The sequence below is a fragment of the Silene latifolia genome, chromosome 11 (genome assembly GCF_048544455.1).
Source record: "Silene latifolia isolate original U9 population chromosome 11, ASM4854445v1, whole genome shotgun sequence".
In the NCBI taxonomy this organism is placed as follows: Eukaryota; Viridiplantae; Streptophyta; class Magnoliopsida; order Caryophyllales; family Caryophyllaceae; genus Silene; species Silene latifolia.
The window spans coordinates 160,698,749-160,770,837 of record NC_133536.1 but is presented as its reverse complement, the minus strand read 5'-3'; the positions used below and the strand labels follow the sequence as shown (position 1 = coordinate 160,770,837).

The window sequence follows — 72,089 nt, the reverse complement described above, 5'->3', positions numbered from 1 at the left end:
TCGAACCCCTCGTAAAGGGTGAGGTGGACCTGCGTGTCGAGAATGGAGCTCGAGTGGATGCCGTCTCGAAGGGAACATACGTGATCCAGCTTCCTAGCGGATTTGAGTTATTTTTATATAACTGCTATTATGTACCCAGTCTTTCTAAAAACATTATTTCAGTTTCTGCACTTGACAAACTTGGTTTTTCATTTGTAATAGAGAATAATTCTTGCATTTTCTCATTACACGATATGATTTATGGCAAGGCAGTCTCCATGAACGGAATTTATGTTTTAGATCAGACCACCGAAATATTACACGTAATGAATAAGAAGTTAAAGGTTGGTGACAAAGATCAAACATACCTATGACACTGCCGTATGGGACACATTAATGAGAAACGCGTAAAACAGCTCATAAAGAATGGAGCTATCTCGGCCTTTGATTTTCAATCATTTGGCACGTGTGAATCATGTCTCATTGGTAAGATGACTCGAATTTCCTTCAAAGGTGTTGGAATGCGCGCTGCTGACCTATTAGGTCTCATACATATGGATGTGTGTGGACCCATGTCAATCACCGCACGAGAAGGCTATAGGTATTTCATCACTTTCACGGATGATTTAAGTAGATATGGCTATATCTACTTAATGAAGCACAAAAGTGAATTCTTTGAGAAATTCAAGGAATACCAGAATCGGGTACAGAACCTACTGGGTAGAAAGATTAAAACACTACGCTCAGACCGTGGTGGCGAGTATCTTTCTCACGAGTTTGATCAACACCTCAAAGACTGTGGGATTGTCTTGCAGTTAACTCCACCTGGAACACCTCAGTTGAATGGTGTGTCCGAACGGAGAAATCGAACACTACTTGATATGGTTCGATCCATGATGAGTCACACCGTGTTGCCTGACTCATTGTGGGGTTATGCTCTTCTGTCAGCTGCTCTAATACTTAACCGAAGTCCGTCTAAAGCTGTTGACAAGACTCCATATGAACTATGGAAGGGAACGGTCCCTAACTTGTCCTTTATACGGGTTTGGGGCTGCGAGGCTTATGTCAAGTGGAGACACGAGGATAAGCTCAACCCGCGATCGGTCAAGACATACTTTATAGGTTATCCTAAAGGAACACTTGGTCATTACTTTTATTCGCCAACCGAACAACGTGTATTTGTTGCGGCTAGTGCGACATTCTTAGAGAAGGAGTTTCTCGAGAATGCAAAGAGTGATAGAACCTTCGAGCTATCGGAGATTCCAGAACCAAATACCGAGCAACCATTGGAGGAACCAGTTCCTTCAATCCCGGCTGCGGTTAATATTCCTGAGGAACCTAGGAGGTCGGGAAGAGTCTCTATTCCTCCGGACAGATACATTGGTATGGTCGAGGAACATGACATAGATGACATTCTACTCTTAACGAGTAGTGAACCCGCAACCTATAAAGGTGCCATGACCGATTCGACTCAAAGCTATGGCTTGAGGCCATGCAATCCGAGATGGACTCCATGTATGAGAACAACGTATGGGATCTTGTTGACTTACCTGCTAAGGTTCGTCCCCTTCAATGCAAATGGCTTTACAAGATAAAGCATTCTGTGGAAGGTCAACAAGATATCTATAAAGCACGACTAGTTGCTAAAGGTTTCACCCAAGTGCCAGGTTTGCACTACGATGAAATTTTTGCACCCGTAGTCATCTTTGCGTTCCATTCGGATTATCTTAGCGATTGCCGCTTTTCATGACTATGAAATTTGGCAGATGGATGTGAAAACCGCCTTCTTAAACGGTTTTTTGGAGGAAGAGTTGTACATGGTACAACCCGAAGGTTTCATCGATCCTGAACATCCTAAGAAAGTGTGCAAGCTTAAGCGTTCCATTTATGGACTTAAGCAAGCTTCTAGGAGTTGGAATCATCGTTTCGACCAAGTTATAAAAGGAAATGGATTTACTCGATCGGTCGAGGAACCATGTCTATATATCAAGTCGAGTGGGAGCAAGATTGTCTTCCTAATATTGTATGTCGATGACATACTCCTGATTGGGAATGACATACCTCTCTTAACTTCGGTAAAAGTATGGTTGAAGAACCATTTCCAGATGAAAGATCTGGGTGAGGCACAAAGAATTTTGGGCATCCGTATCTATCGAGATAGATCACGTCGGATGTTATCTCTCGATCAGAGTCTTACATAGACAAGATCCTAGAGAGATTCAAAGCATGACTAACTCCAAAAGGGGTTTCTTCCTATGGCTCCAGGGGTGCATTTGAGCAAGTCTCAGGCACCAGAGACACCGGAAGAGAAAGAGCGCATGACACGGATTCCTTATGCCTCGGCTATAGGATCAATCATGTATGCCATGATATGCACACGTCCGGACGTAGCATATGCATTGAGTATGACAAGTCAATTCCAACAGCATCCAGGTGAATCACATTGGATGGATGTCAAGAACATTCTTAAGTACCTACGGAGGACTAAAGCTTGGGCATTGACTTATGGAGGCGAACAAAAGCTATGCGCAACCGGTTACGCAGATGCTAGTTTCCAAACGGATCGAGATGACTCAAAATCTCGGTCCTGGATTCGTTTTTACTCTTAATGGCGCGCATGATCACCTGGAAGAGTTCCAAACAAAGTGTTACAGCAGATTCTACGACTGAGTCCGAGTACTATGCCGCGTCTGAAGCTGCAAAGGAAGTGATATGGATGCGTCAATTCTTACATGGACTATCTGTAGTGCCTAGTTCGAATGACCCGATCACCATCTATTGCGACAATAGAGGTGCCATCTTCCAAGCTAAGGAGCCTAAGTCTAGCAACAAATCTAGACATGTACAACGGAAAGCTCATCTAATCCGAGATTACGTGGAGCAAAAGGAAGTAGTGATAGAAAAGATTGCTACAGATGATAACATAGCAGATCCTCTCACTAAACCATTACGACAAGATTGTTGGAGCTTGTGTCCTCCAGTTAGTGCGGATAACGTCATTGCACATACACTTGTACGGACAAGTGGGAGCTTGTTGGGGTTGGTGTCCTTAACAGTTAGTGCAAGGACTTATAAACCTCTAAAAGGATCAAAGGGCATACTTTGGTATTATTATCAGTTGATCCACGTTTATCAATAACGGTTGGCTTGCTAGATAAGTTTGACGTTATTGTCATACAGATGGCGGTGATCAACTGGTCCCTAAAAGTCACACCTATAGGATACGTTCGAGAGATGTGACAAGATGAAAATACTTGTCATGTAGATGCCAAAATTGACTAACCGGTTAGTCCGAGTTATTTGACTAAGTAATTAGTCAAATATGTGATGTTGAGATATTATATTTAATACGGATTAAATATCATGGGCTAAGGCGAATTAACCAGTTAATTCGTAAAATTAAATATACGTGATTTATATTTAATTAAATGTATATTAAAATAAATTATACAATACTGTTTTGTCGGACACGTATTAATAATTCAGCTAACTCGTATTATTAGCTGATGCCTTAATTTCCGATAACCGATAATGATTTATAATATAAACCCGTCATATACATTTTAGCGATTTTGCGAACCAGACCATGAGCCAAGACTAAAAGGAAGTGGAAGCCCACTTCCCGAGGTAGCCCATGGCCGGCCGAGTGAGAGGGAACAAAAGGGAGGGTTTCTCCTCCCTTCTAACCTAATCAAAACATTTGTAAAAAAACTAGGGTTTCGAGAGAGCATTTTCTCAGAGAAACCGAGATCTCACATCTCAAGCAAACTCACATCAGTTCTCCCTATATTGCAAGGCAATCGGAGAACACTGTTCTAGCACAAGGGCATATCTCGGACAAGGTCTTGGGTGCAACAATTAGGAGGGAATCTTATTTGATTTCTGTTCTTTACGCCGCACTATAAGGACCCGAGGTTGATTCTAATTCCTTATCGTTTCCATATTGTTTTTATCGTTTTATGACTATAAATTGCATGTATAAATTTACGTTATAGTCCTGCATTTAAAGGGTGGTATACGGATATTAACCTACAAGTGGTATCAGAGCGAGGCCACGTGAATTTTTCATGTGTTTTTCATAAAACGTTGTTGAAACGATGTATTTTGGTTAAAAATTTTGTCTCGGCAGCCATCTTTTTAACTCGGCAGAAATTTTTTTTAATTTGCTGCGTTTTTGGTTGCTTTGGGAACCGTGTCTTGTTTACACGGTTGCTCTTGTTGCTGTTTTGTCTCGAAAACCAAACCGTGCCATGTTTTACACGGCTGTTTTGTTTCAAATTTCGTGTTGTTTTTACATGTTGTTATTTTATACGGAGATTATAGCAACATGTCAAGTTTTTGTCAATTGTCAAATTTGTTTTAATGCGTTTTTGATCATATTTGCAATTGATTTTGTCTCGAAATATGTTTTCACGAGGGTTTTTGAAGTTTCAGCCTCTTTAGCATTCGATCGAGCGTATTTCTACTCGATCGAGTGCTGTTTCTGTCTTGTTTTTGATCGATCGAGTCCCTGTTGTACTCGATCGACCCATCTCAAAAACCTTTTGCTCGATCGAGTCCTTTTGTGACTCGATCGACACATTTCAAAACCCCTCCGCTCGATCGAGTTGTCCTCGTACTCGATCGAGTAGTTTTCTTGATATAGGTACTCGATCGACCTCCGGTTTAGTCGATCGAGCACCTCCTGATTAGCATACCTCTCGATCGACTTGCGAGTTCGATCGATCGAGCCCTCTGTCCCTCGATCGAGCACTTGTGTCCCTCGGATCGAGGGATTTAAATCTTTAATGACTTTGAAAATTTGTTTCTTTTGATTTAAATTTTCTTTTGGCTATAATATGTACTTTATCCGGATATAGTACACTCGCTATGATTGTGAAACGGTTCACACACGTACCATATAGTTGTTTTAAAGCGTCTTTAAAATGACGGATTATAATGGATTAAAATTAAATGATAGAAGCGGTTTTATCACACGAATTTTAATCATTAAAAGGTGGTTTGGATAAATTTAACATAATTACAGAATTATGTCACGAATGAATTTGTTTTTAGTTGATGCATTTTTTATTTATCGTTAATTTATGAATGCCGTGAATGCCTTTTAATTACGTATTTAAATTTTTGCAATCAATTGTAACTTAGTGTGGCCTTAGTAGAACGTGTTACCGTAATGATGGAACACGGTCTTGGTTGTATTTTGAGATCTTGTATCTCCGTTTTGGATTTTTCACTTGTAATTACAGTTTTAATTAGAATGTAAATAGGTTTATATTTTGTAATTTTAAATTGTAATTTTTGAGAAGACCAAAGATGGAGACCGGATGCTCACTCCCGCTACATGGATCAAGATGGAACATCAAGACAAGCTTTTCGGGTCCAACGGTGGATTCCAAAGTTGTATTATGTTCTTATACTAGGATAGGCCACACTAGGAAATTTTTATTTACGTTTTTGCATTCCTTTATTTATTTTTCGCAACGATAATTTGCATCATATTCCGCCTAAAAACCAAACCACCTAATTATTGCATGAAAACTGACACATATAGAGGTCACGAGTTAGTTTTCATGGACATTCTCATGTCACACGTTTTAAGCCATCATCCAAATAAATTCATTCACGACAGACGCTAGTTATTCGTTCACTTAAAATGAATTACAATTTTGATTGATGGGATCTTCCTCGTATAAACCAAAATTGAGAACGGTCTTTATAGGTCAAACTCCAATGAGTCCCTTCTTCGTCGGTAGGCATACTATGACCCCTTCTACGTCGGGTAAGTTGGAACCGATTGACCTATTTTATCTCAACACTATGGTCACTCGTACGATCATGTGATCATGGTGGACTATAAGATAGGATTTACAGAAATCTATCGACCAAGAGTTCTTCCGGAAGAATTAGCTAAACAGTTGGCTTATCAATTTACTGAAATTGAGTCTTGGGATCACTTGTATCTTTCTTGAGGGAGATCAATTATGCAAGTGCGAGAGTCTACATGTTTAAAATGAATTTTAAAATAGACTTAAATCACCTCGATGAGTTGCTTATTTCGTTTTGTTTTTCTTTCTTTTTCAAAGTGTAGATCACGTTTTAAATCGCTTAACATCAAATGGCTGGTTCAAGTGATAACCCAATGCCAAGTGCCACATTGGACCGTGAGTCCTGGCTTAGGATCTTCATGAGTCAGATGAATCAGTCCACTCGACTGAAGAATGACGGATCCAACTTCGCGGGACCGGGAGGCATTACGGAATCTTGCCGCTGCGACGGAAAGCTCAAATATCTACTTGAGCCCATGCCGCCACACCCAGTTCCCACGGCTGGAGCTAACGAGATCGCTACTTATAACGATTTCGTCATGGAAGCGGGTGCGATTAAAAACGTGCTCATTTTTGCAATGGAACCCAATTTGCAGAAACGCTTCATAGCCCAAGGTGCAAACAAGATTTTCACCACGCTCACTAAGGAATTCTCGAAAGCACCGAGAATCGTGACCTATGAGCATACCACTCGCTTCTTTGATGCGAGACTCCGGAAGGGCCAACCGGTTAGCCCACACATTCTCAGCATGATTGAGAATGTCGAGAAACCGGAGACCTTTAATCGTAACATCAGCGAGAATATTGTTATCGACCGTATTCTTCACTCACTCCACGATGGTTATTCGCAATTCAGAGCGAATTACTATATGAATGATTTGAAGAAAACTCCCCATGAATGGCACTCCCTCCTCGTATGGACCGAGAAGGACATGAAGTGCGGTGGGAGCTCGAAACAGGATATTCTCGTTGTGTCAAACAAAGGGAAAGGTAAGGGCAAAGCTCCGTGCAAACCTAACAAAGAGGTAAGGCGAAGTTCAAGAAGTCGGGTTCGGGGAAGAGTGGTCCTGGTGAGGCGAGTAACTCATCGGCATGACAAAGAGCAAGAGTGAAAACATGGAATGCCATCATTGCCACAAGACTGGGCATTGGAGACGCACATGTCCTGTTTATCATGAGGACTTAAAGGCAGGTCGTGTTAAACCTGTTGGTATGTCTTCTCTCTCTTCTACTTTTATTCATATGATTGAGATTAACCACGCAAGTTACGGAACTTGGGTACTTGATACTGGTTGTGGTTCTCATCTGTGTAATCATGTGCGGGGCTCTCGAAACATCGAACCCCTCGTAAAGGGTGAGGTGGACCTGCGTGTTGGGAATGGAGCAAAGTAGCCGCCATCTCAAGGGGACATATGTGATCCACTTCCAAGCGGATTTGAGTTGTCATTATATGACTGCTATTATGTACCTAGTCTTTCCAAAAACATTATTTCAGTTTCTGCGCTTGATAAACATGGTTTTTCATTTGTAATAGAAAACAATGCTTGCATTTTCTCATTACACGATATGATTTACGGCAAGGCAGTTTCCATGAACGGAATTTATGTTTTAGATCAGACCTCGGAAATATTACACGTAATGAATAAAAAGTTAAAGGTTGGTGACAAAGATCAAACATATCTATGGCACTGCCGTATGGGACACATTAATGAGAAACGCGTAAAACAGCTCATCAAACATGGAGCTATCTCGGCCTTTGATTTTCAATCATTTGGCACGTGTGAATCATGTCTCATCGGTAAGATGACTCGGATTTCCTTCAAAGGTGTTGGAATGCGCGCTGCTGACCTATTAGGGCTCATACACACGGATGTATGTGGTCCTATGTCAATCACCGCACGAGAAGGCTATAGGTATTTCATCACTTTCACGGACGATTTGAGTAGATATGGCTATGTCTACTTAATGAAGCACAAAAGTGAATCCTTTGAGAAATTCAAGGAATACCAAAATAGGGTGCAGAACCTGTTGGGTAGAAAGATAATAACACTGCGTTCGGATCGTGGTGGCGAGTATCTTTCTCACGAGTTTGATCAACACCTAAAGGACTGTGGGATTGCCCTACAGTTAACTCCACCTGGAACACCTCAGCTGAATGGTGTGTCCGAACGGAGAAATCGAACACTACTTGATATGGTTCGATCCATGATGAGTCACACGGTTTTACCTGATTCATTATGGGGTTATGCTCTTATATGTCACCGCTCTAATACTTAACCGAAGTCCGTCTAAAGCTGTTGACAAGACTCCATATGAACTATGGAAGGGAACGGTCCCTAACTTGTCCTTTATACGGGTTTGGGGCTGCGAGGCTTATGTCAAGTGGAGACACGAGGATAAGCTTGGCCCGCGATCGGTCAAGACATACTTTATAGGTTATCCTAAAGGATCACGTGGTCATTACTTTTATTCGCCAACCGAACAACGTGTTTTTGTTGCGGCTAGTGCGACATTCTTAGAGAAGGAATTTCTCGAGAATGCAAAGAGTGATAGAACCTTCGACCTGTCGGAGATTCCAGAACCAAATACCGAGCAACTATTGGAGGAACCTATTCCTTCAATCCCTACTGCGGTGAATATTCTGAGGAACCTAGGAGGTCGGGAAGAGTCTCTATTCCTCCGGACAGATACATCGGTATGGTCGAGGAACATGACATAGATGACGTCCTACTCTTAACGAGTAGTGAACCCGCAACCTATAAAGGTGCCATGACCGATTCGACTCAAAGCTATGGCTTGAGGCCATGCAATCCGAGATGGACTCCATGTATGAGAACAACGTGTGGGATCTTGTTGACTTACCCGCTAAGGTTCGTCCCCTTCAATGCAAATGGCTTTACAAGATAAAGCATTCTGTGGAAGGTCGACAAGATATCTACAAAGCACGACTAGTTGCTAAAGGTTTCACCCAAGTGCCAGGTTTGCACTACGATGAAATTTTCGCACCCGTAGTTATCTTTGCGTTCCATTCGGATTATCTTAGCGATCGCCGCTTTTCATGACTATGAAATTTGGCAAATGGATGTGAAAACCGCCTTCTTAAACGGCTTTTTGGAGGAAGAGTTGTACATGGTACAACCCGAAGGTTTCATCGATCCAACACATCCTAAGAAAGTGTGCAAGCTTAAGCGTTCCATTTATGGACTTAAGCAAGCATCAAGGAGTTGGAATCATCGCTTCGACCAAGTGATAAAAGAAAATGGCTTTACTCGATCGGTCGAGGAACCATGTCTATATATCAAGTCGAGTGGGAGCAAGATTGTCTTCCTAATATTGTATGTTGACGACATACTCCCGATTGGGAATGACATACCTCTCTTAACTTCGGTGAAAGTATGGTTGAAAAACCATTTCCGGATGAAAGATCTGGGAGAGGCACAAAGAATTCTAGGCATCCGTATCTATCGAGATAGATCACGACGGATGTTATCTCTCGATCGGGAGTCTTACATAGACAAAGTCCTAGAGAGATTCAAAGCATGACTAACTCCAAGAAGGGGTTCCTTCCTATGGCTCCAGGGGTGCATTTGAGCAAGTCTCGGCACCAGAGACACCGGAAGAGAACGAGCGCATGACACGGATTCCTTATGCTTCGGCTATAGGATCAATCATGTATGCCATGATATGCACACGTCCGGACGTGGCATATGCATTGAGTATGACAAGTCGATTCCAACAAAGAACCAGGTGAACCACATTGGTTGGCTGTCAAGAACATTCTTAAGTACCTACGGAGGACTAAAGATTGGGCTTTGACTTATGGAGGCGAACAAAAGCTATGCGCAACCGATTACGCAGATGCTAGCTTCCAAACGGATCGTGATGACTCGAAATCTCGTCAGATTCGTTTTTACTCTTAATGGCGCTGCGATCAGTGGAAGAGTTCGAAACAAATCACATTACAGATTCTACGACCGAGTCCGAGTACTATGCCGCGTCTCGAAGCAACAAAGGAAGCGATATGGATGCGTCAATTCTTACATGGGCTCTCTGTAGTGCCTAGTTCGAATGACCCGATCACCATCTATTGCGACAATAGTGGTGCCATCTTCCAAGCTAAGGAGCCAAAGTCTAGCAACAAGTCTAGACATGTACAACGGAAAGCTCATCTAATCCGGGATTACGTGGAGCAAAAAGAAGTAGTGATAGAAAAGATTGCTACAGATGATAACATAGCAGATCCTCTCACTAAAGCATTACGACAAGATAAGCATGAAGGGCACGTAAATTCCATGGGAATCAAACGTGTTCCTGAGTTGTAGTACTCTTTTATGGATCAGATTCATTCTCCTTTGTACTCTATACGACATCATCGTTTTGATATTTTATATATATATTTTGTTTTTCATGTGGAATTGTACGACAATTTTGAACACCACAAAGTGAATTGAACAAACATCATATCTTGTTAGTCCTTAATTGCCCACATGAGCGATAACTCGGCAATTATTCGTGACGTTGGTTGATGGTGGGTTCAACGAGCCATAAGTCAACAGGTTGGTCGACCAATCACAGAGGCGATTTATACGGATATTTCGTAGGACACAATTGTGACATCGACGTGGAGTCCTAAATGTTTTATAACATTCGTTGCCCGGTCGTGGATAGGACTTCCATAGTGATCCTAAGAGTCGATTCTTAGACTATCGACTGTCTCTTGAGACTACGGCAGATTTTGGGTGACTTTGGTTTCTATCTCACGGTCATCCGTAACAGGGGGCCAAGTAGATTTTTTCTGGGTCATTTCATGCTGTGCTTAGATCGGAAGGAGTCGAGTTGAAGGAAATATTCAGCCTTTATCAGGTACTCGATATTTCTCAGGGCCACTCGAGGAGTCAGAATCGAAATGCATGGCCATGCTCGGATACGGATTCGTTTTATCAGTTAAGTTACTCTCTAGTCGGGGAAACCACTCTAGATACAGATCGATTGTAAAATACGACCTTTGTGGATCCAGATCTGCAAATTGTTTTACATTGAGTGGGAGAGATTTTAAATGAATATGAGAATCGGTTATCGCACATACACTTGTTCGGACAAGTGGGAGTTTGTTGGAGCTTGTGTCCTCCAGTTAGTGCGGATAACGTCATTGCACATACACTTGTACGGACAAGTGGGAGCTTGTTGGGGTTGGTGTCCTTAACAGTTAGTGCAAGGACTTATAAACCTCTAAAAGGATCAAAGGGCATACTTTGGTATTATTATCAGTTGATCCACGTTTATCAATAACGGTTGGCTTGCTAGATAAGTTTGACGTTATTGTCATACAGATGGCGGTGATCAACTGGTCCCTAAAAGTCACACCTATAGGATACGTTCGAGAGATGTGACAAGATGAAAAATCTTGTCATGTAGATGCCAAAATTGACTAACCGGTTAGTCCGAGTTATTTGACTAAGTAATTAGTCAAATATGTGATGTTGAGATATTATATTTAATACGGATTAAATATCATGGGCTAAAGGCGAATTAACGAGTTAATTCGTAAAATTAAATATACGTGATTTATATTTAATTAAATGTATATTAAAATAAATTATACAATCTTGTTTTGTCGGACACGTATTAATAATTCACTAACTCGTATTATTAGCGATGCCTTAATTTCCGATAACCGATAATGATTTATAATATAAACCCGTCATATACATTTTAGCGATTTTGCGAACCAGACCATGAGCCAAGACTAAAAGGAAGTGGAAGCCCACTTCCCGAGGTAGCCCATGGCCGGCCGAGTGAGAGGGAACAAAAGGGAGGGTTTCTCCTCCCTTCTAACCTAATCAAAACATTTGTAAAAAAACTAGGGTTTCGAGAGAGCATTTTTTCTCGGAGAAACCGAGATCTCACATCTCAAGCAAACTCACATCAGTTCTCCCTATATTGCAAGGCAATCGGAGAACACTGTTCTAGCACAAGGGCATATCTCGGACAAGGTCTTGGGTGCAACAATTAGGAGGGAATCTTATTTGATTTCTGTTCTTTACGCCGCACTATAAGGACCCGAGGTTGATTCTAATTCCTTATCGTTTCCATATTGTTTTTATCGTTTTATGACTATAAATTGCATGTATAAATTTACGTTATAGTCCTGCATTTAAAGGGTGGTATACGGATATTAACCTACAAAGATAAGCATGAAGGGCATGTTAATTCCATGGGAATTAAACGTGTTCCTGAGTTGTAGTACTCTTTTATGGATTAGATTCATTCTCTTTTGTACTCTATACGACATCATCGTTTTGATATTTATATATTCTGTTTTTCATGTGGATTTGTACGACAATTTTGAACACCACAAAGTGAACTGAACAAACATTATATTTTTGGTCCTTAATTGCCCACGTGAGCTGATAACTCTGGCAATTATTTTGTGACGTTGGTTGATGGTGGGTTCAACGAGCCATAAGTCAAAAGGTTGACTGACCAATCACAGAGGCGATTTATACGGATATCTCGTAGGACAGAATTGTGACATCGACGTGGAGTCCTAAATGTTTTATAACATTCGGTGCCAGGTCGTGGATAGGACCTCCATGGTGATCCTAAGAGTCGATTCTTTTGACTATCGACTGTCTCTTGAGACTAAGGCAGATTTTGGGTGACTTTGGTTTCTTTCTCACGGTCATCCGTAACAGGGGGCCAAGTAGATTGTTTTTGGGTCATTTCATGCTGTGCTTAGATCGGAAGGAGTTCGAGTTGAAGGAAATATTCAGCCTTTATCGGGTACTCGATATTTCTCAGGGCCACTCGAGGAGTCAGAATCGAAATGCATGGCCATGCTCGAATACGAATTCGTTTTATCAGTTGAGTTACTCTCTAGTCGGGGAAACCACTCATGATACAGATCGATTGTAAAATACGACCTTTGCGGATCCGGATCTGCAAATTGTTTTACATTGAGTGGGAGAAATTTTAAATGAATATGAGAATCGGTTATCGCACATACACTTGTACGGACAAGTGGGAGTTTGTTGGAGCTGTGTCCTCCAGTTAGTGCGGATAACGTTATTACACATACACTTGTACGGACAAGTGGGAGCTTGTTGGTGCAGTGTCCTCTACGATTAGTGCAATAACATTTAAATCTCTAAAAGGATCAAAGGGTATACTTTTGTATTATTATCAGTTGGTCCACGTTTATCAATAACGGTTGGCTTGCTAGATAAGTTTGACGTTATTGTCATAGAGATGGCGGTGATCAACTGGTCCCTAAAAGTCACACCTATAGGATACGTTTGAGAGATGTGACGGTATGAAAATACAGTCATGTTGATGCCAAAGTTGACTAAGCAGTTAGTCGGAGTTATTGACTAATAATTAGTCAAACGCGATGTTGAGATATTTTATTTAATACGGATTAAATAATAATGGCTAAGGCGAATTAAGCAGTTAATTCGTAAATTAAATATAAACGATTATATTTGATTAATGTATATTGAATTAATTATACAATATTGTCTTTGTCGGACATGTATTAATATTTCAACTAATCCGTGTTATTAGTTGATGTTTTAATAACCGATAACCGATGACGATTTATAATAAAACCCGTCATATACATTTAGCATTTTTCGAGTCGGACCACGAGTTAAAATAAAGAGGAAATGAAAGCCCATTTCCCCCCTTGGCTCACGGTTTGGCCGAATGAGGAACAAAAGGAGAGCTCCTCTCCTTTTGTAACCTAATCATTCATTTGAAACAAAATTAGGCTTTTGAGGAGCATTTTTCTCTGAAAAACCTAGATCTCACATCTAGCAAAACTCACACAAAACTCTCTCAATATTGCAAGGCAATTAGAGAGTACATTCTAGCACAAGGGCATAGTCTCAGACGGTCTTGGGTGCATCGATTAGGAGGAAATCTACGTTGATTTCTATCTTAGGCCGAATTCTCTAGGATCCGAGGTTAATTCTTATGCTTTATCGTTTTCTCTTGTAATTTTGTTTTATGACAATTATCACATGTAAAATTTGCGTTATAGTCCTAAATTTTAAGGGTTTTATACGGATATTACCCTACAGTAGAAACTTGGAAGTCGGAGACTCGCCAGAAATCGTCCCGAAAACCATTTGTTGCGTGATCATGAACATAATTCGATACAGATGTATATGCTATCAATATTCATCTAAGATATCCCTAGTTATTCAAATTAATAAAATTTTCCTGCAAATTAACACCAAAATTACAGTACATCAATCGAAAAACAAATAAAAGAACGCAAAACCTAATCAGATCAATAACTTATACCAATAATTTATACAGAAAACGCGAGATCATAAATAAAATGCAAAATAAATATAAATACATGTAAAATGTACATGAATTTTTACCCAAAAAAATGAGAAATATGAAAGATTTTGAAAAAAAGCATGGTTTTTTTATTAGAGAAAGGGACCATCTCATAATAAGAGTACATAAGACCATCTTACTTTATAATTTGTGTTATAATTCAAATGCAACTCTGGAGAGATGTTTTTTTTATCCAAATTTATGACATAAATATAATTGGAGTCACAATTTATATGACACCCAAGTGAACTCAACCAAGCACGGTACCAACGAATGAAACAAAAAATAAAATATAAAACTTGTAGAGACATAAACTTACCTTGCAGTAAAACAATACCAAGAAATCAACCGATGAAGTATTTCAAATGTACGTTTTCCCGTTGTTGGAAATTACATAATTTATTCAAAGTTTTCCTCACAAAATTTTTAAAATAAGGCGGTTTCAAAGGATTAGAGCAGTTTAATAGTGTAGAAAAATTTAAGGGAAATTGAGAAGGTTTTGCAAATCGATTGAGAAATTGAGAGGTAATTACTCTTTGCACAAGAGATTGAACTTAACTGACTTACTTAAGGGAGAGTAATTTAATGGTGTAGCAACTGTTAGGGGAAAGAAGGTGAAAAGATGAATGGAAGATGCGTAATTAAAACGGTGCATTGGAATTGGAATAATAATAGTTGCATGTTTTTGAAAATTGAAATTGTCAACTGTCCATTAAATTAACGTCAGATTTTAATTGAACTTTGATTTTTTTTTATGCCGATGTGGCCATATTACAAAACCGTGATTGGCTCAAACAAAACTGATTTTGTGAGGTTGAATGTGAGGGCTGCATTACCTTAATTCTCAAAGGAGATTGTGCCACCTCAGCTTTTTATCATTCTTCTTTTATATATATAATGATTAACAAATCGTAAAAAGCTCTTATTTGCAAGCTTTCATCCTAATTATAAATTTTGAAACTTCAATACCTGCATAAATTGTAACGGCCATGTTGATAATCATAACTATAATACAAAATAATGAAAAATAGTAAAAAAAAATTATGTAAGAATCCATCTAAATAAGGAAAAATAGATTTACAGATATCTGTGTATAAAAATTCAAGACCAATCCAAATTAGAGAAATTTTGCAAAATAACAATAAAAAAGCCCTAATTTATCAAAACCCGTAAATTCTATACATAAATATTTACAAATCAAATGAATAAGTAATGAAATTCTCAGAAAAATAAGATGAATCATGTTACCTTTTAGGACTCATACACATCAAACTAAGTGAGGAAAACTTGTTTCTATTAAAAGAACAACATAGATGATGATGATTAAGGCCAACAATAAGGTTTTAAGTAATAAAATTTCTAGGAACTCGAAATAAGAAGCCGCAATAAGGCCAATAATAAGGTTTTAAGTAATAAAATTTCCAAGAACTCGAAAAAAGAAGCCGCAATAATTAGCTAGACTTTGTCAACATAAATCTCATTAACAATTAAAATCCCAGCTTGTCTACTTCGGAAAAAATGACGAAAGAATATAAATATAAGTTGAGAAAAGATTTGATAAAAAGAGAAGGTAAGCGTAAGGTTGAAGGTGATGAATAAAAGAAATTGATGAGATAATAATGAATTAAAGAGATAAAAGAAATTTGTGATGATAAATGAAGGAGAAAATGCTGATAAAGAAATGAGTGTATTTCCTGTGTAGAATAGGAAGTGATAGGTAGTATGCTTTTACAAACATTAAATGATTGATAAGACATTTAATAATAAAGAAATAAAACTAACAACCCACCTGTTTCAACCGTGGGTCATTTTGTAGCAATATGGGTCAATTTGACCCGTCATAACCTTTCAGACGGATAATGTGGTCTGAAATAAGAATTTAAGGGAAGAGAGTTGTACATTATTCATCACATATAGGGTATATATAATACATAGATGATGAGTAGATCAGCCCCTAATTACATGTTTAATGGCCATAATGGGTATAAGCCAAATGTACATTCACACTACCTAATATTTCATAACAAAAAAACTCATTAAATCCTAATATTTCATAACAAAAAAACTCATTAAATGTGAGGTAGTACATCACAATCCTTTTTTCTCTTTGATTAGCCCCTTAATATATATATATATATATATATATATATATATATATATATATATATATATATATATATATATATATATATATATATATATATATATATATATATATATATATATATATTAAAGAAGACCCTTAAAGCCGACGTGGCAAAGATAAGAATTCAGAAAACTCAATTTGGAGCTCTCTCATTAAAAGGGCAAATTTGTCCACAACTCATACAATTTACTTACACCGTTGAAAACAAAGGAGCAAAATAGTCCATTAATTTTCCATTCATCTACACAATACACTACTTCGCATAAAGTTTTCCATTTTCCAAAAAGTTACCAGACATTGTGTTGGACAATCAAGTTAACACTCCTATCAAGAGACTTTCACTATTTTAAATTGGGCAAAGCAATTAAGCAATCGAACAAACTCTCAACAACCACCTTATTTCAACACCGTATCTATGCCAGATAATGTTCGAACCGCGATTCCTAATTTTTACCATCCGAAATCTGATCAATATCCGAAAAAAATGGTTTCGGATGACAGGGATAGAGTGAGTGGGTGAGGAATTGAAAAACAAAATGTGCAATAAACGAACCCAGAAATAAATTGATATCAACCCCAAATTCTAAAAATTAATCATAAAAAATGGAAGGAGTGGTGCGCTGCTTGCGTTGGCGGTTTCAGGCTTCATCAGATGTGGTGCCAATAGTGGTGTTTGGCGGTTGGCGATGGCAGCGCCAGTGATGGTATATCTTGCTTAAAGTGGTAGACGGTAGTTGGTGATTTTGGTGAAGGAGGAAGGTTTGGTAATATGATATTCCATCAAGGAAATGAATAAATAACAAAAACAAGTTGCTAATCAAGTACACTATTACTCTTTGAGGTTTTCCTTTGGTTGGTACTTCATTTCCATTCTAGCCCTTTATAGAGAAAAGTATCTCACTATTTCTTTTCTATAAAAACAAAAAAAATTAGTTAAGACAGGTATATTCGTTTTCAGCTTAATACGGGTTAAGTATTAGCTAAAAGTTTGTCTTTTCTACGTAGGTGGGGTATTATTTAACCGATTTCTGATTTTATTCTTTGTCTGTTTTAAAGAAGATCTATTGCTGTAAACAATTCATTCATTTATTTATCGTGAATAATAAAAGAGATTTAGATTTTTTTTTATAAATGAACCATCTTATTGCGTAAAATCGTCTCACACAATGATTATTGTGGTAAAAATTGTTTTTATTTGATTTCCGGTCTTAAAAATGTTTTGAACATTCATTTTTCTTAACTAGAAATAGTGCAAAATTGAAATACGTATATAAAACAAAGGATTATTTTAGTATTATTTAAACTTAGGATTATTCTATAAAATAAAGCAGACTTGGAATTAAAGTAGGTTAATTTTCTTTAAAAATTAAATGTTAATGTTTAGTTTTTTTTTTGTGACTTAATGCTTAGGTTATATGAATTATTCAGTCCTACACTATAAAACGATATTATAAGAGAATTGTCGTACTTAATCAATATATATAACTAAAGGAGGCTTTTTTTTCTAATTATACTATCAGTATTAGAATTAGGAGATAATTAATTATTTACAATTTTTCTATTGTAATTAGGAATATAATTTTTCTATTAGAAATGAGAATTAATTAATTATTTTACAATTTTCCTATTAGAAATAGGAGATAAATTAACAATTTATTAAGGCTTTTGTTCCTAATTATACTATTAGAATTAGGAGATAATTAGTTATTTATAATTTTTCTATTATAATTAGGAATATAATTTTTCTATTAGAAATGAGAATTAATTAATTATTTTACAATTTTCCTATTAGAAATAGGAGATAAATTAACAATTTATTAAGACTTTTTTTTTTCCTAATTATACTATTAGAATTAGGAGATAATAATTATTTAAAATTTTTCTATTATAATTAGGAATATTATTTTCCTATTAGAAATGAGAATTAATTAATTATTTTATAATTTATTATTAGAAACAGGAAATAAATTAATTATCTACAATTTATTAATATTAAAAAATTATTCAGTAGTATTTGGTCACTTTTTATTAAATTAGAAGGAAAAAAAACCTTTGATATATTTATAATATCCAATTTTATAACAACTTTCGATTAAAAAAATGAGGTATTATGAGGCTAAAAGGCCCTAGGCCAAACTAGGTTGTGATAAATGTGCATGCATAATATGTACTACATGGAATTTACTCATGTAAAGAGTAAAATGAATGCTGAAATATGCTTCTACGTTTTTTGTTATTGCTAATGTCATATTTAATTATACATAATACGAAGTTTATTTTTCAAATGTCATATGTATTTCTCCTACTAATTTTAAAGTTATTTCCCTCACAATACACTTCAACTTCTATTGATAATTTATTATTATATTATTTACATTCATTTGTCATTATATAAAAGTATATTAATCAAAATTTAAATAAGATATTCACAAATTATTGATAAGTACAAAGTTTGATATCTATTTTTCAAGGAGTATTAAAAGATAAAGAAAGTTGCTGCTAATTTGCGAATCGAAATATCATATTATGACAAATGAGTAAATGTTTTGAAAAACTTTATTGTGCGATTGTTTTACAATTTAAAGTAAAAATGGTACCACGAGTAATAAAATATATTTGAATGAGGCTTGAAGGTAAATTAGATACACTTATTATAGAAATATGTATAAGGTTAAGATTCAATTCAAGCAACGATTAACATTAAAAAAAAAGTCATGAAAAACACATAAAAGGGTAAGAGTAGTCTTTCCCTAACATAGTGAAGACCGTCTCTCTCAAGCTTTTCTTCTGACAAATTTACATGCATAAAAAACGATACTATTCAATTATATGGAGCAAACTAATTATTGTTGATGCTATAATTTTTTTTTTTTTTTTTGTAAATTGAGCACATCATCAATATAATTTAGGGAGAGATTCGAATTGGGGAAGGGTGAGACATATTCGTCATGCATAATACGATGCTTTAACCACCTTTAGCAAAAATATAAAAATAAATGAAAAAATTTAAACCTAAAAGAGGGTCACGTACTTGCCAACTCTTCTATAGTTCTCTACCTCATTAATATTCTCATGAAGTTTATGACATTTATTTCATATTAATAAAAAAAATGATTATAGTGCATCTTACAATTTGTGATTTATAACTTTTAGTTAACTTATTTGAACTTGCTTAAATTTATATATTTTAAGTGAAGAATATTAATTATAAATATGATAAAGATAAAGTTTGATCTTTAATTTCCTCGGAGATAAAAAAACCTCAATTTTTATTTTCTTATAATATACTAATTAAAGGTCATAATGTAAAACATGAAATTACACCACAATCTACTATTTCAATATGTCGATGATCAACACTCAAAATAGCACATTTGTTATTTAAATAGTGTAAAAACTCTCAAAATGCTAAAAAAAAATGTTCAATCTGTCGTTAACAAACAAAACCTAAGTTTCTGCATTTTTTTTGTCATGTTCAACTTAATCTTTACGGGATGTAAAAATGATGAAGTTTAGATAGTAGCGTTTAGTTTTTTGTTAGTTAGATGGACTTTCTAAGAGAGACATGAAAGCTTTGCATTTTAGACCGTTTTATGTGTGAACCGAATGGATTAAATAGTGGGCTAAAGGTTGTTTTGAGTGAGAATGAGGTTGATTGTGACGAGTTGGTTGACTAAAGTTTTTCCTTACTAGATCTAGAAAGGGGATAATAATTATGAGATAATAAAATTTGAAGAAAAAAGGACAATAAAAATGAGATGGAAGTAGTATGATTTATTTATGCAAAATGAAATAAATAGCAAAGTTCGTGTATATATATATAATATTCAAACTTATTCAGTTTACAAACATAGTACCCAAACACTTTGTTTGAGTATCTGGAATGGAGGTAGGGGAGGGGACGAGAAAAAGACTAGGAAGGGAAAGAGAGAGAGATAAGAGGGAAGATTGCTTCTTAAACTTCTCTTTGTTAAAGGAGAAATAATTTGTCTTCGATAAGGGAGACGGGGATCCATATCATCTAGAGTAAAGATTGGTGTTTCATGGAGGTGAATGTGATTTATGACTTCTTAGATGTAAAACGTGGCAGAAAGGTAGTGATAGTGGTAGTGGATTGGAGGTTGTTTCAAGTAATAGTAAAAACTAATCACAGTGGCTGATGTTTTATTTTGCGGGTAAATTAGTGGGGTGGAGGGAGGGTGCATTTGTGGAGGGTGATGAGTTTAACGAGGATAGTGATAATAAATAAGGTTATTTATCAGCAAAATATCGCTTTCATTAAAACATATAGGTAACATGAATAATAACAAGAAACCTCAAAACATCATACTGATAGACTTAATCTTGACCCCATCAATCCAAATTAAAGTAAAATCTTAATTCTAAGAACATTGTCGAGAGAAAGGGTTAGTTTCCATTGGAATGTGGATTTTTCTAGAAGTAGAGGTTTAGTTTTTCACTAGGTTGGATAAACTTGAGAGAAGTTTCGAAGACAAGGATCGATCTTTCATGGGATGAGATTGTTTTAGATCATGTGTGTGAATAAAGAAGAAAAATAGGGGTCTGCGTGAAGGATTTTGTTTCAAATGAGAAGATGGGGGGGCAAGACTATTTTTATAGGGGGGGTGTCATAAGCAGCCCCAACCATGTAGTATTGCGTTGGAATTTGGTTCACATTCAAAGGTACGTCTATAGTTTGACTGGAAAATATAACATTTAACTACCTGTAAATGTTTTTACGTAACTACCATTTGACCCAACAATGATTAAATTATGATTGTTATTCTAAGAAGGAGATTTGTTGCATCATTGAGTTGATTATGTAAAGTAGATATTATTGTTTTCCTTGACCAATTGAAAAACTAACAGGTATTAATGAACAAAATCTAAAAACTCTCAGTCCCAAGTATCATATATATAAACTTCATATTGGTTTTATTTTCTTAAAAAAAAAACATTGTCGAGAGCAAGGGTTAGTTTCCATTGGATGTTGGATTTTTCTAGAAGTAGGGGTTTAGTTTTTCACTAGGTTGGATAAATTTGAGATAAGTTTCGGAGACAAGAATCGATCTTTCAAGGGATGAGATTGTTTTAGATCATGTGTGTGAATAGGGAAGAAAAATAGGGGTATGCGCTGCGTGAAAGATTTTGTTTCAAATGAGAAGATGGGGGCCAAGACTATTGTTATAGACAGGGGGGTCATAAGCAGCTCCAGCCATGTAGTATTGTGTAGGATTTTGGTTCACATTCAAACGTACGTCTATAGTTTGACCGGGAGATATAACATTTAACTACCTGTAAATGTTTTTACGTAACTACCGTTTGACCCAACAATGATTAAATTATGGTTGTTATTCTAAAGAAGGAGATTTGTTGCATTATTGAGTTGATTATGCAAAGTAGATATTATTGTTTTTCTTGACCAATTGAAAAATAAACAGGTATTAATGAACAAATTATAAAAACTATTAGTACAAGTATAATATATATATATATATATATATATATATATATATATATATATATATATATATATATATATATATATAAACTTCATATTGGTTTATTTTTCTAAAAAAAAGTATTTTATTAATCAAACACTCTTTTATTCTTATGTCAATATTATGTTAACTTAATTATTTGTTGGTCATGTGGCATACATAAAAACTTAGACATGAACGATGTACTATATGTCTATATTCCGTATTATTGTGAAATTTATCACACATTATTTTAAAATCCGTGCAACGCACGGGCAAGAAAACTAGTTGGATACTATAACACCAATCACAAATTCAAAATGTAAATTTAATACATAAAAGTTAAATAACCCGTGAATTTTCACGATATTATACTAGTTTACTTTTCTAATCTAATCTAAACTTCCCTTTCACACAGTGATTAATGGCGCATGGAGACTATTAGACTACTCCGTATTAGTCAAGTTGCTCACCTACATTTAATTTCCATAACCAAATCAATTTTGTTCCTTCTTGTTCTCCTTCTATCAACTACGTACGACCACTAGTAAGTCTAGAGAGAGAAAAGGGAAGAGTGTGTTTCTCGTCTTCACCATAATTTTCTCATCTTTCTCTCTCCTCAATTTCCACCTATTAGTTATTCTTCTCCTCCTTCATTTCTCCATTTTCGGTGAGTTTGCTTTGTTAATTCTCAGTTATTTCATCTCCTAAAATCTCATCTCATGTCATTTTTCGATGAGGTGATCATCGTTATTATTTCTGTTAATTGACTTTCAAATTAATTGTTATTCATTTGTGTATTAATGTTGTTTAATTTTGGGGTTAATCAATTTAGTAATATAATTCTAGTACTATTCGATGCAATTGAGTAATTTTTGTTGAATTTAGTTGAAGATGCTAGCTTTCAGACCAAGTTTAGTTACTTACATGCCTTTTTTTGTTACTCACTTTCATTCGGTTTGATTCCATAGGTTTGTTTAATATATTTATGTGAGGTGTATTTTAATCAAATGAATGAAATTGAATTTAACGGAGGGAGTAGTAAATTATTAACATTAGATATAAATTCTGGCTGAAATTGCAACTCCATTGTGAATCGGTCGGGCGAGATATTTTTCTATGTTTGTCTAAACTTTTTATATTCTTCATTCGCCAATGGAGTCCAACAGTCGCTATCCTTCGGCTATAGAATAGAATGGAATAAAACAAATATGACATGTTAAAATTTGCAGCCCTTCTTTCATTGTGAAGTAGTAGACTGGCGACTACACGATTCTCAATGCACTTTTCATTATGGATCATCTTAGAACAAGTTATCTATGTATCCAACATCCCTTGCCTCGCCATAGGCAAGAATCTTTGCGGCTTTGGGGGTTATGCTGTTGTACCTATACTTTTAATGAATTTTGTGTACGCTTTTTCTGTGATTTGGATGGTCTATTGTAGACTTGTACTATTACCTTCCCAACCAATTGTTACCTTGTTTATTCTTTGTGAGGGTATTTTAATCAACGGTAAACAAATGATTGAAAGTGAGTTGTTGTGGCATTGTGCGATGTTTATGCATGATCTTCTTCATGAAATGCGATTAATGAAAGAATTGGATAAGGTATCTTAGAATGCTTAGATTCACAATCCACAGTTGTTAGAACTTATAGAAAACAAGGTATCAAAATAGCTGTTTTAATAAACCAAAAGTGTCAAATATCAAATTGTATCTTTACTCATTTGGAGAGATTGATAGTCAAAGTTGACCATCAATCTCAAAAGGGGACAATGTAACTGGAATGGAGGTAGTAACAAATAATGCGGCGTATCAAAATAAGAAAATAAAGATCTTCTCTAGACTCCAGTAGTCCAGTACATGGTTGTGTGATGCTAATTAGCTAATGAAGGCTGTTTACAAGTAGTAGAAGCTTGGGCTGGCAGTAGTTTTTTTTTTCCCTTGGTTAATTTGCCTGTTGGTTGACTGAATGGTGGTTGGCTGGTTGTGATAATTACTGGTTACTCGATTTCTAGTTTGTGGAAGATGATTGTTTCAAGACATGCTTCTCTTGTCTACATTTGTAACAATTTTCTTTCGTTTGGTTGACCATGAAGATAATTGTGTAGTACACAATCATTATTAAACTGCTCCAATCGTAAATGACTACCTAGTACCTACATTGAGGTGACTTGAAATTATAGGAATCTTCTTTGTGTATTTATAATATAAGAGCTCTGCTGTTATTTTGTTTGAATGATGGGCAGATACACTCCTATGCATTAGGCACTAGGCTGTATACTGGTTCACATACTTTACCTGTTACTGGGAATGAAGATTTAAAGTGCTAATAATTTGTTCCGTTGTATGATCATGAAGGCTTTCTTTCTCCAATCTTCTATAGCTCACTCTAGATGTGATCTGACATTAGTACCATCTTCTATTTGTTTTGAATCTAGCCTACTCACTTTTTTTTTCTAATAAAGGTAATTTTGTACCTTTCTCGCCTGATGGGATGGGGAAACATATATAAGCGACGCATCAAGGTTTTTGCCTTGGCCTTGTTGATCTACCTGGACTACAAGGTATAGAGAAATACTGCTGAAAACGTATGCTTCTCTCTAATCTGTTTGAAGCTAAAAGTTTCCTTTTTGGGATATCTATCTTACAGGCTTTGCAGCAGAGAGGTAAATGGGTGAAAAACAAAACTAAAAAGGCTTCCCTATGGAAAAAAGCTCATGAGCGCAATGCGCGACGCCTACTTAACTTCATGATTGAAATGGAGGGTTTGTGGGTGAAATTGGGGCAATACCTATCTACACGTGCTGATGTTCTTCCAGAGGCCTATATACGCCTGCTCCAACAGCTTCAGGATTCTCTTCCTCCTCGACCCTTAGAGGAGGTTATTTCTGTCTACTTGTACAGTTTTTTAAATTAACTACAGGAGGAAATGTAGGGATTAAGTTAAATTTTCTACTGCTAGAGGATATGCTTAAAGTGGGTAAATGTTAGTTATCATTGCGTGTCATGTCTTATTGTTTTACAAATCAATTGCCATTGTCTATGTTGCTGGGACTCTTGAATATTACCTCACGTACCCGTGTCGGACACTCAACACTCGGATATGAGTAGGACACTCGAACACTTCATTTAAGACCAAAAACCTGAATTTCTTTTCCTAAAATAGCCGAATCCGACACTTGGACACGCACCCGTGTCGAATACTTCTAAACGAGTCCGAGCAACATAGGCCATTGTGCAAGATAATTTTACATTTTTGATGGGGAACTTGACAATGTTTCACATTGGGGCGCATGCGATGGATACTGTCATCTCAGTGGTCTATGTAACTACAGGAGGTTAGTTGTGCTACAAGCTGTGGTACTTGGACTCTTCATATGACCTCTTCATATGGGCTTTTGAAGTTCTTGTTGGACTTTCTATCAAGGAAAATGTTTTATCTTTTTATTTTATTTTATTTTATATATATAACCGTTTGAACTAATTTTATTTTTTCTGTAGGTCTGCCATACCATTGAGAAAGAGTTGGGAAAATCTGTGGAAGAGCTCTTTTCGGAATTTGAAAAAGCACCATTGGCTACAGCATCAGTAAGATTCCTATCAATATTAACCGAGCTCCTTTGTTTCTTGTCCATCCAAGTACCAATACTCAAGTTATAGAATAAATTTCTTTGTCCTCGACACTCTTTATTGTTTTCATGGATTAATTTTTTATTTTTGTCTAGCTCTCTAATCAATAAGGTTTGGAGGCCATACTCTTTTACTTATTTCTTTCCTTTCCTCTCTTCTGAATGTAGTGATTGTCTGAGCCTGCGCAAGTTACTGCATTTAAGTGACATTCTGTTACTTCTGTATGTCTTGCATCGTTGAAACTTTGATCCATCCTTTGAATTGTTTGTGCTACATTTTCTGTTTGTTTAAGCTTATTATTGTTTCTGTGTCAGACTTTGCAGCCTTGTATACTGTGTTATGTTCTCTGAAATGTAATTAGATTGTGTTTTTTCCTGGTTGTTTACAATGTTCGTCAACAATTTTTTTTATCTTAGAACAAAAGTAATCACATATGTTTTTTTTCTATTTTTTTTTCCTTCTTGTGCTCCGCTTTTTATCAAACTAGTTTTTGTACCCGTGCACTGCACGGGTGGCGATGTAGGGTGTTAATCGAAGTAGATCTTATGTATACATCTTTTTGAGTGGAGGCGTAAGATTAATTCATTAGTAGATTTTAGATAAACTTTTAAAAAGTTATTTTGTTAATGCATACTCATATTAGTATAGTTAAATCTCGCAATATATTTATAGTAGTGCTCGAGACCCACCACCAAACGCACCACCGCACCCAACTACTCCTTTCTACTGAACCTCCCACTCAACTTATATCTCAGCATCCCCCCTACCAACCAACCAATTCATATCTCATTAGTCATCACCTCCTCGATTGAACATCCCCTACCCCCTCTTGTCTCCACCATCCCATACGCCCCCTCACACCGTCCCTCCGACATAACTACCATCCCCTGACCCTTACCTATGTGTGACTCCTAACCCTGACCATACCTGTATGAAACCCCACCCCATTTTACCCACTTATCGCAACCCCTCCCCTATCACAACCTCTAATCCCACCATCGACACAACCCCTTCATATCTTTATTCAAGTCGTCAAATACCAATAGTTTTATTTCTTTTCTTTTGTTTATTATTTTGACACTTGTTTCACAACATTGTTCATCATTTTGTCTTGCACCCAAAAAATTCTACTTACTCCGTTCCATTGAATAGTTTACGTTTTCTATTTTAAGTTGCAGCTGTTCCATTTGATTGTTTACGTTTCCTTAAATGAATTTCTTTGATCAATTAAACGACCTACATACCCTTGTCTACTTTTGTACCTTTTGGTGTGGGTGACAAAAGGTGTGAGACTCCTATGAGGGTAGTTTTGTAAGTACTAAGTACACCAATTCTCATTTAAGATGGCATTATTCGTCTTAAGCTTAAGATGAGTCAAGTTTCATACCACTTGTTACTTTTCCCGAATAGTATCGTCTTAAGGGAGAATTACTATTGTAGGTAGAGCTGGCAAGTCTGACCCGACCCGAGTGACCCGACCCGAACCCGAGCAAACCCGACCCGACCCGAACCCGAAAATAGCGTGACCCGAAACCGACTCGACCCGACCTGATCACGACCCGTAACCCGACACGACCCGATTATCAGTGACCCGAACCCGACCCAGACCCGACCCGATATTGACCCGACCCGATAATGACCCGATTAAATTGATGACCCGACAATTATTAAGCTTAATTTTGATCAAAATGAAAGTGATTTTGTGTTTAGATTGATATGTTTGACTTATTAATGGATTAATTAAACCAAATAATAGGTTAAAAACTAAATTTAATGGTAAAAAATTATAGTAATGTGATTAAGTTACCGGACCCGATAATGACCCGACCCAAACCCGACCCGACCCGATACATCATTTGACCCGAAATGACCCGACCCGATAACGACCCGAACCCAACCCGACTCGACCCGAAAGGGTATGCTGACCCGATATGACCCAAACCCGATATGACCCGACCCGACATGACCCGACCCAAACCCGACCCGACTGACCCGATTGCCACCTCTAATTGTAGGTATGTATATGAAAAGTAGAGACACCCACTTTCTTAATATTTGTGATATTTATGCAAAAATAAACGTAAACAATTCAATAAAAACGGAGGATGTATAACCTTTCCCACTATCATGTTTTCCACCATTTACTTTTTTTTTTGATTTTTTTTCCACCATTTATTTCATTACTTGATCCTTTAATTTTCATGTCAAACGAAGTCTAACTACAAAATATACACAAGTATTCCCACCATTTCTGAAATACCTTTTGTATTCAATACCATATAAGATTTTAAAAGTCCTATTCAAAATTTTGCTTCTCGTATATTTGTAGATATAAACAGCCTTAATGGTCTTGTTCTAAAAAGATTCCAAATGACCTAATCCATAAAACCCTTAAAATAGCAACCTAAAATTTACATGAATAGAGCCACTCTAAAACAATTCATCAACAATGAAAAATACAATTAATATGAGTATATATCATCCCACCCTCACTTGACCAAGTCTCGTAGGAAACGATCTCATACTAAGTTTATTACGAAACCATCAATAGTAGTAAAAATGGTAATATAGGAGTTAAAAAACCAAGTACGAATCGTGAATAAAGGTAAAATAGGTACGCTTATTATGAAAATAGCCAGATAGGTATGTAAAAAAGTGTCATTTTTGCTTACCATCAACAATAAAAAGGTCACAAAAAACAAACGAAATGGTAGGGAAAAGTTGTCTCTCATTAAAAACTTAGTAAGAGATCGTCTGCCAACTACTATTGTTGGGTAGCCCTTATCAAATATCTCCCTTCCAAATAGTAAGAGATCGTCTCTTCTAAGTTTTTGTGCACTGGTATTTTGACCTTGAAATTATTCTCTCACTACTCGGTGTCAAGACTATTATTTATTTTTATAATTTGAAACTTAAAAATTTATCAAAATATTGAACTATTATGAAAGAAATATTTGGTACTATATATGGGGTTCATCTCATCATGATTTTATTATGAGACTATTTCATTCGATATATTGTGACCTTCGTGTTGCTGTTTATTAATCTGTAGTATATATATTTTATAACTATATAAATAATGACGTAAGTATTCACCTTATTATTGTAGTATTGTGGAGTATGTAGAAACCATTTTTATTATGTACTTCATCCATTTTCATATGATGTACCCATTTTATTAAAATACCCCACTCATATATTCAACAAATGGGTACATCATATGAAAACAAAGAAAGTACCATTTTAAATATTGATATAATTTTACAACACCTTAATATGTACACAAGAAAGTCATTATTCTCACATCGTTTCTTTAAATAAATGGGAATTGAAAGAAATCAGTTTTCTCTAATTCAACGTATATAAAATGTTACTGTTACCTTTGTTTATCTACTCATAAAGATTTGTTCATATTCAACTTATATGGAAACGTTTTTTTTTATACTTAGTTCAGGAAAAAAATGTGTAAAACTTTCTTTGAATATTTGAATATCTTTCAACTAATTAGTAAACTAAATTACCCAAAAATCAAAAAATTGAGAATTGATGTAAATCAATTTTCTACAGTATGATGTAATCTTGAAATGGAAAGTCATAACGTAATATTGATCATATTGGAAACATACGGATTAATTGATTATCATATTCTATCAATAGCCTTTAATATTCTTAACTTAAATAAAGGATGCTAATTAAGGACTTGATTAGTTATTTTGTATAATTTGATAGCAATAATATATTTGTATAAAATTATAAGATTTTGGGTAGTCAAATATATCCCGGATATCAAGGAGTATAAAATGATAATATCACGGATTGTATTTGTCACTCTGATTAGAATATTAAATGCACATTTGAAATTATTGTTACTGTGATTTCCTAACATGTATTAGGAAAGCTATTTAATAGTGTTAGGAATTTGTACGTGATTGCCTATATCAATATTTTTTTTATTTTTATAGTTTTAGAATTTCAGCAAATGACATGTGGCGTAGGAGTAGGTGTTGACACGTGGCGATCAAATAGGATGCTGGTTACAGCTTTAATATAATATATGATATATGATGAAGTGGCTGATAGCCTCATTATATGAGTTTTGTCAATGGTTCTCGTGCAGATAGCTCAAGTTCATCGTGCTACACTTTTAACTGGACAAGAAGTGGTGGTCAAAGTGCAGCATGAGGGTATCAAGCATGTCATAATAGAGGTTATGGCGTTTTCATTGTTTTTTATACGCTGGATTTGAAAGAGAAGCGACCTTGAACAAATCTACTATGTGCTGTCAGTGTAATGCTAGTTCACTCACAGGACTTGAAGAATGCAAAGTCGATTGTTGAGTGGATAGCATGGGCAGAACCAGTTTACAATTTTAATCCCATGATAGATGAATGGTGCAAGGAAGCACCAAAAGAACTTGATTTTAACATTGAAGCTGGTACTTGAAAACCTGTGATTTATAATAAATTAATAATCATCATTGCCCCATGTTTTCTAGAATTTCTGTATGTTTCTGGTTAATATATTGCTGTTTCATAGCAGGCATGTGCTAAATGTTTTCTATCTGCTCAATATTGTAGAGAATACCAGAAAGGTAGCTAGCAATCTTGGTTGTAACAAGATAAACAATGGAAATGTAGGATCAAATCATGTAGATGTTCTGATACCAGAGGTTATTCAGGTACTGTTGTCTATCAAATTCTTTGTTAGATGGCATGGTGGATAAAGCTTGTGTAGGCAGCAAATTGCGTCTTGCTGCGTGTCTTTCATTTAGATGGTTTTTACACTAACCAGATTCCTGCTTGTGAAAAGACCATCACAACCAAAACTTTAAGGTGATGATTGAGGCCTCACTAATCTTTTACCTTAACACGCTCCCTCACTCGAATGCCCATTGGGTTTGAAGAGTGGATAATGCGGAGGCCCACCATTTACGTGTGCTCAAATTCCACTTGTGAGATTTTTGGAGGTCCACTGGCTCCGATACCATTTAGGGCTTGCTTGGAATCCATGGAATAGGAATAATCAGGGGGTAAATTTTATTCGGGTGATAATTACTAGGGAAGTTAATTACTTGGATAACGAGTTCCTTGATGATAGGTTTGACATATAAGAGTAATGATTACTGAGGAGATGTTTTACTCCCATAATCATTACCCGGGGGGAGGGTGGGTAATGTAACCCTTCATGAAGGTAATAGTTTCAGGAGGTGAATAATTACTCTAATACCAAACATGGAAAATGATCCTTACATATCACTCCCCTATTCATTTTCTCCCTTTTACCCTCAATCCAAGCAAGCCCTTAAGAAGACCATCACAACCAAAACCTTAAGGTGATGGTTGAGGCTCAATCAATGGTCTTGTACCTTAACACTGGACTTAAAACAATTACTTCTACATGTTGTTTGTGATCATTTCGGAACCTATAGTAAGGTACATAGCGGGAAATCGATATGTGAGGTTTGTCTACTGTCCCTTGATGACTGTTTGATGTTACAAATGTGCTTTTGTGAGCGTGAATTGCACTCTGACAGTAGGGGTTTTGTGGCATGCACATAACTTCAGTAGTCATTTACGTATGTCACAGCTTACAAAAGTAAAGTTTCAAGATCAATTTGATTTCATTATTTTCTTTCTATAGAATATGAAATACCTGATATTGGGTGCCTTAAGCTAGGCTTTAAGGCACTTCTTTTAGATTCTCAAGTGGGATTTAATAAATTGTTTAGTGTGTTAGGATTATTAGCTCATTGTATTGTTCTTTGACAACTATTTGTGTAGCTTGAGCTCATTGTTTTATCTGTTCTTCCATATCTGAATATAGTGAATAACCCCTCCTATGTTTATTGTTTTTTTCTTGCATTTTTTTTTTCTCAGTCAGCTGAAAAGGTGATTATTTTGGAGTACATGGATGGGGTCCGCTTAAATGATTTTGAGTCTTTGCAAGCATTAGGTGTGGACCGAAAAAAACTCGTGGAGGAAATCACGCGTGCGTATGCTCACCAAATTTATGTGGATGGATTTTTCAATGGCGATCCTCATCCTGGTAGACATTCAATCCCTCATTCTGTCCGCCCTCTTGCTTTCTGTTATCTTGAGCAGAGTTTGCCCTCTCAATTCCAGTAGTTATTACCCTTGCTTCTATTTTTTTTTTTTTAAATATGACTGATAATTGTTTCTTTGGTATGTTCAACAAGGAAATTTTCTTGTAAGCAAGGAGTTCCCACATCGCCCAGTTTTATTGGACTTTGGTCTCACAAAGTCTCTTCCAGCAACAACAAAACAAGCTTTGGCAAAAATGCTGTTAGCATCTGCAGAGGTTAGTGAAAGCTATTTGCGTATTTAAGGTGAAGCTCGATCTTCACGTATTGTCACTATCCTTTTTACACTACAAGTTGTAAAAGATTTGAAAATTGTGGCATGCATTTGATCAGCGTTATCTAATCCTATATTTATTATAGACCGGAAACTAGGGATTGTAATGAATGGCATAAATATATAGAAATTCATATCAATCAATACTATATATATTCTAGAAACTAGGGACTTTTATGTAATTAAATAAATCTATACAAATTAATTATACTATATAGTTTTAAATCGATATCAATGTGTGAGATAGACTTGACCAAGGGACTTCAGTGTAAATATTATATAGTTAATACTTGAATATGATGATTTTCCTTAAAATAAACATGCCCCACTTATGGTATTAATTAGTATAAAGATGTTAATTATTTAACAGACACAAATATAATATAAGTATGTTATACTCCCTCCTACTCACTATGATATTCCACATTGCTTTTTGGGTAGTTTTTAAGAGGAATGAAATTTGTGGTGGAAAATGGAGGAAATGGAAAGAGAGGAAATGTGGGGTTACATGTCCTAAGAACCACAAATTATGGACTAATAAGGAAAGTGGGAGATCTTAGTGAATTTGTCATTTTAGGAAATGTGGAAGATGTTAGAGAATAGGAGGGAGTATTTTGGAAACTATTAAAAGGTAAATAAATCAAGCTATATTTCCAAAAAAATATAATATTCCATAATTATTTCTATTTGATTTAATATAAGTCAAGTTCAAATGAGTCCACCTAAAATGGTGAGTCCTTAAGTCCTAATCTAAGCCATTGATCTTCTAAGATTGATGGTTGAGATTTGAAACTTTTTAAATGAAACTTTAGTGTTTTATAATTGTAACTTTAATCTGTAAGTGTAATTTTAATTCTTTATAATTGTAAATTTAATCTCTTATAATAATTTTGTAAAAAAAAAATTTAAATTTATGTTATACAATGTAATTTTAAATATAAATTTGATTTTTTGAGTGAAACTTTAATGTTTTACGAGTGAATTTTTAATGCTTAAAAGCGAAACTTTAGTTTTTTTAGGTCATTTTTCAATGTAAAATTTGAATTTATGTAATAATGTAATTGTGACTAAAATTTTATACAATTTCACGGATTTTAGAGTGAAATTTTAATATTTTAAGAGTGAAACTTTAATGCTTAAAAGTGAAACTTTAGTTTTTTTAGGTCATTTTTAATTATAAAAATTTGAATTTATATTTTAATGTATTTGTTATTAAAATTTATGTAATTTCACAGATTTAAAAGTAAAACTTTAATGTTTTACAAGTGAAACTTTAATGCTTAAAACTGAAACTTTAATTTTTTTAAGTCATTTTCCGATATAAAAATTGGAATTTATGTAATAACGTAATTCTGACTAAATTTTATGTAATTTCAACATTTTTTGAGTAAAACTTTAATGTTTTACGAGTGAAATTTTAATGGTAACGAGTGACTTTACATTTTTTTTTATAAGGCCATTCTCAATTTAAATATTGAAATTTCACTAATTTATAGTGATTAAATGGAACTTTAATGTCAAACGAGTGAAACTTTAATGGCTTAAGTTTGCAACTTTATTGCTTAACGAGTCATTTTATATATAAATTTTTTATGTAACTTTAACGCTATATAATTGAAACTTTAATGGTAAATGTTTGAAACTTTAACTAGTTTAGATCCCGCGCAATGAATGCGCGGTATTTATAGAGTTAATAATAGACACCTCTAGCAATATATGCATGGTATTTATAGAGTTTTACTTTTTAGTATATTATATATAGAATTTAAATTGACAATTCACTTATTTTTCATGTTTCTTCTTAATGTATTTTGATTAGAGAAATAAATAAAAGTAAAAATCGTAAGAAGTAATAAAATAAGTATTTTTTTTGAATTTTTTTTGTTTTTTTACCGAGAAATTAATGACAATGTTAATTTACAAATATTTACTAATATAACATATTTTTTAGCTGCAAATTTTTATCATAAAAAGTCAATGAATTTTAACAAATACTCAATCCTATTCAACCTATAGTTCCCCTTTTATCTAATATATGCGAAGAGTATTATAATGAAAGGGAACTATACGCTGAATAAGTGGGAGTATTTACTAATACCACATTTTTTAGCCGCAGCTTCTTATCATAAAAAGTCAATAAATTTTTATCAATAAGTTCTTTAAAAAAATAATTTTCCTTATCCTAAAAAAATCGGAGATAATTTTGTGCAGAATGTGAAATAGTAAATGTTATAAATATTTAAATACAAATGATTTTATCCATATAAATATCTAATATATGCGAAGAGTATTATAATTTTGCAGATGGCAAAATTAGAGCATTAACCTTATTTTTTTTGTTCTCATCTTAGCCCTCCATTTCCAAGATCCAATGGCCCATAATGGGACTTATGGAGTCACATGTAAGAGGAGGACTCATTTGATCTTATTACTATATATATATATATATATATATATATATATATATAAGCCTCTTAAAATTGCATGCCTAAATAGTAAAAGTGCGATTCTATTATTAGTGACAAGAATTGTAGTAACATTGGATATAGTAATATTATAATAATCATTCATTTGAATAGTCAAAGTAAACAATATTGACAGCGAGTGGGAGTAGTGAAAGTAATAGACGTAACAGCGGAGTAGTTGACTGTTTTACCCTTATTAAATTAAGGAAAGTAATACTATGTAGAAAATTAATACGCGCGTATTAATTCACAACACGTTTTCGAATTAATTCACACTAATTCGCAAATTATATATTAAAATCAACGAATTCTAAAAGTTCGATTCGTGTATTAAAAAATAAAAATTCAAGATGAATTCGCCTATTTTAGGGAGTCTTTTACTCTTTACCCTTTAAAATTATAGACATTTCTTAAAGGAAATATTGAGTAACCGGTAACGACTAATAGTCATAAACAGCTACCCAAATTTTACAATAAGATGGTCTTACGACGGTCTCACACGGTGAGACGATCTATTTTCAAAAGCAAATATATTATAAAATACTAAAACAAAAATTAATTCTTCAAAAATATTCTAATTTAGAATGTAATTATGACCTCTTATAAGCGTATTAGTAATTACGAATTCGCTAATTGCTTTGTTTTGTAATACTTTGCATATTGAATTCTCTATTTTGAGCGAATTGTGAATTCGAATTATGTGTATTATGAATTCGGCAACCCTGATCCTAGGTATAAGTTTTGAAAAATGGGATTATACTAGCTATAAGTTATCAATTTACCCTAATTTATAATACTATATAGTATTAGGAAAGTAATACTATGTAGAAAATTATAAATGTGTACTCCAAATAATGTTAGGAAAATAATTAACTTGGAAAAAACAATTAAACTTAATAGTGCAGTCATAAACTGTTGTGATGGAAAAAAAAAGTTGGAACGAGATGGAAAAAAATGTACACGACTTTCCTTTATTAAAATTGATGATATTATTGTGATGTAAATATGATTTATTTATTTTTCAGTAGTAGCTGCAGGAGTAGTGAAAGTAACAATAGTAGCATCAAGATTAGTGAAAATAATTGTAGTAACAATAGGGTAGTGAATGTGTTTCATTATTTGGTTGACATATCTTAATCATAATTTTGAGCAATGTCATAATATTAGCAAAGTGATTAATTAAGGTAATAGTAGTAGCAACGGGTAGTAAAAGTAACAGTAGTAACAACAAGAGTAAAGAAAGTAACACTAGTAACAACGAGAGTAGTGAAATGAAACTAAGAGTAGTAACATTGAGAGTTGTGAAAGTAACAATACTAGCAACGAGAGTAACGAATGTGTCTAATAATTTGGTGGATAAATTTTATCTTAAATATAATTTTAAGAATATCATACAAAAATGTATTATAGAATAGGGAATATGTCTCATAATTTGGTTGATAAATTTTATCTTAAATCATAATTTTAAGAATATCATACAAAAATGTATTATAAGTGGGAAATGTATGAATTAGGCGAGTCAACGCAATTCTATTTCATAAAAATAAAATTTAATAGTTAAGTTTAGGTTAGCCCGGGCGGGATCGGGCACCGAAACTAGTAGAGACCACAATTTATGTCATGTCCTTGTGCGTTATCACACCGAGAACTTTCAAAATGTCAAGCCTCAGAAAGAGGTACTTGAAGGGCAGGGGAGACATGGATAATTGGACGGATTTTTCATGGACAATGAACATCATTAGTATCAGCTAGAGTACTAATTTGTTTTGTGGATTTCAATTGGGAGGGGAGGCATGGATAATCGGACGTATTTGTATATTGACAACGAATATCTTTAACTGATTCAAATTGGAGGCATGATTTTACTTTCCCACAAACACATGTATGATGCGTTTGAGTACTTTATCATTTGTTTGCATTAGCATAGGATGGATGAATCCTGTTTCATAGTAATTATTTGGAGCCATAACAACTCTTTATTCTGTGACCATGGTCAGGAAAGTGCATATGTACTATGTAAATATATGTTCAGCAGAGATGGGGTATGCTGTTTTCGTTTCCAATGAGGCCAAATACTCACTATCCTTCGGCTTTGGAATATGATGAAATAAAGTAAAATGGCTCACTAGAGTTTTTATGCTTCTTGTATATGAAGTACTAGAGTGTAGATGCATTTTCGATTTAATTTTCATTACAGGTTAAGGCTGTTACATCCAACCCCCGTTCTATCACAAACGGGAGCCGTTGATGCGTTAGAGTAAATGTTATTGTTTTTGTTGAAAGACGGTGTATGTTGTATAGGTTGAAGTGATTTAATTAATATGTTCCTCTTTATGGAAAAGACTTGCTAAGGGGCAGTTAAACCTTCTTTGGATGAGATCCAATGATTATATTATCCGATTCTCGTGGCGACGTAGTTGATTTTATGTTTATCTTTTATTTGTAGCTTCCCATAAGTTTCTGAAGCAAATGAATTTTATGCATCTTGTAATGCTGTGAGACGTAAAAAATAAGTTATGCTATTCCCATGGCAGGGAGACCACGTGGCTCTTTTGTCTGCATTTTCAGAGATGGGACTGAAGCTGCGCATGGACTTGCCTGAGCAGGCCATGGAGGTGACAACTATATTCTTTCGTAGCTCGACACCCGCAAGTGAAGCTCCGGTGAGTATCTCACTTACTATGAAAGTTAGTTGTTTATGACATATTTGGTCTTGTACTGAACTTCTGTTCTGTGGCTAGCACGCATTAAAAAAGTTTGCGGAAGAAAGAGCCAAAAATATGAAGACCATACAGGAGAAGATGAAACTTGATGAAAAAGAAGCTAAACGGTTTAATCCTGTAAGTCTATGTTATTTGAGCATGTTGTGATTGATAAAATTTTCCGTACGATGATCTAACAGAACTTATTTGATGTATTGACTTCTAGGTTGATGCCTTTCCGGGAGATATAGTGATATTTTCTCGGGTACTTAATCTTTTAAGAGGTCTGGTGCTGAATTCCGGAAGTTAAATTTATTTATTGTTATTGTAATATCTCATAGTTCTCCGAACAAGTCTCTAAATGGATTTCGCCTGTTTTAACTGAGAATTGGTATTGCACTAGGTCTGTCTGCCACCATGGACGTTCGGATTATCTACTTCGATATTATGAAGCCATTTGCAGAGTCTGTCTTGGGCGGGTGTGCTTTTTATCAATCTAATATTCTACTAGATTTTTTTTTTTATATTTCCAATGGAGCCAAAGATTCATTACTCTTTGGTTCTGGATTATGATGGAATAAAGCAAAATGGCTCACTAAAGTGACTGCGCTTCTTTCTCTTGTGAAGTAGTGGTCCTTCGATGCAGTTCTCGACGCAATTTTCATCTTGGGTCATTCGGAAACAGCCTCTTTGTGTTGCTAACACAAGGGTAAGGCTGCGTACATCCGACCCCCCCTTACCTCGCAATTTGCGGGAGCCATTGAGGCACTGGGGTAATGTTGTTGTTGTTGTTGGTGTATTATTATTTTTATTATCGTTCACGCATGTTTGTGTATTTTTTGTGTATCAGAATCATTAACAAGGGACCAAACGTAAATAGACAGTGGATCTTTGACACTCCTGTACACTCAGTTGTAGAAGACAAGCTGCGGAAGCTCTTAATTGATTTAGGAAATGCTGGAAAAATTCTTGGTATTCAGGTAAGTTCCCATGCTTGATGTTGATTAACTATGACCAACATGATAGTAATGATCTTAGAATGTTATACTTTGGATATTGTATATCTTTTTTGATTGTGCACGTCCCTCCTTGTTGGTACATAGATTTCTATTGTACACTAGAGAACGAATGTGAATGGTTCTTAAAATACCATTTGTTTGCAGGTTGCGGTTTTCTAACCTATACTTTTTTTCTTGAAGAGAAGTATGATGTGTTCTTTTTTCCCACTATTTAGGATCTATTATTTAAGAAGATGAGGATTGGTAGAGATTTGAGACATGTGATTCATAGAGCCAAAGTAGTATAGGTGAAATAAAAGAGTGACACATTTTTTTTTATTTTTTTATGTTTTTGGGTCATGCCGTATAGATTGAAGGGAAACATTTATAACACATGAGTACATGACATTGTGCACAACATGCACTAGTACATGTTGTGCCATGAAATAGAGCCCCGTCCATAAGATGAATGCGGATAAGATGTGTATGATACTGTGGATGTGGGGTTACACAAAGAAGGATCCGATTGAGAAAATGGCAATTAAGGAGAAAGTAGGAGTTGTATCTATGTATCCTCGCTTAAGGTGGTCTGCCACGTGAATCGAAGACCAAGTGAGGCACCAGTTTGGAGCTTGAGCATGCGATAAGATTTTGAGAGATGCAAGAAGATTTATGAAATAGATAGAGAGTAATTTGAAGAGAGTTGGGTTTTATTTTGGCTTGAGGAATACATGGCGTTAAAGAGGGCAGAGTTGCGTGAAAGAATTTATGTCCTTAAAAGAGATTGAGGTTATTTTTATGTCTTATTATTTGATTATTGTTACTTTGATTTTGTTGTAAACTTGAGTTTGCTGTTCTAAAATTTCATCACCTATGATCGGTTAATTCAAAAAGTTTTAGCATCTGCATATTGTTTGGATGGACAAATTTGGAGTAACAAGGTGAGGAGGGTTTGAGAAGGGGTTGTTTTCTATTGTTTGTATATAGGGTTGTTGAAGCCTGAAGGAAGGGATTAGAAGATAAATGGAGGAATTGATTTTTCTTCTCCTTTAATGAAGCAAATCCTAACCAAGTGCTGTGAGTGCAGTAGAGCGCGGGTCACCCTCAAAGCATGCAATGGCATGAATTGCGAGGTCCCGGGTTCGACTCCCTGCATGGGCAGTATGCGGTTATTGCACGGGGACTTTCGGGGTTTGTTAAAAGAGAGTGCCGGCTTAGCGTGCTGTCGCGTATCTCTCGGTGTTTGGTCACTCATAGGTGTATCGCCCTAGGCTGTTAATTAGAGATGTTCCTCGTTACCAAAAAATGAAGCAAATCCTTTCATGATTGGAAACATTTTGAGGGACATAGTACATAATGGCGAATCTCATATCCTTGTAGAGCTAAACCAGTTATAATGAGCTTGACTCTAGAGTCTTAATGTTCCACCTATTGCTCTCACTTGCTAACGTTGTGATGACACACTTTCTAAGTGAAAATTTCTACGTTTACTTAATCTTTTACTCTCAAAGTATCATTTATCAAGATCTTATTTTCTGCAATATTGTAATATCCTTAGGTATGTGCTTATAAAGATGGAGAAGTGATCATTGACACTGCTGCTGGAGTTCTTGGAAAGTATGATCCCCGCCCAGTTCAACCAGATTCTTTATTTCCAGTCTTTTCAGTGACAAAAGGCATTGTAGCTGGGTTGCTGCATTGGTTGGTGGACAAAAGGTGTGAATTTGATAGCTAGTGCTTTTAACATTTCTATGTACGACTATTTGAAATTCTAAAGCTATAATAGGAACTCCATAAGAGTAGGCAAACAACACGAGTCAATATAGGAGAGGCACGGGGGAAAATTTGCTCAAAAAAAAGACAGGAGATTGTTAGGCCTTGAAATGGTTTGGCTCATACACAGAAGGAGGAGAGAAAATCCACTTCATAAGCCCACAAAAGTTCCATCCTAAAACCAACTGGTATAGAAGGAGTAACTCCTTGGTTTATAAAGTAGCAAATTCTCTCCTTATTTTGTCAATGCTGGACACTCACATGTGGGTAAACGACATCATATGAGCTCTTAAAAGAGATGATATACGAAATTGAGCAGTAGGCATCTAGGATTATAGAGGATGTGTGAGAACAGTTAGAAACCAAAATATGAAGGTTGATAGATATAAAATGTTGATAGTTGGTCAACAATTGTAGAAAATTTGATGGAGAGAGTAATGGAGGCTGAAAGTGGTTTCTTATGATAGATATTGTGCTCTAGTTATCTCATGGAGTGGAGTATATTCTTACTTGGGATTTAATCACCTAAGGCTGCACGACATTTAAAATGCTGCAGTTGGCAGGAAGTTAGAAACTTTAGGCTGATACAATGTTGCTAGAAGTAATTATTTCAGACAACATTTGTGGTCCTATTATCAAGAGATGTAAGAATATAATATATGCAAGTACATTGGATACCTAATTTTATTTTATGATCTCGACACAAGGCATTTCAATTTTCCCCTTGTACAGTACTTGTTTCTGATGGAGCCAAAGACTCATTACTCTTTGGTTATGGATTATAATGGAATAAATCAAAATGGCTCACTAAAGTGGCTGCGCTTCTTTCTTTTGTGAAGTAGCGGTCCTTCGATGCAGTTCTCGACGCAATTTTCATCTTGGGTCATTCGGAAACAGCCTCTTTGTGTTGCTAGCACAAGGGTAAGGCTGCGTACATCCGACCCCCCCTTACCCCGCAATTTGCGGGAGCCATTGAGGCACTGGGGTAATGTTGTTGTTGTATAGAGTACTTGTTTCTGATCTTCCGGATGAAGGGGAGGAAAATAATTTGGCATCATCCTTAAATCACCCATTGTTTATTGGAAACGAATAGCTTTTTTGTATGCCTCTATTGAAGACTGAGGAGTTCCCAGTTGGGTGCTGAAGGAAACTACAAGTCTTGTGAGTTGTGCCCTTTTTGGTCTCATCCTTCCTTCACTTGTATCCTCAGGGGGGGGTAGATGGGCGGGTCGTGGGTGTCTAGAAAAAAGCAGTAATCTAAAGAAATACTCTCTCCAATTCGTGTTTTCTTCCCACTTCTCTTTCTATCCTTTTTTGGGAAAGTTATCTTGGTGACCTTTTACTGAATTACCCCCAACATTCACTAATTACTAGCCGAAGCAATTAAATTATACTCCATCCATTACACCCTCCTTCCTAGAGCCGTCAAAAGTCGACCCGACCTGATAGAACCTGAAATTTGGGCAAACCAAATCTACCGGACCCGAGGCTAAACTGATAACATATAGCAGCTTTATTTGTTCCAACGTTGCTGTCCACCATTTGCATCCACCACCAGCATTGCCGTCCACCCCACGCTGCCGGCTACCTCCATTCATCAATTCCAGATCTTCGATTTGGCAGATTTGCAAACCGTTTGTCCGGTGGTGGGATTGTGGCTGGTGGTGGGTGACTCTGGTGGTGATCTCGTTGGTCGTTGCTGCTATTGGGTCCGTGGGGATGGTGGTGGGTTAGTCGTGTAGCGGTGAGTTCGTTGGGTGGTTGACTCCATGAATGGTGGTGGTTCGTGTTGGACAAGTTGGTGGTGGCGATTCGTGTTAAGGTGGTGGCTGTTGGTGGTGTCGGATGATGGAGACTCGCCAGCCAGTAGTGAGTGATGGTATGTGGTGTTGGCCCAGCGGACGAGGGTGGTGGTTAGTGTTAAGTCAGGTGAGAGGTTGTTAAAGTGGGGTTGGTGGGTGGAGTTCGGGAGTTGTGACTTGGGTTAATTGTGTGGATGTTTGGTGATTTGGTGAATCGGTGAGGGTGAGGGTGAGGGAGGGACAGGATTGTCTTTTTAACACTTGTTAAAATGTAGATGAAACCAAATAGGAAGGAAAAAAATTGGAGGAAGTATTACATAATCAATTAGTTTCTCCAACAATATGCAATTTAATTTATTTCCCCTTCAAGGGGCCGAGGGGGAATGTCCGTTGGATTTCTGTTGCTGTTCAATTCTTTTCATGAAACATTCAACCCACAAAAATAATCGGTGCACACTGTTGCAACCGAATAGAAGAGGCTAGCTCCAAAGATCTTTTAAGGTTCCTAACCTTGATATGTCATATCCGACTTCCTTACTTTATTCCTATAGAAGTGAAGACCACACTACTTAATTAAATTTGCGCTCAAATTCAAAAAAAGAGCATTGAGCTAAGTACGCTACCAAGAGTACCAACAACTAACAGTAACAACATTAGCTTAGTGCTTCCATGGCTGAGTAGGGAAGGGTACACCGAGTGTGGTTTGTGGATGAACCATAATGATATCGCATCGAGAATTGTATATACTGATTGGTACTTTACTATATAAGCAGAATATATAGTTTAGTGGGTCATTTCACTTCATTCCATCGTGTTCCAAAGCCTAAGAACAGTGAGTATATGGCTCCATTGAAAATGGAATATACTACCAGGAACAGAGGCAAAATGAAAGAGCACCAGCATAGCATAAAATACCAGCTTTATGAACACTCGCTCCCCTTGTCTTATTTTTCCCCCTTTCAAAAATTCAAACAATTAAGGAACTTGATTTTTCATCCATAGGAAAATTTTCTTTTGCCTATTATATCTCCTATGAGTTAGTTTATAATTCTTTGCTCCTGACCTGCAGGAAACTAAAATTAGATGACAATATAGCCAATATCTGGCCTGACTTTGCATCCAACAATAAGGAGAACATTAAGGTACTTTACTCCATTATAGCTTTTTTCAAGGGACATCCTTTAAGTCTTTACTTTGATATAAACTTCTTGTTTTGTTTCTCTGGCATTTCATGTCTACTTTTTTATTCCTTATTAAATTGCCCTTTTTGCAGGTCCATCATGTTCTTAACCACACTTCTGGTCTCCATAATGCATTGGCCAACATCATGAGAGAAAACCCCTTATCGTTGTCTGACTGGAATGAGTGCCTGCAACGGATTGCTGGGTCTTGTCCTGAATCTGAACCTGGGCAACAGCAGCTATATCATTATCTTTCGTTTGGCTGGCTATGTGGCGGAATAATTGAGGTTTTGAACTTTTATATTCTTTTACTCATCGGTTAACATGCTTTTAGCGTTTACCACTCATTGCTCCGTTTAGGTTCAAGTACTTGATTGATCCTATTTTGATGTTGCTCCCATTACATTCCGTTTCTTGAAAGAATAATCAGATTCTCTTATTTGTGAGATCTGTGTTGATGAAGACTAGCGATACTGGTCTTGAATTGGAGAATCTTTCTGGGTTTCCTCGTACCTGTGCTGAAAACAGAAGAGCCTAGATAATAATGTTAATTTTGGTTTACAAACTCATGTTTCTGCCTGTTTGGCTTCTGTTATTACTTGGTGAGTAATATAATTTGCCCGGACTTCATATGTGATTTGATGTTTAAACAGCATGCAACTGGAAAGAAATTTCAAGACATCCTTCAAGAAGTATTGATTCAGCCACTTCATATTGAAGGCGAGATGTACATTGGTATCCCTCCAGGCAAGTCCTTAACTATCATATGCTGTCATATATAAGGGAAAGACACCTGCAAGGCTGCAAGAATGTTGGACTATGTAGAGAAAATGGAAAATTAATGAAAATCTGAAAAAATAAATTTAAAGGGAAAATCAAAAATAATTTCTGCATGGTCGTCTTGTTTTTTTTTGTTTTCCATTTACAACTGACATTACCTGACCTAATATACTCATGCAGGTGTGGAAGCTCGACTAGCTGCACTTACGCTAGACACTGATGATCTCGAGAAGCTTTCTGCCCTAAACGCTCGTTCTGATTTGCCCTCTACCTTTCAGCCTAGTGAAATTGCTCAAGTTGCTACTGCCTTCCCTGCTCTGTTTAACTCCCTCCCTATTCGCCGTGCTATTATACCTGCTGCAAATGGACACTGCTCTGCTCGTGCTCTTGCACGGTACTATGCTTGTCTGGCTGACCATGGCACTATTCCACAATCTCCTACTTCTTCCTTGCCACCTCTTGGCAGCCATACCCATATCCCTAAGTATCCTTCTCTGAAACCTCCTAAAAAGGAGAACGGCAGCAAAAAAAACCGCCTCGGTTTCGTTTCCTTGTGTAGAACCATGATGTCGGAAAAGTTCAACTATGAAAAAGGTACAAAAGATGGTAAAGGTCCAACTTACGATCGGGTCCCGACTGACGAGGGTACCAGCAGTTCCATAAATACCGAACAAAACACAAATGGTGAAATTGCTCATAGTAATGAACATCAAAAGAAGCCCATTGAACTTTTTAGCAATCCTAAAATCCATGATGCATTCATGGGTTTAGGAGAATATGAGAAGTTTGTTTTTCCTAATGGTGAGTTTGGGTTAGGGTTTAAACGGATAACTTCGTTTGATGGATCTGTTAATGGTTTCGGTCACTCGGGAATGGGTGGATCTACTGGCTTCTGTGATGCCAAAAATAGATTTGCAATAGCTATTACTCTGAACAAAATGTCTTTTGGGGCTACAACTGGACAAATTATTCAGTTGGTTTGTTCCGAGTTAAACATCCCTTTACCGAAGGAGCTTAAAGGACTTGGTAGTGGGGGTGAAAATTCTGAGTTGAGTTCTGGAAGGCCACTGATTAATTAACTGATGCAAATATATAAATTTTATTGTATTTTGCATCTGATATCTCAAATAAGCATTTTTAAGTTTTGTTGTGCTTTCTGTAGTTATATAATGTATGTATTGATATTTGGGACCTAAGGATCACATTTATACTAGGCTAAAGTGTATTAATTCAAAAATAGCATCAGTAAAAGTTTTTTGGGGATAAGTCACATGTGAAATCATATATCTATCCATCTACATTATTGAAGGAAGTTTTTTTTTCGAGCGATTATAGAGACTCCAACTTTTGTGATATACTAAAGAATTCTAAAAATTTGAATTTGCATTTAAATAATAGAGTTTGTAGATTGATGATTACAAAAGTTTGGATGATAACAATAAATTTTATTTTAACAAATAAATAATGTATTAACAATAACTACGTACATAGAGTCTATTAGTGCTATTTGTATTGGACCCAAAGTCTATTTGTATATAATATATAACTAGTTTTAAACCTGTGCAAAATTGCACGGGTATGTATTTAGGTTGATATGAATGTTTTTTTGATGAATTTTTCATTTGCATTTCTATTATAGTAATCTAATTATTAATTATGTAATTATGTAATTCATTTCGACTACATGCAATTAATTTCATTTATTCCGATTCGATGTAATTATTTCATAAATTTTTTTCTAAGACGGAAATTGTCGCATGTTTGCATTGGTTGACGATTTGAATAAATAAATTCTTTGCGCATCAATGGGACCCACAAATGACGTGGCTTAATCTCCATTGAATATTGTCTTTTGAATTAATAAAGATAAGATTATAAATGCTTCTCACAACTACTATAACTCTTGCATAAATTTCCCTTCCCCCTTATCCTCAACACAAATTCTCATTATAGACGGACACTATCCGTCTATACGTACAGACGGATACCATTTTCCCTCACAAAATACCCATTTGCCATAAAGTGGGAAGCACATGGGGGGTGCCCCACCTTGTTCCTCTACCCATTTTATTAGAGGTCTTTATCCGTCTGTTCGCCTCACCCGTCTATACCAAGACCTATTGTACCCTCAACAACACAATTGTCTTCATTATAGCTTTTCTAATATTGTTTACGAGGTAATTCTAAAAATTTATTGTTTTTTTTCTTAATATTTGTTGATTATATGTTATGTGATAAGAATTCATGCAGTTTGATGTAGCTTTCTTTTTCATTCTTATCGACTTATGATTTTATTTTCCCTAGAGATCATTCACGCCATTAGTATGACTTTGAGTGAAGATTACAAAAATTTGGCTGATAACGAAGATTGTATAATGGTATATGGTGCAATGACGTGTAATTAAAGGTAAAACTTTCATAGTTTAGTGGTATTTTGGGCTTCTTTTACTACAAATAAACGTTGAAAGTAGTGAAATTTGTTAGGTTAGCATAATTATTTTGCTCAAATTTGTAGTAGTAAAATAACGGTTTTGTTAATTTATTTTACAGATCAGGGCTTCGTGATTGATTAAGTATTAAGAGCAAAACAAATCAATCTTAGCATTTCAAAGTGCCACAATTCTTCACAAACCACACCAGGCAAATTTATAGAGCTGGTCTTGGATATATATATATATATATATATATATATATATATATATATATATATATATATATATATATATATATATATAGGTGAGATCCGGTGAGAACGAACACTCGGTGAGAAAAAAGTAGATACATTGAAATATAGGTAGATACACCCTTTTTTTTTTTTTTTTTTTTTTTTTTACCAAATCTCAAATACAACTTTATCTATAATAGATACACTTTTTTACATAATTCTAGATACATTTTTTTAGGGTGTAGATACATTTTTTTTATCGAATCGCAGATACACTATAACCTATCATAGATACACTTTTTATAACTGCATTTTTTAATGGTGTAGATACACTTTTCACATAAATTCTAGATACGTTGTATAACAATGTAGATACATTTTTTCCAATTCTAGGTATACTTTTTTCTCACCTATGATTAATGTGTCTAATAATAAAATTAATGTATCTAATGATATTTTGTATCTAGAAATATATACACCCGTAATTACATAATTAATCCCTCACCAACTAGCACACCACCCTCGATACCCACGAGTAAAATGTAAACATGTACTCGTATATAGTAAGTTAGTGTAACTAAATGTTAGTTTGATGTACGAGGAAGTGGTAAACTAGCCCCTTAAGTTTGCATCAATGTGAGAATAACCCCCTTAACTTTATTTTGGTGTAAACAACCCCCATAACTTTGTAATAAAGTGAAATCAAACTCCTTTCACTTTTCCGGTCAAAATCTCGCCGGATTGTTAATTTCTCACCAATATCTCACCAATATTACGTATAATTGCTCATAATTTAACACTGAGATTTGGGTGCAACTTTTACAAAATTAAATTGCTACGTCCGTAAACAATTGGCTCGGAAAAAATAAGGAAACCTGAGATTGTTATCGCCTCTTTGAGAATAGAATGCCATGACATCATTTAGTCTTCAACAATGGAACTCTCCTCGCTCGCTTCTTTAAAAATAAATTTATTTATTTATTTGGCAAAGTTGAGAAAAGGAAAAAAGAAGTGATAATGTTGGTGTTGAGTGTTCTGGGTGATAGACAAGACGTCGGGGAGAGAGAAAGTCAGAGGTAGGAGTGGTATGACATATGAATTGTTGGATAATGTGCTAAAATAAGGCGTATAAATCTTACGGATACATGCATTTGTATAAGTATATAGAGCAGAAAGGGTGAAAATTATACGTAATATGTACAACATATGAGATATTGGTGAAAAATTGGCAATCCGGCGAGATTTTGACCGGAAAAGTAGAAGGGGGCTTGATTTCACTTTAGAGCAAAGTTATGGGGGTTATTTACACCAAAATAAAGTTAAGGGGATTATTCTCACATTGATGCAAACTTAAGGGGCTAGTTTACCACTTTCCTGGTTTAATGTACTTAAAAAGAAAAAGACATTAGTTCATTTAAGAACTACACAAACATTAGTAATGAACACATACAGTATACACATTTACATGAATGATGAATCCCTGACTATGTTTTTACTTCATTCAAACTGTGTTTTCATATAAAATCGTAAATTCTTATAGAAAGCTATCCTAAAATACTGAAAAATTCCATGATTTACTTCATTCAAACTGTGATTTCATACAATAACATCAATTTCACTCGATAATCCACACTACAATTCTATTACCTTCACGAACAATAATTAATCGACACTGATGCAATAATTCCTACGATACACAACATTTCGTCCTTCACTTACCAAATCTCATGACCCGAGTCAGACGCGTCGTTCACGGAAGTGATCACGTTGTGCAGTAAATATGCTACCTGAGTATTTTCTCTGCCGCCATATGAGTCGTCTTGGACCTTGCCGACCACCAGAATTGAGCTAAATGAAATCGTATACTAATACATAAAACGTCTTGGTGGCCTGGTGGGCACCGAACGTTTTCTCCGTTGGAGCACCGTCGCCGCTCCATTTTCGTTTCCTGACCCGCCCTTGAAAGTCGTCTTTGAAACACGACCAACACAGCCACATTACTTATCAAGCAACCACCATTATTAACAATCCCCAATACCATAAACCATCACTAATCACTGCCATTAAGAATCGAACACACACCAATTGAATCAAGCACACAAAGTGAACCTAGCAATTGAATTGCGAAATCAAACTCAAACAAAAACAATTACTATACGAAAATGAGAGAAATTGTTCACTTACGAAACCTAAACCGAAGAAATTGAGGTGGAATGAACGTTGTTGTTCGTCGTTGTTTATCGCTTGAATTTGTAAAGAAATCGAGTGAAATAGAATTGGGGAAAAAATGAAGATAGACAAAGCAGGTAGAAAGAAATGAGAGTAGAGACAAAGTGTTGATCTGGGAAAAGGTGTTTATACGCTGCTTATGATTGGGATTGTATCAGCCGTGATTTTATTTTTTAATCTAATGGTTGTAGGTCGTTTTTACCGTTCTCACCGAATAGTCGTTCTCACCGGATCCTATATATATATATATATATATATATATATATATATATATATATATATATATATATATAGGGGCGGGTTCGATTTAACGAAGCGAGTTACAGTGCGAACCGCATTTAACTACCTCAAATCAATAAAACACGCGACTACCACCCCCGACATTAAAAGCTTTCTAACTTACACAAACCAACCCTGCTGACATTAGTCTCTTTATGTTTTTTTTCATCCCCTTCCACCACCCGCGACCCTCCCTCCACCTCCCCAGACCACCACCCTCCGACGGCGACCTACTTGACGGGAGTCCGACGCCGATCACGCAGACGTGACTCTGACGCCGACGGTCTTGCTTTTCATCTTCTCCATTCTTATTTTTAATGCCTCTTTGTTCTATCATTCACGCAATCGCCATTGCTCCGGCGACCAATTCCATTCTCCGGCGACTCACTCCAGCATACTATCGCTGAATTTCCATTGCATCTCCCTTCTCCGGTGAGTTAGTTATTTTCAACTCCTAAAAACTTGTGATTTTAATTCTAGATCTACTAAAAAGAGGTGGAAATTCGAAAAAAACGTTGTAAAAATGGACTAGTCGGTACATTTTGACTCGGGAAATGTTCTCCTCAGCTAAATTTGAAATCAAAGAAGAAATACCATGTGTTGCTACATCGTAGCTAAATCATATATCATGTGAGATTAAATTATTTTAATTGATTTCCGGGTTTTGCTCTTGTAAATGTTGTCCGTTTTGGTGCATCTTGGTAAGTACTCCATTATTTAAATCCAACTCTCTTACCGCTAGTTTTTGTTTATCAGCTTGTTGTTCACCTCTGGTACATAATCTCTATTGTGATGTCTGACATTTGTGAATGTTGGTTCAGGTTGCATGGTGTTTGTGATGAGAATCCTTTGGCGTCTTTGATTGGTAGACTTGGGCTCCCCTTGTATCGCACTAGTGGTGATAACTCTGTGTTGTATGACCACGATTTAGAGAGGTAACTCTTTGGTCCAATATTCCAATTTATGTTGCTTTAATAATATTTCGTCCATCTCATCTGATTGCATACGTTTCTATTCATTTGTGAGGAGTATTTTAATTAGCATAAAAAAATCCCTTGCCAATTGAAATGTTCTTGGATTTGTTTTATGCAGTTATGCTCTTTATGATAGGGACGGAAACCAAGTCCCTCGGGAGCTAGTGACTAAGGTTGGCCTAGCATTCGAAGAACCTCTACAAGAGGCAAGTACTTTGGCCTCAGTGCTTTCTCATGGATGAAGTTGCTTGGTTTTTTTGTTGTTCTTTTCTCGTCCGAGTGACAGTTTGGTCATGTTGTTCATTGGTATTAATTATGTTTGCGCGCTGTAATTTCTCGTATCCAGTCAGAGAAAGTAAGGAAGGAATTCAGTGAGGACATTTCTATAGCATTTTCAATTCTTTACATCATGTTACTAGAGCAATGTATTATGTTGTAATCCAATTGTATATTTGTATCATTGTATTATGTTGGTGCGTCAACTTCTAAGGGTTTTAGTTTTAATTCAATTGCATCATTGTATTTTGTTGCACCATGTTGTTTGTTATTCTTGTCTGTCCCCTTGACATAATGCTCACGTCCTATGGGTATGTCAGGTTCCCTAGAAGCCAGCTTCTCCCCGTGCACAATGTGATTCCGATCATTCCATATCGTCTATACCGCCATAAACACCTTCTGTTCTATGGTACTTATAAAAATGATTCAAGTGAGGTTTTTATGTACCTGAATGATTATGACAAACTAAGGTGAGAGTGACTTGAACTAGTGTAACTGTGTAGTACTATAGAAGTGAAGTACTAAGTATATTTTGATAAACTGAGAATAAGAACAAAGCTTCAGTCCTTGCACAATTATTGTACGATTATTTTATTTTGTATATAACATAATGTATCTAGTACTCCCTCCGACCCACAAGTACTTTTCAAAATACGAAAATTGTATTGATTTAAATATAAACAATACGGACCACGTATAATAATGTATAACTAGCAAAAGATGTGTATCTAGCAAGGTAAAGAAGTGTATCTAGTTTGCTAGAGATGTGTATCTAGCAAGGTAAATGAATGTATCCAACAAGGTAAAGGAGTGTATCTAGCTTACTAGAGATGTGTATCTAACAAGACAAATGAGTGTATCTAGCTCGTTAGAGGTGTGTATCTAGCAAGGTAAAATAATGTACCTAGTAGTGTAAAAAAAAGTGTATCTACCTTGTGAGAGATGTGTATCTAGTAAGGTAGATGTATGTATCTAACAACTTAGAGGAGTGTATTAGGTAAAATACATGTACGTATCTAGCTAGCTAAAGGTATGTATCTAGTAACTTAAAGAAGTGTATCTAACGACTTAATGGAGAGGGACATAGTATTATGCTATAAAACGACCATAAAATCACACGTGATGACACATTTTTGACTAAAAAATGGTTACTTAAAAGATCGGTTGTACAAACTTCTCATATAAAACCGCTTTAGACCTAAATATGTAGTTTTAATGTCATTTAAGTATCGCAATATACATCTAGAAATCAGTTCACTCAAACCCAAATCCTTTCTTTTTTCCTTTGCTAAATTAAAAGAAAATGATGAATGCTTATGATCTCTTTCTTGAGTCCAAGAAATTAGTGACTTAGTTCAGGTCAACATTGTTTAAGATTGTCAACATTGTTTTGATTCTTGATCGATATTTTGTATGGTTTTAATACACTTCACATATATCTGTCAACCAACCCAAAGAGCCGAAAACATATATCCGTCAATCCATTTTTTTCCTTTAGTGAATTTTTCAAAGCTACATAACACTAGATAGTTTATGGAAAAATGGAAAGTTACCTTATATTAAAAGAATGCTAAATTCTGACTTTTTTTAATGGCTGTAACTTGTAAGTTGTAACTAGTTTTAGCAAATTGTCTAAAAAAAACTAGTTTTAGCAAAGATTATCACATGTACTGAAGTACACAATTTATGTCAAAATAAACTCAGATCAATTATGGATTTAAAATTACACCAAGTCGAGGTTGTCGTCTTAAAATTGAACATTTCGACATTACAATAGCGGTAGTATTCATGAAATTATAATACCAGAATAGTAGAGGCGTCGAGACTTGTTAGATACACAAATTAGTAAAGTCAGATGCACAAATTAGTACGCCCAGATACACAAGTCAATTTGTGCATCTATAGAACTATAGTCGTGCAACTGGGGTAGTATTGTGTGTATCCACAATCCACTAGCCACCCCTTGAGCCTCCACTAATCACCACTCACCTGACCGTCATCCACTACCATCCCTACAAGCACCACCACACTCTCAGCCCCTCACCCGACAACGGCCTCAAAGACGCATTCTTCGGAACCTTCAAGCATCCGAAATACATCGATTTGTGTATCCAACAGTAATACCGTGTGTATCCGGGATGATATCTTGTGTATCCACCACTCCACCAAGCCCATCCCCACACCACAGTCCACAACAAACCACCACCACCACCACCACCACAAACTATCCAATACACAAGTTTATACCCCGAAATACACAAATCGATTTGTGTATGTGGAGGTAATGTTACGTGTACCTAGTGTAATATTATGTGTATCCGAGCAACATCAGTCAACCCATGCCGCCTAATCAATCAACCCCCAAGACCGGGATGCATTCAATCCTAATTAACCACCTACCACCATCTACAACCTCATAACCAGCCGTCGTCGCTGCTAGAGATACCTAATAATAATTAAATAATACTTTGTTTCTTATTTCAACAAAATACGTTGAATCATGAATGTCACCATAGAAACAAAAGATAAGAGGTCATCATGCGAAAGAAAGGGACTTATCCAAACATCAGATAAAGCGGTGGACCATAATAACACCATCACTTCCTCCAGTCATCGTGACGTCTAGCCAGCGCACCATCTCACCACTGTACTACTCGTACCGCCATAGCTCCATCTCTATCCTTCAGACCACCGCGCAGCCATATTCGGCCTCAAACTCACACCATCGAGCCACCGTCAGTAGTTTGACGTACCTCCACGAGCACAGTGACCATCGAGATTTACTCATTTTCTAATTTGTTTTTCAAATTTAATCATAGATCTAAAAAATGAAGAAGAATTTGAACAAAATTGTTGTCCTTACAAGCTAATCGGACAAATTGTAGTCCAGAAGAGTCGATTACGGCGAAAATCGACTCCATTTGTGATGGTGGTGGTCGGCGACGAAGATTGAACAAAGAGAAGAAATAAATGGACGAAGATAGAAATGGGTAATCCGCCGATGACAGTGGAGTTGCGGTGGCGCACCTGCGAGTTTGATGCCGGAGCTCCGGCGACACGACGATGAGGATGGATAAGCATGAGAAAGTTTAAGTGTTGGAGAGTAATGGAGTTGGAGTTGGGTTTTACAGGAAAGGAGAGGAGAGGTAATGTCTTTTAAAGGGTTTAATATGAGCCCTTGATCTGATTTGATCTAATGGCTAAAAGGGAGTTCGTAAGTTCGCACCCTAATTTAGTTCGCACGAGATCCTGATTATATATATATATATATATATATATATATATATATATATATATAGAATCAGGATCCCGTACGAACTAAATTAAGTTACGAACCGTACGAACTAACATAAAATCCTATCTTAACAGCGCAAACCCAAACACACTTTACCTGATTTCCCTCTCTCATCATAATCCACACAAACTACACACTACCCCAACTTCCCTGTCTTCCATTTCCTCTCAAAACTCACCAACCACCTCCAACATCATCTGCCGGTGGCCTATCTTTCCGATCACCCGCCTGTTAATGGTGTCTTGCCGTCATAGCAATCGCACATCCCGCCAGCTTTTCACCCACCCTGCTGTCGGGATATCACAGTACACCATGGCGCCCTTATTCGCCGGCGCCGGTGACCTCCTCACGACCTCGCCAACACAACTCATTCACTACCGCAACAAATTTAGGGTTCTCGACTCATTTATTGTTTAGGTTTTTAATTTTTATGTGATTATATTGTAGATCTACAACATATGAAGAGAAATTTCAAAACAGCAAGTACATCGGGATTCATGTCTGAGTATTTCGAACCGAATAATATTATCGCCGGTCAGAAACGACCCACTCGATGTCAGGGGTGGTGGATATTAGGCGACTTTGACAGTGGTGGTGCGCGACATGGTTCACGATTTCCATTTTATTTCTATCAGCGATTTTTAAGGGTTTTGAGGCGATTCGTGGTGGTTTTGATGTGTTTCTGATTACCGGTGAAGTTTCCGGCTTGTATGCCGATTAGTCGTGGTGTTTGGTTAGTTTGTATGGCAGTGGTAGTGCAATCATAGGCGGTGGTTGCTGATATCGTGAGCGACGCCAGTTGTTGTGGTGTTGTTGCTGTTATCGTGCTTTGTGTGGTCTTAAAAATTAGATCTGGGTTAATGTGCGTGGGGGTTAGTGTGCGTGGTGGTCGTGCTTTGTGTTGTAGTATCGTGGGTGTATCGTGTATAGAGTCGGAGTGTTACTTAGTGGATCAATACATACGGGGTTAGATGTGGAGAATGGTGGTCACGGGAAGATCTGTGGTTCTGGTGGTTGCGTCGGCGGTGGTGGTGGTGGTGGGGTTGATGATGGTGCAGTGGAGGTCGTAATGGTGGCGGTGGTGGTGGGGCAGTGGTGGTGGCGGTTGTGGCGTTCGCAGTTGTAGTGGTGTGGTGATAGTCGGGTCAGTTAGGTAATGGTGGTGGCGGCAGTGGTGGTGGTGGCGGTGGTAGTTATGGTGGTGGTAGTTTTGGTGGCAGTGGTGTCGTTATCAGTGGTAGTGGCGGTGGTTGGGGGTATGGTGGTGGCACTAGATACACAAAATACCACCTCAGATACACACGGTATTAATACGGGATACATGTGTATCCGGCAGTATAACCATGTGTATCTGGTATTAATACGAGGTGTATCCGGAAGTATGAACTTGTGTATCCAGAAGTATTATAATGTGTATCTGGCATTAATGTCATGTGTACCATAAAAATTATAAAATGTATCCGCAAAAAATATAAAACGTATCCGAGAGTTAGTGTTAAAACTTGTAACAATTTACACAAAGTGTATCCGCTAATAATATAAAATGTATCCGGAAATAGTATAAAATGTATCTAGGAGTTAGTCTTAAAACTTCCAAAAAAAATAGTGTTAAAAAAGTGTAAAAGTGCATCTAGAATTGTAGTGTAGAAAAAGTGGATCTAGATATGTTATAAGATGTATCTGAATAAGAGGTGTATATGGTAAGTAGATAAAGTGTATCTGAAAAAAAAAAAAAAAAACTGCCTTATTAAGCTAGTTCGTACGGTTCGTACGTTAAGGCAGTTCGTACCTGAACCCACCCCTATATATAATGAGATCCGTGAGAACCACCTTAATCTAATAGAATAGTCGACGCGCATCCCCTAACCCCTCCAAACAAATTCATTTCCCAATTTTCCCTGCTCTCTCATATTTCTTCTCTCTCTTCAACCATCATCCCCTGCTGGCTGCTGCGACGCACACCTCTACCAGCACCATATTTTCGAGCACCGTCTCTTACTTCTGCAAGGACCCCCATCCTCATCTCCACCTCCGTCGTCCCCTGCTATAGCGACCACCGCGACAAACCCAATCCATATCAATCTTATTTGTTGTCACAATTTCGGTGCCGTTTTGCTGCTTCGAGTTGATTTCTACGCAATTATTGCTTCGAATATGTGTGTGGCTAGTGTTCTAATTGATTCAAGTAGGGTTTAATTGACATCATATCTCCAATTTCAGGTGCCTTCTAATCCCTAATTTTTTTAATTGCATCAAGTTGTCGAATTTGTGAAATTAGGGTTTGAGAAATTCTTTCTTTGGGTTCAATTAGTTCAAGTTATGGTCGACTTTCAGAGGATGTTACTCTCATTTTCTGGTAGCGAATTGAGTCTATTATAGGGCGAAAATTTCAGGCCTTATCCGAGTAGAATTTGATGCTGATTTAGGTGTTAAATCTGCTAGCTTGCTTTCGTTTTTCTTTGCAAATGGAGATGCACATACTGGAGATGTGCGAGTTCTGAGGTCGCTTTGGCTCGACTCCAATTATGTCGAGTCATTGTTGGCAAGAGCTTTTTTTTATAAGGAAACAATGATTGGGAGACTGAAAGCCATTAAGCCACTGACTGTCAAGAGCCACAATGCTTACCTTTCAATGACGAAGTAGGTTCCAAATAACATCCAGCAGATAATCGTTAGAATCCAACATAGTATGACTAGCCTGTGGAATTTTTTGGCAGAAGTTATATCATATGTATCTCTTCCACAGTCGAGGATAATACTCAAATACTTGGTGTTTACTTACATGTATTAACTTCAGCAATATACAAGCCAGTCACTACCTGCATTGTTCATAGCATGTGTTGGTTTCTATACATGATCAACCACACAAAATAATGGAACACAATTGCTGAGATAGAGATAAGAACAGTGGTGTTACTCCTTAATGTGATAAGAACACAATCTTCAAAGATTCAATCTTTCCTATATTTTCTGCATTTTATTAGTATTTTATCATCTGGGTTCTTGTTTAATTCTACCTTTAATTATTTTTAATAATTTTTTTACCATCTTTTTAATTTTTGATTAGCAGCATCAGAAAATGTCAGCAGATCGTAAAGTTCTTACCTTTGAGGATGTATCAAAGCACAATGTTACGAAAGATTGCTGGCTTATTATTGGTGGAAAAGTAAGATCTCTTTTTTCCAATATATAATCTTCAATTATTGATTTATTTCTGTATGATTTGCATTGATCTCCCTTTATTTTGTTATATTTTGATTTATTTAATTTGAATTATTAGCTTGATGTTTAGATGATGTATCAATTCCGTGTTCTTTGTGCTGAATAGTTGAAATCACCAACCATTTGATCCGTCATCCGTCCCAATCATTTATTTACCTTTTTCGTATTCGTATTTTAATCAAAAGTAAATAAATGATTGGAACGAAGGGAGTTCATGATCATATATTCTTCAATTGCCATTGATTGCAATGCTGTTGCTTTGGAAAGCTGTCATCTCATTCATTCTCTGTGCAAGCTTAGATCATTAGAACCCTGCGGTGTCTGTTTTCTGTGTCTTGATTGGCTATAGTGTGGGTGGGTTGGTATACCTGGCAATTGGATCGTTTGGATTGGGTTTGGGTATGGTAGTTTTAGGTATCGGTTTGATTTGGGTTAGGGTTTAGGAAGAATTTTAGCCGAGATAGGATCTCAACATAGAATATGGTCCTTACCATGTATGCCCAACATCCAATGCAGGCAATTGTAGAGGCAAGAAACCCGGATACTTGGATCACGGCAGGAATAGCCAAAATCCCTGCACCAACCTGAATACAATTTTTCAGCACATATTTGTCATCTTAAATGAATGCTAAAGTGAAAAACAATCAAAGGATTCAAGATCTTTTCTATAAGAAATGGAATATAATCTCTAACACCATTTGTTTGAGGCATAAACTTCCGTAAAGTTTCATCTCCACCAATTGGTAGAGATGTTAAGGCGGCTAGAAATGGACTGCTGATAAATATGTTGATGGGTCTAATGAGATCAATTTCAAAACCAGTATTCTTGATAAGTATCTCTGAAACTTTGTTTTAGGTCTAATAATTACATTGACTCACAAAAGCTCTCTTAAATAAGTTATGTAAGGGACTGCTATTTGTTGTAGAACTGGCTGAAATGGACGACATATACCAAGGGTGTTAGTACCATGTCAGTATCGCCTGTTCTCTACATTATGAATGTTTATGTTTTACTTATATTGAAAGTCAATTAGCTCAAATGGAAGAGCATTGTGCAATGCACACGAGGTGGGTTCGACTCTCATATTGGCTATGAAATACCAAATCTTTCTTTTATTCTAAGAATGAAATAATGTAATTGGTAATCCTATTTCCACTTCTTATCAAGGATCTAAAGACAAAAAAAGATGAGGAAATTGGACACTTTTTCATGCATGTACAGGGTTGTTTAATGCACATAGGTTGCTTTTTCATGCATCTAATAGGCTATATGGGACTCGAACCCATACCTTTATGCAAAATTTGCACATTGCTCTACCATTGAGCTAATAGCCTTTAAAATACGCTAAAAAAATCCGAGTATCAAATAACGAGCGTATCATATGTTTATTGAACAAAGCAAATTCCCTTATTATCGGAACAGGTTTAATGCACATAGAACCTTATTTCATGCATATAAAACCCTATTTCATGCACATAGAACCTTATTTTATGCACATAGAATTAAAATTAATGTCTTTACCCAACAAGAATTAGTATCATAAGATAACAAACTGATGTTATTGAAGAACTTTTTAATGCACATAGAACCTTATTTCATGCACATAGAACTTTATGTCATGCACATAAAACCTTATTTCATGCCCATTTAATACTTATTCCATGCACATAGAACATTATTTCATCCACATAGAACCTTATTTCATGCACATATAAGGTTAAAATGCAAATGCTTGATATTGAAATTAGAACTCCTAGTACAATGTTGTTAGCCCAGACGACAATAACTTTACGGGTGAAATACTGATAGAACTGGGTAATTGCAGAAACTTAGTTTGGCTTGATTTGAAGACTAATAATCTCACTGGTGAAGTCCAGCCTCGGCTACAGGGACAAATTCCAGATTCATTTTCAAATCTCTCATTTTTGGTGGAGATTGGTTTGTCTAATAATCTATTAACTGGCCAAATACCTCAAAGGGGGCAACTAAGTACTTTTCCGGCTACCCAATATTTATTTCACTTATTTCATGCATATACACGGTTCTTTGATGCACATATATTGCTTTTTCATGCATTGATAAGTCTATTGCACCTCAAACCCTAACCATTGTTATTGGGATAAGTGATTCAAGGGTTGAATTAGTCAATTACAACATATAAGCACCAGGAAAATAAAGCACAAACCTGTGGCACCCATGCTCTGATACTACGATCCCATTATTATTGGATCAGGGATAAAAAACAAAAAACACAAGCAGTCATTCAATTAAATAGGGATCAAATACAAAAAAAAAAAAGACGAAACAATGCAGATTTTACATATTTCATGCATGTACAATGTTTTTTAATGCACATATATCGCTTTTTCATGCATCTATAAGTCTACTTTATGCAATGATAAGACTATTTAACCCTAAACCCTTACCATTCATGGTTTTCTTATTCAATGCATTTATTTATTTTGGTGAAAAATAATCTTTGATGGACTCATCTCCTTTCAATGGTGGTTTTTATTTTTTTCTTGAACGCAACAGTCTTTCGCCTCATATCTATCAATAATTTGAGTGAGATTGAGATTTTAAGACGATAAAAACAGAAGCACAAACTGTTATACAATAAAAACACAAGCACAAAAAACATAAAAGAAACTTAGCTGCATTAAAGCAATTTTAAGGCAGTTATGCAGCATTGGAGCACAGAATAAAGAAAACTAAAAAAACCAGGAAAAAAAACCAGCAACTAACCTATGAGACTATGCTAATGTCCACCTAGGTCTTGGCTCAAAAAGAAAAGTTCTGAAATTTAATGAGAAATTTTTACCATAAATAATTTAGAAAATAGCTACAAAAGAGGAAAAATCAAAATAGTTACGAAATGTAATGAGAATTTTGAACCTAAAATTCCAAAACCGAACGAATATAAGCATATTGACATGTTTAATAGCTCAAAACACATCGCCTATGCTAAATCTACAATGGTTAAACTCGATAGACAAACAATTTTAGCAACAAATCGATACAATCCAGCCTAATTAACGACAAAACATCAACCCCAACGCAGGAAACACAATAAGCGACATTTAATAAGCAAAAAATAACTTGTTAATTAATGAGTTTTCGAACTATTATAAACTGTAGAAAAGTATGTAATCAAAAATTCAACAATTTTTGAGCATAAAACTCATCAACAACTAATTTTAAACAAAAATTTATAAAATAAATAATGGAAAGAGTTCGTAATATGAGAAGTTATATACCAGAAACAATAAGTCTTTCTCGGTGATTTCCGCATGATTCACTTTTTTGCGCGACTACATGAAAATGTCACAAAGCATTCGGGTAATATTCGAAACCAAAAGACAAATTGTATGATCGACTAAGCGAAATGAAGGATTTTCAACAAGATTTAGGGAAAATAATTACCAAAAGACGAATTAGGGTTCGATTACTTTGAATTAGGTAAAATTTAGGGAAAATAATTACCTAAATTAGAAACAATCCAGCAAGAGTGACTACTTGGGCAGGAGTAGTTGTATCGTCGTCAATTCATGTCGTCGTCGTAGGCAGGTGACAACGGTGGTCTGACATGAAAGGGAAAAACGGTGATAATCGTAGAGAGAGAAAAATAAAAGATGAGTGAGAATATGTTTCAGTAAAATGAGGTGATTAGAATGGTTTGGGGGGGAAGGGGTTAGTTGTGCGAGATTTTTCCAAGTTAGATGGGTTTATCTCGTCGTTCATTGTGTATTTGATCAAGGGCTGTGAGTGGTTCTCACAGTTCTTATTATTTAGTTGGTTCTCATAGGATCCCGAATATATATATATATATATATATATATATATATATATATATATAGTGAAGCTCTCCTAAGTCCCTTACATCTATTGAGTCCTTAAGTCCTTATAAGGGGGCCCTTGGATGAAGAATGAAGGGATGAGATTACATCTCAATGGATGGCCACAAATCAATCTAGTCTAATTACCTCCCTTAAGGCTTAATCCTTCAACCTTCCTTAAACACTCACCTATCTTAATATCCTCCTCTCATTAACCACCTCCAAATTTCTCTCTACACCACATACTCTCTAAAATTCCCAACAAAATAAAAACCAAAAAAAAAAAAAAACCAACTCAAAAAACCCAACTCTCATCCTCACCAGGTTCACCAACCCAACCACCCCACCACTTCTTCCCAACCCAACAAACAGCCCGCTGCCTCCACCCACGGCCGCCATCCACCAATCACTCTTCCTACTCCTCCACCGACGGCCTCCACCGACGGCCTCCACCCCACAGCCTCCACCTACACCCCACTGCCACCACACCACACGGCCTCCACCCTAACAACCACCCGGATCTGTTTTTTTTACTCTTTTCGGATCTGTTTTTATTTATTTATTTTTTATTTATTTATTTATTTTTTTTACAGATTTCGTATTTTTTGTTTATTTTTTTCTCTTCCGTTTAGATCTCGTTTTTTATTTCGTTGTTATTATTAAAATCGATTTTCATATTATTTCGGGTTTTTTCATTGTTATTATTAAAACCGTTTAGATCTAGTATGGTTGGTATTTATGATTTTTTTTTTATTTTTTTGATTTCGTTTTTTTGATTTTTTTGATTTCGGTTTTTTATTATTTTAGATCTAGTATGGTTGGTATTTATTTTTATTTTATTTTTATTTTTGTAATTACATATTATTTTGTGCTAAAATTATAGATCTTGTTAAAAAAAATTGCACAACCTTCAAACATTAAAGTTACACTTTTTTGTTGTTAAAATTACACTTTTTTTTGGTTAAAATTACACCTATTTCTGTTATAATTACACTTTTTCCTGTTAAAATTACAATTTTTTCTATTACAATTACACTTATTTCTTCTTTCCGATTTTTATTTTATTTCGGTTTTTTATTATTTTAGATCTAGTATGGTTGGTATTTATTTTGGTTTTTTTATTTTTGTAATTACATATTATTTTGTGCTAAAATTATAGATCTTGTTAAAAAAAAAAATTTGCACAACCTTCAAACATTAAAGTTACACTTTTTTGTTGTTAAAATTACAATTTTTTTTGGTTAAAATTACACTTATTTCTGTTATAATTACACTTTTTCCTGTTAAAATTACACTTATTTCTGTTATAATTACACTTTTTTATTGTTACAATTACACTTTTTCTGTTAAAATTACACTCAATTATGTTACAATTACACGTTTTCCTGTTAAAATTACACTTTTTTTTGTTGCAATTACATTTTTTTCTGTTAAAATTACACTTATCTCTACTAAGGTTACCTTCTCGATGACTAAAGTTACACTCTCAATGACTAAAGTTACATTCTTGGACTAAAGTTAGACAAATTTAGACAGTCGTTACACAAATTTGGACTAAAAGTACACAAATTTGGACTAAAGTTATACAATTTGGACTAAAATTACACAAATTTGGACTAAAATTACACAAATTTGGACTGAAATTACAAAATTTGGACTAAAAATACACTATTTACGACTAAATTTGGACTAAAAATACACTATTTCCGACTAAATTTGGACTAAAGTTACACAATTCTTTTATTTCGAGTCATTGATATTGTGCAATTTCAATCATTGTCCACTAAAGTGTAGCTTTAGTACATTGATAGTGTATATCTTTTATCATTTTATGAGTGTAATTTTAGTCCATAAAAGTGTAATTTTAGTCCAAAAAAGTGTAATTTTAGTCCACAAATGTGTAACTTTAATCCACAAATGTGTAACTTTAGTCTACAAAAGTGTAATTTTAGTCCACAAAAGTGTAATTTTAGTCCAAATTGTATAACTATAGTCCAAATTTGTGTATCTTTAGTCCAAATTGTGTAATTTTAGTCCAAATTTGTGTAACTTCAATCCAAATTGTTCTAACTTTAGTTCAAAAGCGTAACTTTAGTCATTGAGAGGGTAACCTTAGTAGAGATAAGTGTAACTTTAATAATAGAGATAAATGTAACTTTAATGAAGACAAGTGTAATTTTAAAGGAAAAAAAGTGTAATTTTAATAGGAAAAAGTGTAATTTTAACAGAAAAAAGTGTAATTTTAACGGAAAAATAACAGAAAAAAGTGTAATTTTAACGGAAAAAAGTGTAATTTTAACAGGAAAAAAACTGTGATTTTAACCGAAAAAAGTGTAATTTTAACGGAAAAATGTGTAATTTTAACGGTAAAAAGTGTAATTTTAATCGAAAAAGTGTAATTTTAACCGAAAAAGTAAGTTTAATAGATCCTAAATCACACAATACCAAGACAAAATTTTAAATACGAAAATTGGCAAATATTTATAACAAGACGGATATTAACAAAGCAATATCAAGAAAAAAAGTAAAAAAATGAGATTTAAAAAATCAAAACTGAAAAATGGTAAAACAAATCAAAGATCTCGTGAAAAAAAAGTAAACAATGAGATTTCATAATTAATAGATTTAGTACTAAAATCAAACTATAATCAACTAAAAAAAATTAAAACAACACCAAGATTAAAATTAAAACATCAATGTTTTTTTTTTTTAAAAAAAATGACGTCGTGGCGGCGGTGGAGGCGGCGACGGTGGTGGTGGCGGCGGTGGCGGTTGGTGACTGTGGTAGTTTCCGGTGGGTGGTGGTAGGTGGATGGTGAATGAGAAATAGATGAATAAATGATTTATTTGAATTTTTTTGGGTTTTTTATTTGTTTGATTTTTTGGGTTTTTTTTTCTTGGTTTTTTTTGGAGAGAATATGGAGAAGTGAAATATAGAGAGAGAATGAGGAGATGTGATAATGAGATGATGAATGGAAGATGAGGAGGATTAATGTAGTTAATGAGAAAATTAGAGGAAGATGGCAAAATTAGAGCATTAACCTTAATTTTTTTGTTCTCATCTTAGCCTTCCATTTCCAAGATCCAATAGCCCATAATGGGACTTATGGACTCACATGTAAGAGGAGGACTCATTTGATCTTATTACTATATATATATATATATATATATATATATATATATATATATATATATATATATATATATATATATATATATATATATATGAGTCCACCCTATGTTTTTGAGTCCCGTGAGTCCACTTATGTATCACACGCTCTACACAAACATATCACGATTTTTTTTAAGAATAAAAAAAAAAAATTTGATGGATTTTTTTTTTCTTAAAGTCTGAGTTGTGATAGTGTTTAGTATAACCTGTGATATTGTATTTGATTCTGTGAGTCCAGTAAAAGAGTATCACAAGTAGACTTGTCAAAACTCGACCCGACCCGTTTTTTAGGGTTACAGACCCGGTTTTTTTGACCCGCGACCTGTTTGACCCGAACCCGAAATGACCCGTTATTTTAGGGTCGAGACCCGACCCGAACGGGTCGACCCATTGGGTCAAAGGTAAATCAAGAATTTTATTAAAAATATTAATATTAATATATTATATTTGAAAAAATAGTTAAAAATATATTTTTTTTATTACTTCAAATTACAAAAACAACTAAAAAGTTAATTTTATATAACTTTTATAATATTTAATAATAAAATAATTATTAAAAAAAGTTTATTTTAATAATTATGTCAATATAATTAATGTAAACGTTGAATATGATTAAAATATTAATTTTAAATATGTTTTATATTTTAAAAAATATTTTTTTAATTAAAAAAATCGTTTAAAAAAGACGTTAGAAATTATTTCTTGACCTGTATTCTGACCCTAACCGGACCCGTGACCCGTATAACCCGACCCGTATCTGACCCAACCCGTATTCTGACCCGACACGTATGACCCGACCCGCCCGACCCGTTTGACAGGTCTAATCACAAGTTATACAAAATAATATCACACCTAACAAAAAACAATACCACTAGTTGTACTAAACAATATCACGGGTTATACTATATAATATCACACCACTGAACCTGCGATACGTTTTCTAAATAATTAAAAAGCAAAGCTGAATTGAGATCACAATAAGATCTATTTTCACATAAACTTAGTCATCTAAAGAGGCTGCATTCTAAGAAGCTCCATGAAGTAATCAACTGAATATTGTATTCAAGAGAATGGAACCCACGCAATTGTCATTAAATCTTTATGGCAAAAAAAGATGTCTAAATTGAATACTGAACACTGATTAAATCTCCTAAATTAATAGCAATAAATTTGTCATAATAATCCATGCCGACACCAAACTCATTTGGAACTGATGTAGATCGCGTTTTAGTGGTAATTACGAAATGCATCGTACTTTAAAAAGAAAAATTGATAGTGATCTATACCTTATCAATTTAGCTTCTTAGAATGCAGCCTCTTTAGATGACTAAGTTTCAGCTGAGTTTATTGTTCCCCTCTGATCCAGACCTTATGATGATTGATCCTTTTTTGTTCGTATTACTTTGTGTACGTGTGGACGGCAGTTGACATTGCGAGTTGCAACATTGGTGTGCTATTGTATTCCTCAATTTTTAAACTAAAGCATGATAAGTTCTCCCTAAATAACCAGAATATGACACTTAGACACGTACATCGTACTCATGTTGGACCGTTCTAATCGTCTTTAAGTAACATATGGACTCATCATTTTGGGTTTTCACTTTTCAAGTACCGTTGTGGCTAGCTCATGTAAATCTTATTCATGAGCTATCTATCATTTGCTCATCATTTGAGACCAGAACTTGTGAATGATCGTGCTCTACCTTTCTTTTCAGGAAACCGAAGAAATAATAGCTGATGTCGTTGGTGTCGAGGTTTTCCGACAAACTATTGCCGGCAATATTTTGGTGGGGAACTACTGCGCTCTTTCCAACAAAGGCGGCCTAGTACAACTTCTTTCTCGTGTTATATCACATGTTTTTTTTCACAACTTTGTCTTGTTTATTCAATTCATGATATTCTTGTTTACATCGTGTGATACATAAGTGGACTAATGGAACTCAAAAATATAGGTGGACTCACCGGATCTTGCCTCTAGAGACCGGATCCGGTGAGGCCGTTAATTATGGCGAGGCGGTCGGCCTCACCAAATTCCTTCAGTAAACTTGGGGTGGACTGATTCTTCCTAACTTGGGCGGACTGATTTAATTTGGGCTGAAAATTTGGGGTCATTCCTAACTTTTCATTTGATCAAAATATTTTGTCTATCTAAAATAAACAATAAACAGCCCAATACTTACCCCCCTCTCTCTCTCTCTCTCCATCAAAATATAACAACGAACACAACATCACGATATCTCGTTTTCCTAGAAAATTGTTCATAGATTTCGGCGATTTCCTTAAAAATTCGAATCAACAACAACAATTGCAACGATTTCCTGGAAAATTGTTCATACATTTTATCAAAACAACATACAACAACGCCATTCAAGCAATTTCAGAAGAAGATTTTGATTAATTTCCAGGTAATTTCATAATTTTGATCAAAATTAAGCATATTCATATAATTTTGTTAATTCACTAATAAATTGATGATATAAGGCTCAATTGATCAAAATTGAGCGATTTCCTAAATATAAGTTTCAAATTTTATCAAATTAAAATTGAGCGATTTCCTTAATATAAGGCTCGATTTTGATCTTAACCTCGCAATTTTGATATTGTGATGATTATGATAATGCTGCTACTGATTTTGTTAGGATGTTACTATAGCGAAAGTAGATATCCTGAACAATTTTATGATTATTAGAATGTATGATGTGTATATGTTTGTTTTGTTGTGAAATGTGAATCTAGGGCCTGATTTTGTGAAACTTAGACCTGATTTGGTGAACCTTAAAATAGGCGCTCCGTCACGGTGAAAGGTTAATCATATGATGCATATATGTCTGTTTAGTTATGAAATGTGAATCTAGGACTTTATTTTGTGAAACTTAGACCTAATTTTGTGAACCTTTTAATAGTCGCTCCATCACGGTGAAAAGTTTATGATGGATATATCTTTGTTTAGTTGTGAATCTAAGGCCTAATTTATTGAAAATTAGACATGCTTTTGTGAAACTTAGGATCTGATTTAGTGAATCCTAGACTTTGTTTTGTGAATCCTAGAACTTGTTTTGTAAAGCTAGAAGACAATATTGTGAAAAATTTGATCATTTTTTTTATTGTGAATCCTAGACCTTATTTTGTGAATCTTAGAGCTTATATTGTGAATGTTAGAAGACAATGTTGTGAAACTTGGTCATAAATGGTCGAAATCACCTATTTTGCTCCTTTTCTTATTTTGTGAATCTTATGCCCAATTTTGTGAATCCTAAAGCTTGTTATGTGAAACTAGAAGACAATATTTTGAAACTTGGTTATAAATGATCAAAATCACCTATTTTTCTCCTTTTCTTATTTTGTGAATCTTATACCCTATTTTGTGAATCCTAGAGCTTGTTTTGTGAAACTAAAAGGCAATATTGTAAAATTGGGTCATAAAATGGTCGAAATCTCTTATTTTGCTCTTTTTCATATTTTGTGAATCATATACCTTGTTTTGTGAATCCTGAAGCTTACATTGTGAAACTAAAAGGCAATATTATGAAACATGGTCATAAATGGTCGAAATCACCTATTTTGCTCCTTTTTTTTTTGTGTATCCTAGACCTTGTATTGTGAAACTAGAAGGCAACATTATTTTCGACGAACTACAATTCAAACGCAGGTAGTACTTGATCCATTTTTTTTTTATCATTTTTTACTTCATCATTTTTCGACTCCCATTAGTTTCGAGTAATTCTCTTTCCAGTGGTGGTTTAACCAGGAAATCAAACCATCTGCTCAAATATGAACTACAATTCAAACGCCGGTAGTACTTGATCCATTCATCTATCGAACCTCACCTGTAAATTTCTCGAAGTAAAGAGTGAGTGATTTAAAAGGTCCAACATATGCAACTTTTATTACTGTCATTTGCATCTTGTTTCCCTTTCCATTATGTAAGGTAGGGGATATGCTTGGAGTCTTGTATGAGACCATCTTATATCATATGAGACCCTACTTAAATACCGATTTATACACAATTATAGCTGATGAATTGGTCCCATGTGCAATAATCTCTCATTCAAATTCTGTGCACAAAAAGTTTAAGGTTGTAATTATACTGTTTGGGTGTATTTGCAGCCTGTCAGCATCAATGAGTTTTTAAAGCCAGCTCATGGAGAGAAGTACTACAGTCCTAATGGCAGAGGCAGGGGACGCGGCCGTGGTCCACGTGGTGGTGGTGGCAACAGTTATGGCGGGGGAGGGATTGTGTGTTTTTTTAGCAAGTTTGTTTAGCAAACTTAAGAGAAGTGAATGTTAATGTAAGAAGTGATTTTTTTTTTGTCATGCAGGATGTAACTGTTATTTTCAGAAGGAGAGGTGGGGATGATCTAGAATAGAGTCTTGCCAAATTGACAGAGACCGTAAACTTAGCACCAGATATCATCGATTTGACATTTGTCCCTATTGTCTCTCTTCTTCAAGAAGTGTCCGGTGTAAACCATCTTGCTCATGCTATGGATCTGTACTTGAAGTGTAAGGTCTTACCTTTATCTACTTAAACTTCTGCTTAATGTCATGTTGTCTATACATTTTTGCTTGCTATATTGTCTTGGCAAAGATATTATAGTATCATTTGTTTGCTATTTGCTCATATGAGATTATGAGGTCTAATATGAGGTCTGCTTTTTGACGAACACCGTCAAGTGAACTGTTGTAAATTCGAAAACGTCCTCTAGTGATCCATAATAATAAATGCATAGAGAATCCATTGAATGGCTACTATGTAACAATAAAAGCTATAGTTGGCCATTTTATGTAATTTCACATTCCACAAAATTGGAAAAAGAAGAAAATTGTGTGATAAAATTAACTTGTACAACACCCTAATACCCTTGGGACAGGGTTGTTTAAGAAAAACTTAATATGACAACTACGTTGAACGATTAAAGTCGCTCTTAGTCTTTTATAGATCTCTGTAGCAGGAGTCTGGTTAATTTGGTTGAAGGTCAAGATGCCTTCTTATTCTTGCTGGAAGGAGGAATACTTTACTTTACGAAATCTGCTCATTGACTTGAATTTTTGCTGTTTGCTAGACAAGCCACCTCTCGAAGATCTTCAATAATTCTTAGAGTTCCAAATAGCTCGAGCTTGGGAACCTGAACAGAGTCTTCTGCAGAGAAAAGAACCGGTTTGCCAATCCCTACAATTCAGCTTGATGGGTCTCAAGCTTTACATCAGTCATGAACATGTAACTTTCATCCTTTTCCTGATTACTTTGTACTCGTAGGCAGTTTATTACTCCCTCCTATTCTCTGGAATTGTCCTACTTTTCTTTCTTGACTGATTCAACGGAATTGCTCCAAGTCTGAATCTTGCTCATTTTCTTTGTGCTTAACATGTCTCTTCTATAGTTCTATCCTTATAGTTTGTATTCTAAAATAATACATATAACTATGGCCAACTTTAATTAATGCTCAACATACTTATCCGATTAATATTGGTGCATAAGAAACTAGGGCAATTCAAATAGAAAAGAAGCTTGTTATGACAGAGTTTTTGATTAGGTGATTTACGTACGCGTCAATTAAAACTTTCTATGACGAAGCCACGAAGGGCTTTTGATAAACAATATACCATGGAAAGAACAAGTCTAATCCCTTCAGAATTTTTTTCTCAACTTAATTACACAGATTTTATATGGCTTCGTATTTTATAATTTAACCATATTCAATCTTGTAGGTGACAGTCGGACGTAAGCCAGTTACAGGTTTGAGGCTTAGCCTAGAAGGCAGCAAGCAAAACCACCTTGCAAATCATCTCCAACACCTAGTTTCACTCCCGAAAATTCTACAGCCTCATTGGGATGCCCATATGGCCATTGGTGCCCAAAAATGGCAAGGTCCCGAGGAACAAGATAGCCGTTGGTTTGAACCGATCAAATGGAAGCATTTATCTCATGTGAGGATGGCTCCAATAGAACATAAAGAAACTTGCATTGAGGATCTCTTCGTTGTACATATAGTAACAGGAGCTCAACTCGGGGTCTGGGATTTTGGTGCTAAAAGCGTGTTGTATCGAAAGCTCCTTTTCTAAAAGGTACCTGGGTGTACCATAAGAAGATCCGTTTGGGATCATAGCCCGGTGAACTTGCAGAAACAAAATGCCGAGAGCTCAAGTGATAAGAAATCAGATGGTTCCGGAAGTGCAGCAAAGCTCATGAAACTAGTAGATTCAACCGAGATGTTACAGGGCCCACAAGATTCTCCCGGCCATTGGTTAGTCACTGGTGCAAAGCTTGGAGTTGACGGAGGGAAGATAGTCTTACGAGCCAAATATTCGTTGTTGAATTACTGATAGAAGAAGAATACTACCCCCACTGCATCAAAGCGTCCCGTCTGCATCGAGGTAACTGGGGTTTTGAATTACTTATGGAAGTGTTTTATGTAATACCCGTCCTTCTAGGGACCCGTTGACTGACGTTGACCGACCTTAGTGACATGTCTTGGCCTTTGGGAAACCTGACGAGCGATGTCTTGTGACATAGTAAGCTTTGGGTGTGTGGTACTCGATTTAGTCGAGGCCACTCGATCGAGTAGCTTGGAGGCTCGATTGAGTATGGGCCACTCGATCGAGTAAGTTAGTTACTCGATCGAGTAGTGTCTTTACAACGAGGATTTATATATCGTGTTTCGTATAACCACAAATCATTTCCGCCTCTTCCCAAGACCTAAACGTCATCTCTTCACCTTTCCTTCACCATAGTTCCTTCCTTTGGGGTCCTTGAGGATGCTTATGCCATGAGGATGGTTTACTTGAGTCGGGTAGAGGTCTTGTCGCCGGATTGTTATGCGTAGGTATGTCATCGTCATCATCATGTCGTCGTTGTTTCCAGTTAGGGTTGTAGTGGTTGTGATAGATGATTGTATTGTTTGTATACATGTGTTGCGTGGCGGTTTGCCATCTTGTGATCGGAAGTGGAATCGCTGCGGTGCGCTAAAGCTAGGTTTGCCTACTCAGTACTGTTGAATGTCTAGAGTATCTTTTGATGTGATTTGATTGCTGTAGTGTCGGTGTGGTGGTCTGATTATGATAGTTGGTTGGTATTGTATTATTTCGTTGTCGTTGTTGTGGTACAGCTGATTATGTTGTTTGTCTCTGGTTCTCGAGGTGCGTCCTCGGCTGAGTGGAGTCACTTGCGGGAGTGACTTCACGCCCTAGTTTTGCCCTCCGTGGAACCCGCCACGGGAGGGGATGTGCACATTAATCGGACAGGGTTATGGCTCGGTATGATGAGCGGGGCTTAGGTGGGAACGGCTGCGGTCCCCCACTGGCAGGGCTGGTCCAGTGGACAGTCGGTGACGATGATTGATTGGTGGAGATGTGGCTGGTGTGTGTGCTGTTGTGTCTGTATTGTTATGTCAGTGGTTGGTGTGTCTCTTCAGTTAATGACCTTGTGTGGTTCTGTCTTCTTGTTTGTTTCTGTTGTGTCTGCCGTGATCCCTTATGGTGAGCAGTCAGTCTTAGCAGGTGATGTCTTGGATGATAGTTGGATACTTGGCGGGATGCGTCTTTCACGAGTCATGACAGAAGTGTAGATCACATAGTTGATAGTAGTCCGAGTTGTACCTTTGTATATCTTAGTTTGTTAATCACTGTAATGTAACTTAATTGTTCTTTTATCGACATTTGATTATTACTGTCCTCGGGCAACCGAGGTGGTGACGCCCTTATATGCTAGGGAAGGTCTTGTTAAGGCTGTTTTGTATATGGGGGTGTCACAAAGTGGTATCAGTGTGACGATTTTGGAACCTGTAACAAATGAGCCTAATGAACGTAGTGAGTCTAATAAAAATGAACTGGTGTATGTGTATTGGGAGCCCCAGCTGGTGCTTGATTTTGGGTGAGTAGGCGCCCTCATTTCAAAAATCATGGCCCCATTATGCTTAAGCCAGTCCCCAGTTATGGGAATATCGAGTCGGGAATTATATGCCTAGTGTGTATAATAGTGATGTAGGGATGTTTGTGGTGGAGTCTTCATGGATGCTAGTGTGTATAATTGTGATTAGGACTGTGAGAATCTATAGTTGAGTAGCAATGGAAGTGTTGATATGTTTATAATACGTGACAACGTGTATGATGTGGTGTTGGTAATGTTTATTCCAAATAGTTGGTATTAGTACTTGACATGAAAGAAATTGTGAGTATGGTATGTGGTAATGATGGTAATTAGTAAGTTTTGAATGAGACGTAGCAGCGGTCCAAGTAGTACTTGGAGGATGTGATAGATGAATGGTTGAATGCTTCCGCAATGTGGTGTAATTAAGTTGAGTAAGCTACTTGATAATTGTTGTGTGTCATGGTTAGACTGTTAGTACGCTTGAATGATAAGGAATGATACATGTTAGACGTATGTTTTGAGCGACGTGATTAGAAGTTATTTTGTTGTAGTCACGATTGTATGATCATAGGTGAAAAGAAGTGTGTTGAATGTATACATGAGAAAGCTAATAGTGCAGCCAGTTGGTTGCGTAATGTTGTCATAGAATGAAGTTAAATGGGTTGCACCAAGTGATAGGTTTGTTAGTTCGATACGTTGTATTTGTGTGATAGTAATTCATCGTGAATGAGTATAATAATCTGTGACGATTTCCAAATTCATTTTGGAATCGACACGCGTTGCTG

The 72,089-nt window shown here is 35.7% G+C and overlaps 1 protein-coding gene, 2 long non-coding RNA genes and 1 pseudogene across 3 annotated transcripts; 3 read left to right on the top strand and 1 right to left on the bottom strand.

Moving 5' to 3' along the window:
• The first annotated feature begins 22,250 nt into the window (after positions 1-22,250).
• On the top strand, positions 22,251-44,767 carry LOC141612026 (uncharacterized). The gene is made up of 19 exons (XM_074430725.1): positions 22,251-22,449; positions 24,249-24,347; positions 24,434-24,664; positions 25,285-25,371; positions 29,531-29,620; positions 29,722-29,848; positions 29,991-30,091; positions 31,290-31,458; positions 31,610-31,731; positions 36,787-36,915; positions 36,994-37,092; positions 37,181-37,238; positions 37,358-37,433; positions 37,805-37,934; positions 39,511-39,668; positions 42,597-42,669; positions 42,801-42,995; positions 43,362-43,455; positions 43,669-44,767. The coding sequence occupies exons 2-19, from the start codon at positions 24,273-24,275 to the stop codon at positions 44,565-44,567; spliced, it is 2,913 nt and encodes a 970-aa protein (XP_074286826.1). The 5' UTR covers positions 22,251-22,449; positions 24,249-24,272; the 3' UTR covers positions 44,568-44,767.
• Positions 44,768-47,619: 2,852 nt separating this feature from the next.
• LOC141615167 (uncharacterized) lies at positions 47,620-48,576 on the bottom strand. The gene is made up of 2 exons (XR_012529681.1): positions 48,338-48,576; positions 47,620-48,210 (listed from the first exon to the last, which is right to left on the bottom strand). It is a non-coding gene; the product is annotated as an uncharacterized LOC141615167 (long non-coding RNA).
• A 246-nt stretch (positions 48,577-48,822) lies between these two features.
• Positions 48,823-50,109, top strand: LOC141615166 (uncharacterized). The gene is made up of 3 exons (XR_012529680.1): positions 48,823-49,093; positions 49,483-49,596; positions 49,754-50,109. It is a non-coding gene; the product is annotated as an uncharacterized LOC141615166 (long non-coding RNA).
• Positions 50,110-67,637: 17,528 nt separating this feature from the next.
• On the top strand, positions 67,638-69,790 carry LOC141615165 (MACPF domain-containing protein CAD1-like; annotated as a pseudogene).
• Positions 69,791-72,089: the final 2,299 nt, after the last annotated feature.

What these genes read in the sequence shown, in the direction of transcription:
- LOC141612026 (XM_074430725.1), top strand. Translation starts at nt 24,273, where the DNA reads ATGGGATGGGGAAACATATATAAGCGACGCATCAAGGTTTTTGCCTTG. An exon ending in TCAAGCATGTCATAATAGAG is followed by an intron (nt 29,621 to 29,721) that starts GTTATGGCGTTT and finishes GTTCACTCACAG; the next exon opens with GACTTGAAGAATGCAAAGTC. An exon ending in AAGCTAAACGGTTTAATCCT is followed by an intron (nt 37,093 to 37,180) that starts GTAAGTCTATGT and finishes ATTGACTTCTAG; the next exon opens with GTTGATGCCTTTCCGGGAGA.